General features: G+C 37.7%; 3 protein-coding genes across 3 annotated transcripts; 1 reads left to right on the top strand and 2 right to left on the bottom strand.

Annotated features, from left to right (window-relative positions):
- Positions 1-2,900: 2,900 nt before the first annotated feature.
- On the bottom strand, positions 2,901-12,519 carry LOC139716576 (organic solute transporter subunit alpha-like). The gene is made up of 7 exons (XM_071628107.1): positions 12,399-12,519; positions 10,078-10,235; positions 8,176-8,249; positions 7,123-7,284; positions 5,948-6,071; positions 4,272-4,524; positions 2,901-3,433 (listed from the first exon to the last, which is right to left on the bottom strand). Exons 1-7 carry the CDS (start codon positions 12,517-12,519, stop codon positions 2,901-2,903), a joined length of 1,425 nt encoding a protein of 474 aa, XP_071484208.1.
- A 24,906-nt stretch (positions 12,520-37,425) lies between these two features.
- Positions 37,426-42,223, bottom strand: LOC139716564 (organic solute transporter subunit alpha-like). Its single transcript, XM_071628100.1, has 7 exons — positions 41,981-42,223; positions 41,184-41,344; positions 40,664-40,737; positions 40,091-40,249; positions 39,237-39,348; positions 38,546-38,798; positions 37,426-37,829 (listed from the first exon to the last, which is right to left on the bottom strand). Exons 1-7 carry the CDS (start codon positions 42,027-42,029, stop codon positions 37,426-37,428), a joined length of 1,212 nt encoding a protein of 403 aa, XP_071484201.1. The 5' UTR covers positions 42,030-42,223.
- Positions 42,224-51,715: 9,492 nt separating this feature from the next.
- On the top strand, positions 51,716-71,609 carry LOC139717164 (uncharacterized). The gene is made up of 11 exons (XM_071628668.1): positions 51,716-51,841; positions 54,367-54,401; positions 54,863-54,999; positions 55,940-55,990; positions 56,967-57,130; positions 59,590-59,704; positions 60,618-60,671; positions 61,152-61,372; positions 64,476-64,550; positions 70,125-70,230; positions 70,931-71,609. Exons 1-11 carry the CDS (start codon positions 51,746-51,748, stop codon positions 70,978-70,980), a joined length of 1,104 nt encoding a protein of 367 aa, XP_071484769.1. The 5' UTR covers positions 51,716-51,745; the 3' UTR covers positions 70,981-71,609.
- The last annotated feature ends 480 nt before the right edge of the window (positions 71,610-72,089 follow it).

The raw sequence follows: 72,089 nt of genomic DNA, 5'->3' as shown, positions 1-72,089 counted from the left end.
ACAAAAGACGTTTCCCCATTTAAGTTTCCATGCCATCGCTAACAAACAACAAATCAAAACATATATCCTCGAACAGTAATTAATGTTAATTTGAATAAGCTCGAACTTCACTGCTTAGTTGAGGTAAGAGTGAGTGACTGTGTGAAGCTCATCTTGATTATATAATAATTGAAGAGCTTGCATCCAAAAGGCACTAAATCCATAATTTTTTAATGGATTTAGCGCCTTTTGGTTGCAAGCTCTTCTATGCTGGCAATATCATTGGGATGTATTAAAACTAGGCTCCATACCAAGTATTGCACCAATGGTATCGGTGTATTTATACGTCTATGCAGCTTTTAGCATCCAGTAACCCTCTCAGTAGCATGAGCCTAAAATCCTATTGACGTTGTACAAAAACAGAGAGACCCTTGGGACTGAAAGTGTTAATAAACCCATTTATTCTTTATGTGAGAGGCGGGAGAGGAGGGTCGAATTGGGTAGAGGTTGCTTATTATGTTATGTTATATCATTATCATTATTATCAATCCCGTTTATTCTTTCTTTAGATTGCCCCAATTGGTACTAGCATACTGAAATGAAACATTCAATGACAAATCGAGTGTTTTCGTCATAGTTTCTTTATTAGGGCACAAATGGGACATAGCAAGGCATAGTTATTCTGGTTCGCGTATACATAATACGGAAATGCAAAGATATAAGTCATGGAATGTATATACTATATGTCGCTGTTTGTGACTATGATATTATAAACATTGTATACGTAATGCCGCTGTGGAAATTATGACGGACACTTAAGAAGTTTTGAAGTTTTGCCGCAACTACATGTATCACTACTGGAATCGCTGATTAGTGAAAACATACACACTTTCCTATAGCTAAGATGAATGTCTGTGTGTTTGAGTTGGTCAAAATTACAGATGTAATCAACTCTTTTACTGTATTTAGTTCGTGGAAACTGAAATTTGGAGATTTGTTTCTGTTACTTTAGTCCCGTATGACCCTCTGATAGAGCAGTGGCAACAATGGAGAGGCTACCCTGGATAAAGAACACCATAATTATGCCATAAACCGAGAAACAGGCATAGTGCTGACTAATAATAACCGAGTGTCAATACTCATGTAGTTCATCATCAGCTTTCCACAAGTGTATCTGACTAACCATTGGTCTAATTTGTATCTAATTTCATTCGGATACGCGTATACACTGGTATAGGCTGCCAGCATGACCACTCTGGTGTTCTATAAGGCACTTGAGACTTGAATACAACTACGAACTGGACGATCCATAAACCTCTTCAAACATCTGAAATCTATTTCAGAATAAATAAATCGAAGCCTCTTTGTTTTTCAACAACTACAAGGAGAGGAAAACAGAACAGTTAGTCTGTATGGGACATGGCTACAATGAAAAATATGAAATTAACAATTTTTTATGCACGAGAATGATGAAAACAAATAAATTGTGAATTCAAAGTAAAAAGTGCGTTTAATTGCGTGTTCTATAGACGGTTCTAGAATGGAGCTAAAACTTTTGAAGGAAAAACACGTTCGGGCAACATGCTCTTAATAGCCATGGACATGAAAGTAGCTTACACATTTGGTACCTTATAATCTTAGTGACATGGTAGCAGAAAACAACTACCTATCCCTTACACCTAACTGTTGTGTGGAGATTATTCATTATCACCACCTTGTTCTTTATTTCTATGTCACATTTCACTTTACAAATACTGGTCACTATTCTGTTTTTTTGTTTTTTGTTGATAAGACAAAGATATGAAGATACAGAATTATGACAAGATATGTGTTTTTAAAAGCAACGTGAACTTCACGCTAGCTTTGCATGAATTAATCTAGGACCCTACAACTTGGGAATAAATCATCTCATACTGAAATGGAATGGACTTCTTTGGAACTATGAGACGACTGTACCAAACCAATATGTTGAATCATCACGGTAATGTTCTGAGATTTCTTTCTTAAAGGGGAAGTTTCAGTATCATACAAATGTGTAACCACTGTAAATTATGGCATTTGATGCTACATCGACTCAGGTCATACTGAATCATAATGCATAGCTAAAGGTGGGTGGGTTCATTTGATGAAACACGTCCCGACTTAATGCCATACTGCCTTTCCATGACTTTTCAAATCGTGATATTGTGCTATTCCACGACACGCTTCAGCTTTCCGCAGAGCTCAGTAAAGGATCAAAACACGTCTGTTGCTTTAAAAAATTGCACATCACATGTTGACTCGTAACTAATATCCTGTATTCAGCATGTTGTTAGATGAATCAAGCAGGTAGAGTGTCAATCACTATTTAATCGTCTGTGGAAAACAATAATCAATAGTGGTATAGACGAGACATCATAGCAGACGAGAAATTATGATATATGAACCAGTGACGGATGATTCCTTTCATTTTCGTGAAAGGGCGAATAATGGAAAAATACTAATGGCGATAAGAAAAAGACTATAGCATGATGATTCAAGTAACAACTAGCGAAGGAATTTATGTGCTCGAATTGAATCTTGCAATCGTAAAAGAAAGCGACGTACAAGCCGAGAAAAAAAATCAGCGTGTATATACTTGGTGAATTATAGAAATGTCTCAATTAAATTGATCAAAAGCATGTATAAATCATGATGGATTGATTTGAATCCGAAAAAAAAAGAGAGATATGAATATCGAAGGAGACCCATAGAGCTCGGAAACCCAAATTCAATAACAAGAGGATCAGACGATAGGTCAGAGAATGATATTTTCATCGTTGATGTCATTATCATGACACACACCTCCTAGTGAGTCAAATCGCCAGACAGACATAAAATAACGAACAAAAATTTTCTTTGGAATACGGAATGTCCGTGTTGCGTCAAAGACACGTTCAGTCCTAAACATCAGTTTCACGATCTGACCCGGAACCACTCCAAAGGTGTGACCCGGATTTGATAGAGGAGCATTCAACATGTTCTCCGGATGTGTCGCCCTGAGGCAGTTGATTGGAGTGATCTAAAGCCGGCTCAGCGGCTACGTTGTAGTTGAGATCTCCATTTGGCTGGGAAGCAACCACGTGGAGGAACGGTTGTATCTGCTCGTTTTCGTGCGGCTTCCAAATTGCATTCTGATCGTTATGGGTCGCGATTTGCGTTCCTTCACTACCATTTTGTTTCTGACAGGCGCTGTCCAGACTCAGTTTGTATAGAGACGTGTCGCCTCGTACGACGGGCTTGTTATCATTCTCGTCACCTAGCGGGATGTGGACGGCGTGGTCGCCGCTTCGGAAGGAACTATTCCCGAGTCGCGAGTACGAAAGGCGGTCCTGGAGCTGTTCTTGCCCGATGTTTCCTTTTAGACGCCGGTACCACGCCGTGGCGAAAACGTTGAAGAGGAACATTTCAATGATGTTCAGCATGTTGTCGATGTCTGCATTATTGTCAAAAACAAACGGTACGACAAGAGTGTTATACTATTTCATTTCCCCAGGATAACAACTCGGACGATTCATCACTGTGTTTAATGAGTTTCCCATGGCCCTGCCGGAGGTATATCGTGTACCATAGTTTGATAAACTCCTGGGTACAGTTGGATAAGTAATATGTTTCCACTTTCATATTTCAGACCTCCTTGTTCCTCTACTCCCAACAATGATAACAAGAGAAACGAATATGTCAGTGTCAGATGCATTCTTCAGATTATTGACAAAAGTTAAAAGGACCTAAAAAAAAATCCCCATATACTATATATTTGTGGTTTGCGTAAACTCCTTGACCTCTTAACATTCAATGAGATTCTTCTGATTCTGAGTGATACGAATGTCTTTGTAGGACTCAGAGAGATCTAGCAGTATCATTTACCAAGATATAGTTGATAGTTCGCAATTGCGAAAGTAAGAATGGTAGACGATGAATAATGATCAAGCACAGTTTCCCTTTGAGCATTTTGAAAGTTTGAAAAATTGAAAAAGATATAGCAGTTTAGATTTACTGTCCTCCAAAAGAATCCCCATTTTCAAACATTCATTTATCTTTTTTTTTGGGGGGGGGAGGGGGGAGAGGAGGGGCGACATCGCGGCCCACCTGAGAGAGCTTCGAGGCTCACCGGTGAAGAAGTGGGGTACTAAAAGAGTACCTCAGGTACGTCAGGCAATATTAGAGTCCCTTTATGTGTATAACGAAGAGAGTACATGTATAATACTATAGTTACATATTGATATGCAACTAGGGACAAAAAGGGACTCTGATAGGCAGTACAGTATACTCACACAACGCCCTCAGGCCTGGATGGAAAGGCGGCGTGCACGCCACTTTGCCGGTGATGGCGCACAGACCAATGGTGAACGACTGGACGTTGGTAAGGATGAGTGTGAACTGCACAGTGAGGAACTTGGGCGTGAGGTTAAACTCCTTCAGTGGCTCGCGCGACAGCTTGTAGAAAATGATGATGCCGTTGAGAGCGAACAGCGTGGAGACAATGTAGATGACGTTGAACCAGAGGTATGTACCGGTGCTGGAAAACTGCCAAGGAATGAAATACATTGCATATTCATGATGCCATGACACCCGGACATTGAACAGAGCTGTGAATAATGTTTTCGTTTATGCCTAATTTTTACTCAGCGTTGTGTAAGATATGGTCTACGTTTACATATATTCCAGGTGCTGTCATGATGATCTACTGGTAAATTGCACAGAGGTGTCTGTTGCTGCCATGAAGTAGTATCGTAGTTTTACTCATGTTTGAATCCACCAAGATTATATTCGCTGATGAATCCGATACACACTCTAAAGAAGGAATAAATTTTATTAAATTTATGAAAACATAGGATCCTGTGCATCTGTCGTTCAAAGACAAATTATAACATAAATGTAACAGATAGATATAACAGAAATACAGGAGACCATCATCATAAGCAAACGCTTGACGAGGATAATGACCCCAGGAATGATTGTCTAAACGATACGACATATAAGAATGATTATAGTATTCAAGTCACCACTAATTACTGAGTGGCGATAAAGAGAGAGAGAGAGGAAAGAATAACGAGAAAAAAAAAGAAAAAAAGTACAGCCGTGCATTGTGCAAAATATGAAGCGTTTGCGTGGAAATGACTTGTGAATATGTGTTAATGTTCATGTTTGTTGTGTACGTTCAGTTCGGAGTCCTTACTTTAACTATAGAAGTAATCCCCTCCCCCGATAAATAGCAACACGTTCTAATATTCAGACACATATTGAGTTAACATCTTATTTTCAAACTGTCTGTTGAATAAATGAATAGATCTACATTGTTTAAGGTTATCGGTAAAAAATTCCAAACATCAGGGCCATGATGTTTTTATAATACATAATTTGTGCATGATTTTTGAACGGCGAGCTGGGTAGGAATGAATGAGTTATTGAAATTAGAAATAAGGAAATCATTGAACATCGAGGGAAGTTGGTTGAACGTGTATTTGAGCATAAAAATCGCCGTTTGGAAAGTATGAATCTCATTAATCTTTGAAGGGAGCCATTAAGTGAAGGAACAAAAAACAAAAACAAAAATAAGACGAGAGTTGCAAAAAGTGTTTGGACAGAGAGAACTGTTTGGTTGTGTTGTTTGGATTCATTGCAAGTAGCCATTAAGGGACATGACGATGGATAGTCCACGGTCTTATCCACTGACCATAACAAGGAATCAGTAACAAAATCGAAACTTGTGATTTATCAAATTCTCTCCAATGTTCTCTGCGCAGAGCGCAATACACCATGCATGGGATGAATTATAAATCATTCCCACTCCTGTGATGTAACTAAAACTTGATTATGGTTTTCACGCATATGCTCTCACGCATAAAGGAACTCTCTTCTATTCCAATGAATATCTTTTCCATGTTTGCATCTTCTAGTGAAAGAGAAGGAAATGTTTTGTGTGTACGGTGTGTGTCAAATCACTCACGTCGCCTGGAATGTAGGTTCCGTTGAGCCACAAGATGGCGCCAAGGAAGTAGAACAAGGGTTTAATGATGGCAATCTGGAGAACCAGCCCTCGAATAGTTTTGACAAACTTTGGAAGTGTGTATCTGGTAAAAGGAAACAAAACAAAACGAATTGAAGTGACAGCAAGGATTACAGTATGAAAAGATAAAGAAGTTACACAAAAATTGGATACTATGGGTGATGTACGTATGAATGTGTGTATGTGTGTGATTAATTTTGTACATGAGTATGTGTGTTCTTTTCAGTCAGTTTATATTATTATATTGAATCACTACTCACTTCATGCATTTCTTTACACTATTAATTTTGGTCCATGCAAGCATATTTCTACATAAAGCTAGAAGGACGTGAAATATTAGAAATACACCAAATCATTAGAAGTCGAATGCATACCTTCGTATAGTCACGAGAATGGAGTCGCCTGACTTATGTCGGCATATGCGGCGAGACATTTAGTTTTGGTTGAGTTGGGGCTTCAGGTTTCCAACTTTTTTTTTTTTAGATCATGAGAAACCTCTCATGAAATATGAAAGAGCATACAATTCCAGGAGGAATTCAAAGTTTTTATTTGATGAAAATTGGTTTTGAAATGACTGAGGTATCCAGAAATAAAGAGGTCCTAATCAAAGGTGGGACTCACCTTTCATTAGGACCCTTTAGTTTTACTTTATTGTTGGATATCTCAATCATTTCAAAACCGATTTTTATCAAATAAGCTTTGAATACCTCTTAGAATTGTATGTTCTTCAACATTTCATGAATAATTTCTTATCAATCAATTATTTAAAATCTGAATCCCCCATCGCAACCAAAACTGTACCATCCCTTTAACGACAGCACACGTCTCGTACAAATCGTCAGATATTGTGAAGTACTTGAGTACAATTCAAGCAAGAAGGGTCATTGGACGTTCAAGTCATTTCTTTCAATGTTCATAGTTTTGGTTTTGCTATGAAAAAGTAATTACAGCTCTTGACCACAATTCTCTTTTGTTTGATGATATTTCACAAAATGTTCATCGAGTAGTTGAGCAGCACAGGGAAATTCATATTTTCGAAACTGTTACCGATCATCATCATGGACCATCTATTATTTCGTCTTCACCATCAATACCGGTATGATACATCTACTTACTTGTTTACAGGGATCTTTGGAAGACAGCATATGCAAAACATGCTCAAAGGTGGTGTCGCGAGGGAGATCTCGGTGCCTTCCAAAGTCTGCAACATCCTCGACCTATCACCATAGTAACCAGTCAGGAGCATGATGAAATGAACAAGCGCGACGGAAAAGTATCTACAAGACAGAAAAACAATCAAATGAAGTATGATTCATTCGACTAAAAGAGTGGACGTTTCTTGCAGTTATTAAAATGAATCAGTCAAGTAATCAAAAGAATATGTTACAGACTGTGACGAAATTGGGCTTCAGTCGAACTTGTTACACACCTTAAGTAAAGTCGGAATCTTTTCAGAATACTCCGGAATAATGCGTTCATGACATTGTACATGATGCTTGTATACGGATGGAGTTGTCCCATAGAGGGGTAATTTCGTATTCGGTCATTCTACAACACTCTTCCACTCTGCATCCTGTTGGAATTTACGATGATTGAATGATCAATTTGTTGGGACTTTGTTGGAATTCAAACTTAACAACTTCAATGCCCTTAAAAAAGTAAGTGACATTTTACTGCAAGAGATGCGTTGATACTTCCCTATATTCTGTCATCTATATCCAGGTTTTTGTTGCTATATATATCAGTAGCATGAACTTGTTCTAGTATAACGGAAAAGTGTATAATATATAATATCTTACATTAATTTTTCGGTTAACCTTTTTATCTCTAACATTCTGGGTTTTTTTTTTCTTCAGCTATCATCATATCAAATGAACTCTGGCCATTAGTGCATTATTTCAATGTGCGATATATATTGCTATGGAAAAAAAAGGAATGGTAAGATATTCATGATTTCCTCTAAGACATTTTTGACAATATGAGCTGTCTCCTTTTCTTGAATTCAAAGCCCCCTGTGTCTTCAATTATTTTTCTAATCTTCTTCCCTCACACACACTCATTAAAGAAAAAGCACACACAAATCCCATGTCATCTAACGTGATTAGCACCGACTGTATGTACATAATCGTACTATAATACTGTCAGTATACATAATTGTATTTACTTACAAATGTGCTGTAAAGCCTGTAATGACTGAGGCTCGGGGAATGATCATACCAAGGAGTGAGGTTACTGAGAATATCTGAAAAGCAGAGACGAAAAACACGAAAATTGATAAAACATCTAGTACACGCTGTACTAATAAACATCCACTGAATATTGATATACCGCATGACATATGAACGAATCATCACTCGAATCTGTTTCCCAGGGCAACTATGCACAACCATTTAGCGTGGAGGGAGCGTACTGGTGTCGCCCTCAATCACAGATCTACAGGGATTGGCATTTTGAAAAGATTATATATTCAACGCTGTCGATTTTCAAATTGTATTTACAGTGCAATGATTTTTTTCTCTATTGAAGCATAGTATAACACAGTTTGATATTGATGACCACGCTCAGAAACAAAGTGATCGTGTGTATTTACACAGTCGTGTCTGTTCTGTTGATTTTGCCATATGCTTTTTAGAATTGTGGGACTACAGTATGTCGATAAGCTTTATTTTTTCTTCCGTTGTCCCTGTCAAACATCTATTCTTTGATTTAATCGATGGAATACAAATGCATCCCAACCCTGCTGATGTTGTACTATAATGTCACTGCACACAACATTAACTCTTTCCCTAACTCATTGAACTTAAATACACTGATCAATGGGCGGCTCGGGAACCCAAATTGGTATGATTATGATTAAGTTAAAAGGCTTACGAAGCAGGCTGTATAATCACAAGCAGTCCTTTTTGGTATAGGCCTTATGTATGATTGTATGTATGTACACTCCTACAATAGACTAGTTCCTGTGCATGCGTGATGTTGTCTTATGGCTGGTTGGTATAATGAACGTCATCCCAAGATATCTCAAAGCTCATCGAACTTAGCGAGATCATAAAGCTTAATGTATTTCTTTTTAACAGATATTGAATATCACTGAAGTATTTCATTACCAAGAATCGAAGTTCAAAAGTTCGAATTAACCACGTTTCCAAAGACTACTTTAGGTCTCATGTTTGGCCATTTTAAGAAAATAGTCCGATTAAATTTTCGGAAGTGCTAATATATTTGATGATTCTCAAGCGCCCAAGAAGCAGCTGAGAAATATACTCAGCCGAGGAGGATTCGCTTTGGGTTATTTCCTTTTTATATCAGCTACAAGCACTATTCTTTGATCATAAGTGCGAAATTTTTAGTCATGATGGCAACTGAGGTGTTTACAAACGAATGTTTCAGCAAGTGTCATTTTCCTTTATAGCACTGTGTGCGGTAATGGGACGTATTGCGTCTAATTAACCATTACGAACTCCAGTGACTCAGCGTTATGGCATGAACCATGCAACCAGCGGGTGATTTCCTTTAGAATGGGTTTTCGAATACCGCTAGAGAACCAGCTGCATTTACGACCACTTCGATGGCTCACTTGATTAATTCAGAACAAATAAATGAACAAGTCTTTATCGTTTCCAAAGTGGCCCTAAAGTTCTCATGCTTGCACAAGAAAACAACGGGCTCTGATAGACTGAAATGGGTGGACTCTGCAAGATAATGTGTGTGCATGTGTATGCGTGTGTATGCACATGAGGGCTTTTAACAGTGGCTGACTGAGAAAATAAATCATGGTTTATCCCTTCGGTGACATTTTGAATGACAGCTGCATAAGTGAATACAAATCATTGTCACGATCAAGAATAAGATACAGATAGACAAGCAACAGACACCTATGTGCAGAGTAACAACAAGGCGAGTGTCTGGTAGACGGAGCCAAGTGCAAACGAAATACAATCAGAAATAATAATAGATTGCTAGGTGCTTATTATCACAAATACGAACTGTTCTGCGATCAAACGGTTAAGGGTATATAACTACGAAAGACCGGATGCCCGCCCGCTCGAGATGGAGAATGCTCCACTCACAGGATAAATGCCCATCACCATGGAGAGCTGTATTTTCCTCCTGCTAGGGATCTTCCGGCACACGAACCAGAGTGTCTCAAGGTAGATACCCACTGTGAAGACTGTGAGGGCGACGGCTGACCCGAGGACGGCAAGGAACTTGGGACTGCCTCCCAAGGCTGGACAGAGAGAATGAATAATATATGAATATATGATATATAGATATATAACATATGAATATATTATATATGAATATATGATAATATATGAATATATGATAGATGAATACTGGTATATGATATATAAACATATGAATATGTATTATATGAAACATATGAATAGAAAATAAATTATGACATTATTGATGATGTTGGGTTTATTCTATCTAGAGTTATAGCCTCTTCATTGATTCCACTGCTTTACCAAAGCAGGGGGTCGTGCCTCTTATCAATGTATCCATACATTTGTCGGGTACCAATTCATACACCTGGGTCATGCAATTGAAGAGGGACATCGCGGGCAAAACATCTTGGCTAAGGGGGAACGCACCAGGTGGGGATTCGAACTGAGGACCTGCTTCAAAATCCTTACCCGCCATTAAGATCACGAAATGGGAGTAACAGCGAGAACACGCAAAGGGAAACGAGTGGTTGATTTTAACATAAAATCTCCTTTATCTGCTATGATACTAAACGCATTATACGCATTCACTGCGATATTCACAATAGTGGAGACATAGTGAGGGGTAAGTACTGTGAGTACTCACAGTGAGGTGAGTACTGGTGACTACTGTAGTTTTTGTGCTTTGAGTTTCTATAGGTCTCGATCCTTATCACCTCTTTTTTTCGGTGGTAATGCAATGTATGTAAAGTGAATTGCTAACTATTATGTTCGATAGTAAATAATGATAAAATCTTTTCACAAACTAATTGGTTTGATGTACTAGTATTCCCAGCCCATGTCATGAAGTATACAGAATATCAAAATACTTACTTTCAGTCTTCAAGAAAGTTATTTTGATTCGTCTCTTCCTCCAACGTCCTCAAAACGACTTGACGTTGATTGAAAATGATTCAAAGATTTTTTTTTTTAAATCAGGAATGTGAATATGATTCGCTGACGTTACGTCACGTGAAGATCGCATTACGACGTGATTTTTGTTTTTAGTTACAAAAGCTTTTTGGAGAAGTATTTTAAATTTCAATAAATGGAAAAAATAGAAATTACTGGTGCTTTTTCTCGGGTTTGTTTCTTTTTTTTTCTGTGAAAATATCTTTGTAAGACCACCATAAAGTTCAATTGTTTTTTGTTGTTTTTTTGGTTGTTGCTAAGTTTACTTTGTATATAATTATCAATCTTTGTGTGCCTTTTTATTGTTTGAATACTGCTGAAATGAAGGTGAATAAAACTGATCTGAACTGAACTGAACTGAACTGAACTGAATTGAACTGAACTGAATTGAACTGAACTGAACTGAACTGAACTGAATTGAAGACCTTGTGTAGCAATATTGCTAGTATATACTAGTACCTAGGCAATGTCTCAGTGATGTTTTTTTTTTCTTGCAAACTTATCAAAGGTGCAATGCATGAGCCCTACTCGGTCCTCTCACTTTTTTCCTTGTGCTGTCCAATCGTAGTGGAATAGGGTAGCATGCGATTAATCAATAAAAACTGAAGCGTGACCTTTTCGTTATTTATGTCTTTAAACTACAATGGAAAATCAAGAGGTAATGGAATTTGACACATCTCATATCATACTGTCAGTGCACAGTAGCAATAAAAAAAATTGAAGTGTTCATTTTGCAGAATCAAAGTTCTTGGGTGATGAGAGCCATAAAATCGACATTTTCTTGAGTGGACACTGCGTTTGAAGGCGCCACAGGATATTAGATTTTCGCTCAGTAAACAAAGAATGCCGTGATTAATATACGTCCCAGAAATCCATAAAGGAGTGTGCGGTAATGGGGTTTCTCTATCTCACACATTTTTTTTTCTCTTCCTTTCCGTTGTGGTGGGATGATAAGAAGTTGAAGTTTGTGATTCTTTTTTTTTATACTTTATCACGTTTTCGTAAAAATTTGTCGGTCGAAGTCACTGGCGCAAATGAAATCAAACCAAGGTGTCGTGACTTCACATCTCAAGAACTCTTCAAACTCTCCAATTACCAATCAACTATATGTGCGGAAGAGACAGTTCTAGTAACCCACTCTCCATGAAACTGATGAGTCAGCGATATATACATAGAGGATTTCAGAGTTTCGGTCGGAACGGGTTAATGTAGTGTTCCTGGAAGAGATGACTTGGGTTTAGGAACGATAAATGTTTCTTGGCTGAGCTTACTTGCTAACAGTTCTGATGTCGTCGGGTCGATGAGAACTGGCCAGCAAGCGGGAAGGACCGGACCCATTGTCGCGTTTGAAACGTTCACGGGGTGAACCTCTTCGTACGAAGTCATGACCATGGTCGTTTCCGTCATCATCATCGCCTGAAATTTCCTGAAAGAAAGAAATAATGATAATAATATGAGAGGATGGTAGGGAACGGAGATACATGTATTTCAAACAAGTTGACGACAACTAAATCTTTGATATCTTTGATATCTCTGTATTTTTCCTTTTTCTCATGAATGGTCGATGCTGTTGTCATAGATTACATTGCCCATACCCCTATCTCACCTCAAATACTGGGAAATACCAAATGATGACAACGACAGTTCTTCACTGAGAGTGTAAGAAAGTACACATCTCGGGATGAAGGGAATAGGTACAACAGGGGACAGGATAATATGTCCTTGCAGAGAGAGGAAACTAAAGAGAAAAATTTTTTGCCAGCAATGGCAAAGTGAGATGGTCATTTGAAATTCACGTGCACACGGAGACACTCCACAGAAAAAACAACAACAGATGTGCCATTTACGAAGTGCTTTGTCGAAACCTTTCAAATAAAAATCTTTTAGATATTCGATGGCAAACATAGTAATCAAGGCAATTTATTTTCGATCGACACACAAGAGCAAATATCGCTGCGTATAGCTGCTTAGCATGAGACGTCAGTGATCGATTAGCGTATATCGAAGATAATCGATCTAGGCTTTTAAAGGAGGCATCGCTAAAATTGAAACTAGCAGTCCATCGCGTGTGCCGATCCCTCTACCTGCTTTGCCACATTCGTCTTGAAGGAGGACATTCGCAAAATGAGACTCAAACAATGATCATGCCTGATACCTGTGGGTCTCGAGTGAAGAACCAATGTACTTACTTTGCGCGCAAGTCCCAGTGTTCAATAGTTGTTAGCTCTCTTTGTACACTGCAGACGTACACGACATACGATACAGCTCGACTATTTGGCACCTTGCTGATAATAAAACTTGTTGCCAGGTATGACCAAATTGGTCAGATCATCTTGACTAGACGAGTTGTCCACTCTGGGCTTCCCGCAGATTTTCCCTGGTTGACACTGATCGTCCAGTTGTCTGCTTGTAAAACTAAAACTAAAACACACTGACGAACCCTCACTGGACGCGCAGCTTTCTCTGACTGAGATCTGGACGACTGTGTATTAATGGTTCCTGTCATCAGGTTACTTTCAAAGCGTTATTTATGACACTGTCATCAACTGCCATAGGTTTTGATGTCGCTTCTGTGCGCTGTAAAGCGTATCGCTCCTGTGGACTTCATATAGTATTATATGTCAAACTGGGTCTCCATAGTTACTGGAGTGCGACATGACCACGTGATTTCACCTCCATATCATGCACACTCATTATCGAAAGCGATAATATGTGCGAACTTCAACAAGCTCAGTGGCAAAAAGCATAATCACTGATATGATATTACTGGTTGATAAGGCGACTCTGTGCGTTTAACGTGGCGCCACTTAGCCCAGCTAGCAGAAGAGACAAATAAATTTCAGAAGGATAACAGAGTAGAAGAGATGAGAACTAAATTGATTACTTGAAGAGAAGTAGTCTTGCTCTGAGCAAATGCGCGGGAGGCCAAACTCCTGATCAGCGAGTAATGAAGTGAGTAAAGATGACTCCCGAGGGTATCCAGCGCACCGTCCATCGAGGGAAGAGGACCCACAGCATCACATTCTCGTCTTCATCAATCACTCGAGAGAAATGCAAACACGCCACGTACTCTCGCTGTCTCTCCGGCTCCAAACATTCCCAACCTCATTTCTTCCTTCACAATCATTTCCTTGTCCCTCTCTCCTTCTATCTCCTTCTATCTCTGTCCATCTCTTTTCCTTTTCTCTCCCTCATACACATGCACGCAAACACACACACACACATACACACACACACACTCACACATTTTATTGTCCTTAAAACAGATTAATTCACACATTATTATAAGTGATAACAAGGACAAACAAAGGATAGAACGAAGACAAACACGTGAATTAAGATTTATGGTGGGGAATATGATGAGAAAATAATGTGCATGATGACAGGATGAATACGATAGCAATGATACTGGTGATAGTAAAACGAAGATAAACCTTGATAAAGACTAAAAAGACGCTTGTGGAATATAGGGAGTATTCTTCTCTTACCGTTTTATCTCCTTGAAAGATACTAAACTAGTTTCTTTACGATGTGACTGACGATATTTTATGACAATTATGACAATGGAAAGCAAGGAGGAAAAGCAGAAGGAAAGAATCGAATACATGTATGAACTGGATGAAGAAAAAATAAATGCGGTGAGGCAGAGACTAAAGAACGAGAGAGACAAAAAAGAAATGAGAGAAAAAAAAGAAGGGAGGACACATTTAACTTTTTTTTAAAAATCCCTGATGCTGTATCATCGGTCCCATTAATCGATTTGAAGGTGACGTGTTCTGATGTACATTAGGCGGAATCGGAAACAATGACAAAACTCATTTTGATCACTCAGATGCAAATTGAAGTTGGCATACAGTAAGTCGGATGAAGAAGAGTTGAAACAGGGTTCAAAGAAAGGAGTAAGGTAGCATCACAATGATCTCGAGGTAACGAAGAATAATGATGCACTGAACTTACCCCCTTTCAATTTTTATCCCGCCGTCCTTAAAACATTAGCAGCCACGATCTGCCACGCACTTCCACCACAAATGCACAGCCAAAAGAATTCAATCTATCACTACTGTTTACAATAACAGAACATCAGTATTCCAATCCATGGAATGCGGTGAGTTGAGTGAAATGCGCAACGAGCTGCACACCGGGTAGTTTTCACGGGGAATATTATCCTATTTCTCAGTATAAGCTTTTTTTCAAGATTCAAATTTATTCTCACTTCCATCAAACAAACAAAGAAATTATATACAATGCATATGCACAGGATATTTGTAACAATTGCAGAATGTGATTTAACAAAGTATATATGAAAATGAGTAGCAGATAAAAAAAAAAACCCCACAATTATATCTTTGTTAGTATATACATAGAGCATATAATACAAGTTAACTATGGATGGGGATGGAAATGGAGGGTCCTACTAAGAAGCAAAGCGTGTACGATATGGGACCCCCTGTACGATATGGGACCCTAAGCTTTGACAGTTCTCACTTTCAAAGTTCACGCAAACAAACCTATCCATCGCAGCGATAAGGCTGTAATGGACACGGACAAAAGTAAGATTATTATTTCATTATGATATCACCGTGTTATCATCGAAATCACTAACAATCGGCAAACTCTTTCACAAGTTAAGTGCTCACAAGAGGCCTGCCTGTCCCTGCGTGTGTGTAACAGTTTGTGAAAATAAGCATGTATGCCTGTATGACGTCACGCCAGCCATCACACGTTCTTTTACCTCACAAATTAATCCTTCTCACCTAGCTGGTAAGGGAATGACACTTGGCTACAGGATGCAAGTGACGCTGGCAACCAAACCCTTCACTGCAGTACGCCTTTAGTTTGTCAGTATATAAGGTTAGGCCCTTAATTTCTTTAAGTGGGTCAAAGAAATGGTGACTGATTTAAAGTGTAAGTCAACTTCACCTTTCAGTGGACAATCAAGTATCGATTAAATCTTTAAACTCCGATACATTTTGAGGGGAAAACAAGCGGACACCAGATGCAATCACGCCAGGCAGCTGGACTGAAGCCCTAACAAGTTATAGTGTGTAACGAAAATACGCTGTGAGATAAGCGAGTATCGAACGAATATCGACGTATTGTCATAACCACATCATCTTAACCATAATGTGTATAATCAAGGAGGTATAATTATTATCTTGTCCCAGACTGTAGTGCTTCTATAACATTGACGTATACAGTCTATAGAAATACATTGTGATGTCATTGGTGTTGATTTCCGATCTCTCACGTAGATGAGGTATATTCTTTTTCTCAGATAATGGCGATAAAGACACTATGCTAGTAGGTAACCATAATCATGAAGTTCATTTTGAAAGAATGTTTTGTGACACCATGTCTCGATTTGTTTTATAAGCTAGAGAGAACATTGTGAGCATGGCAGACTTATAATAGTCGCATGTTTTCAAAGGTTACCATTAAACTTAAAGATAATTGATGCCATGTCATTTGCTCATAATCAGACATTGGCATGTGAGTTTATATAGGTGTATATAGATCTATTGCACTGATGTATATTCCCATACTTTTGGGACGAGTCACATGGTGTATAACTAGGAGTTCATGAATACATATATGAACACAAATTAAATATTTCTTTCGTCTCACATCTTCTCTGATATCCTCATATCTCTTTTATGTCTTTTCATTCCCTGTCCTTCATAAATACACTTGCCTTTTATTACCATTATTTGTAGCACGTTATACGATGTCTGATGACAAATGAATGTAAATGTGCCCCACCTTGTCTTTGCCAACACGACCCTATCCCCGACAGTGCAAACAGCATAAGAGCTTTGTACATTTTTTTTTCAATATGCACAATATTATTGTTATTAGAGGCCCATTATCCATTGATCACTTCAACAGCGCTTTTGTATACATGTACTTCCTTCCCAATTCAGTTCCTTTAGATTTCATTAAAAAATGACGACAGCATCACGTACAGTGAGCTTGATTTACCGACATGTTTTGCTTTGCCGGCGCAGAAATGGCGCGAGTTTTTGGTGGAGTCCTCATCACCTATAGCATTTTGTGGTGATATCATTTTGTATCATGTGGTAGATACTTTATTTTCGCGCAGCATGAACACAGGAAAATAAATACGTTCAACTTTTCCTCACATAAGACTTGTGAAACAGGTGTGACTGTAATTGGCATGTAATAAAATTTATATCAATTATCCAGTAGATTGATATTATTGAACGTCAAGACGAAAACTTGAGAAATCAAACCAATTCATTTTCTTTTTCAATTCAATTATCATCTGTATATTATAAAGATGTATCATTTATATACTAAGTATCATAAAGTATATAATTATGTATCATAAAGATGCACGTATATATGGCCACGGAGCAAATCCTGTGAAAGATCTAAGTTGCAACATTTATCATAACTGCATGGCACTGACTGGTGTTATCGAAAGCGAACGTGCGTAATGTTTGCTTCTGAAACAAAACAAAACCCGCTGCACTCTACGGAAACAGTGCCTTTCTCCAGACAGAATGAGGAAATAAATTATAATCGATTTTTCTCCCTGGACGAGTGGTGGGGGGTTTCATCGAGAAACGGAAATACGGGGCAAGCAGCCTATAGCAGGAGGACGAAATCGAAATGCCTGTTGACGTGTTGTGGAGAGTAGTACACAAATCATCCATCAAGTGTCGCGTTGTAGAGCTAGTTAAACTTGAGTAAAACAGGCTTGGAAGTTGGAAGCAAACATGTGTGTGTGTGTGTGTATAATATGTACGAGTGTGTGTGTGTGTGACTTTAGAGAACATCCCTAGCACATTCCTATAATTGACTTTGCTGACTTTTTGCACTGATACTCCATGACCAAAGACCGGCTTTGAAAGTCTCTCCTTTCCCATCCTGTGTTAAACTCCAGTCTCATCGTACTTACGTCAGAGGGAAATAGCTTTAAGTACAAAATAATTATGTTAAAGTTTTTCTTTGATAGTGAGAAGTACGTTCTTTGGAAAAACCAACAACTAAATTTATGCTGAACAAAATCGTTGCGTCCTATTTCAAGAAAACACCGCAAATATTTTTGTCTTGTCTAGTTGCTTGCTTAAACGCAGAGAATTAATCAAGCAAAATATATTTATTCGTGCTTATAATATTTTCACAAATGTGTGTATGTGAATGTGAAATTCTAGAGAAAAAAAATGGCAGGCTGCAGCCGAAAGCATGATTTTGATATTAACACTTGCCTCGACGGTGAGTGAAAAAATAAAGTGTTTTTCAAGTAAACCCAAAAATGTCATGGTATATGCTAAAAAGAGAAAAGGTATAACAACAACTAAAACACGCTCTTATTGGACATGAAATGCGCAAAAAAATGCAAGTGATGAGTGCTTCTGCAAACATTAATTATGTGCATCAGTGTGCCGTATCTGTGCGTTTATTGGTGTGCGAAGGTCATGAACTTGCTTGTGTGCTCTGACGGTGTTGTCGTTTCGTCAGAATGACAGCAACCTGTAGGTTAGTTTGTCAAAATTTAAGGGAAAATGAAAACACTCAAACACATACACACACAAACACACATATACAAAACGGGGTGGGGAGAAGTTCGAGACATAGGCACTATAATAGGCATCAGTGGTTCATGATGTTGACATAAACAGAAGATGTGTTTCTTCAAGGTAGAGCAAGATTCCTATTTGAACTGCCTTTACGCTCCTCTGATCCACTCTGAGCAATGCTGCCAATTTAACAACAAAGCTCAGTTTATCACTGTTATCAGGATTTGACGTCTATTGAAGTATTCAAAGAATGTTGACAGTGTTTAAACACCTTGACGTAGACCTTCAGGCACTTGTTGGTTTGTTTTAGGAGCTCTTGGTCATAAATATCTCCGTTTTCACGCAAACATGACAGATAGATAAATGTGCAAAGTGTTGAAGGATGACGGTGATCATGACGTTGATGATGATCGCTTCTTCTCATGGCTCTTAATCTAGAATGTCTCAACTCTAAGACCCGAATTCACGAAGGTGGTACAAATGAAACCATGGTTTAAACCACGGACAAAAACCATAGAGCGCCAAGTGTCGCACGGAATATTTCGTTACGAAATTGGTCATTTCGTCGACAAAATGACCGTTATTTCGTGGTCGAAATGTTCAGTTAGTTACAAAATGTTGTCATTTCGTTACAAAATAATAATTTCATCGACGAAATGACTGATTTCGTAACGAAATATTCCATGCGACACTTGGCGCTCCATGGTTTTTGTCCATGGTTCAAACCATGGTTTCATTTGTACCACCTTCGTGAATTTGGGCCATTCTGTTCAGTCAATATATCATTATGATGTGGGGATATTTGATTCCCATTATCCCGAGTCAAGGATTAGGTGCTATTGTTTGGAATGCGTAGCTGGGAAGAGGTCAGTCATGAAGCATGAAAAAACCTGGAAAGACGTTATTTATTTTGATTTCAAAGGACTGTAATTTTCAGAGTTTTATAGATTTGAGGATAGTGCAACATCACGTGGCTTTCATGGACACAATCTCCCGTCATTCCTTACAATTCATTCAAGCAATCCATACAACCTGACAAAATACTCCTCCTGCAACTGATTGAATTGAGAAGGTGAGGTCATTGCAAATTGCAATTCACAGACTTGAAGTGGAGGGATCTCACACTGTAAGACTGATCAGGCAATGATGACAACTTTGATTTCGCGATCAACCAATAACGGCGATTAATTCATTTTGCATCAGAAGTCCATTGAAATTCTTTCGGAGAGCTCACTGATGGACTGCAAGAATGCAATATTTCGAAAACTACATCCTGGACTGCTGGGAATTATATTGACTCGTTATGTGCAATGAGTGCCGATTGGAACAGAAAATCCCATAGCGTTGTTGTACATTCTGTCCAAAGTCCGCGGCACAGAAAGGGTTAAAACACTGTGGCAGAGTGGTTGAGATTCTGTACTCTACACAGGATGTTCACAGTATGACGAATCCTACATACGATCCCTGTGCTGTGTTTCATAATTTTTGGACAATGGGTGCACGTCACGAGTTCAACACCCACGATCATACAGCCCACGAGTATGCAACACATGAGTCATACAGCCAACGAGACGGTAGATTATTCGATTCCATCACTATATTTGCTTCTTCGTTATCCTCGCAAAGTATGCATCTTTCATACATTCGTGCAATATATTTTGTTTCATACTTTTTACAATTTGCATTAAAAAAAATCTAATCTGTCAAACGTACATTGTATATTATTTGTTACCTTATGTTGGATGGAAATAAAGTAACTAAAATCTAAAAACTGAAATTTAAACTAGAATTTCAAAATGATCGTCATTGGGCTGTTCTGCCAGGAAGGGGTGTAGTAGTCTTGCGTCAGGACAAGCATAAAAGCAGAGAAAGACAAGTTCATTGACAAGGGGGGGGGGGGGATTCCGATAGAGCGTTTCATCTAAATATCATAGTCTATTGTAGAGCAGGATATCTACTTATGATGTTAACTAATGTTTTCGCGAAATACTGAAAATATCTGCAATCATGTGGGTCGTGCAATGGTGATATTTCCTCACATTTTTCTTACGATGTGTACATAAAATTTGGTAAGGATTTTTCTTTCTTAAAAATATACTCGCCCAAAGTGGAAATATGTGAATAATTATTTGAGTGAAAATGGGTATGGATCTTGTGAGGCCGTGCCATCATCACTACATCCAATTTGCACGTAAGCTGTACTAGTAACTAATTTCCTTGTCTTAGAAGGACATGTGGGTATAATCCATTGAACTTCCATTGCTTTCTCATCTTATGCGCATTTCAATAAGACTCGCACTGTTCATTTGCTTTTACGTTATTCATCAACTTGTTTATTTTCATTTTAAAAGAGCGACATCAGGGAGACAGGTCTCGGCAATAGTCGGCATACATCCCTGGTAATGCACCTGGGCTTTGTATTTTAATATGCTTCACTAATGTCCCAGATTTCTGAGGGTTCACTCGGGGTACCGAAACGGCTCATTTTACATAGAAACATCAGAGGGTATTATGACTGGCTGTGACGTGTATTAACAATAAAAAAGAGGACTTTGCCAACACCCCTTAGCTCTCCTTGTCATCGCCTCAATCGGGGCAGTTGATTAGAATGGGTAAGGTGTATGTGTGGGGAGAAAAGGGGGGGGGGGGGGGGTGATGAAATCATTGTAAGCAGTGAAAGGGAGTTTTCTTTGCGCGGTGTTCACTTTCACCCAGATCAATCTCACGACGACAATTCAACCCCATCTACACTGTAGTAGTCTTCTCATCCAGCAGTGACTACGCAGATGGTTTAAAAATTCATAACTTTTGAACGGATTGTCCGGTTTTCCCCAAACTTTCACTGATGTTGTTGTTGTTGTTTTAAAGAACGAAAGAAGAGAGAGAGAGAGAAATGGGGCCCTATACAAATAATTTGCCCCTGACAGCACTTATAACATAAAACAAACATCATAGATCTTAAAGAGATATAAACAAGAACATTAAATGTATACCAAATCTCCACGAGGGAGCTCATACCGTCTCCACGAGGGAGCTCATATTGTCTCCACAAAGGAGCTCATAAAGCCTCCACAAAGGAGCTCCACGAGGGAGCTCATATTGTCTCCACGAAGGAGCTCATAAAGTCTCCACAAAGGAGCTCCATAAAGTCTTCACTGATGTGTTCTTCTAATATTGTTGCATTCACTCAATCCACATGTATAATCATAAAGGTGGACTTCTCCTTTAATTCTTTCGTAAGTTTTACAAAAGTAAAATTAATCGAAAACTTGTAAAGTTTATTTGTCTTGGAATGACTATAATTTAAAAGTAAAGGAGATTTTTGTTGTGTTTACATCTGAATTGACATGAAACATTGCCTGTAAAGATCCCTTCGCACACATACAAAACTCAGACACACATGCATGCCGAGAAAGGGCGGGGGGGGGGGGGGGGGGGCAACCAGGCCCCTTCACTTTGGCTTCACGAATCAACATTCACTGCTACATCTGAAAATACCTCCCATCTTACCTCCTACTGTTCTCGTCTACCCTTTCAACATGCTAAAGGGCAAAACAATCCCAACGTGAGCATATATCACTTCACCATCCCTTTTATTCTACTCTTCATAGTCTTGTCAAACTATCTCATCCACTTTGCACTTTATTCTCCCAACCAATCTGCTAAACGCAGTCACATCCAGACAATGAGCAGTACTTGTTCGGCTTTCAACATATATAGTTCAACGACTGTTTGACCGACAATTTTACTTGCCCTTGAAGGCCCTTACAAATTCCGTTTACTCTGACCTACCAGCTGACTGCAGACATATCGCATAAGGTTTAAAATGCTTATTCATGTTTCGGTGTGAGATACATCACATCTTCTTATTTGTTGGATGTCGTCAGCATAAAAGTGTATAATGGGCGATATCCGTTGAGGTATTCTCGCACTTTTTAATCTACCAAGCTCTCGGCCTTTATTTACTGGCCTTGATCGACACAGTGATACAATAAAAGAAATCACAACAGATCACAATGTTGATTATGAAGAGGTCATAACAACATAGCCCATTATAATGAATGAATGTGGATAAATTAATGTAAATGAATCATACATGAATAGAGCTGAATGATTCATATATCGTGGCAATTTTAGGGGCGTCTGGTTGCTGCGGGTATTAGCTGTATATCATTGAATATACTGTATCTGTACATATCTACATGCGCACATTCATGTACCCACGATACATCCGATAATAGTCAGATGCAGATATAAAGGTTTACATTAAGATATAGAGAAACTAAAGAAAAATTCCTTTATAGTGTGGTAATGTTAAAAGCGCGAGGAATGGCGAGTAAGATTACTTTAGCGCTAATACACTGTCGTATCGAGCGAAATATGATATCTTGAATAGCTTTAGGTTTAGTGTTATGTTTACTCACGGTCTTGTTAGGTTTTTATAGGGTTTAGGGTTAGGTTAATGAATAGTTCGTTAGCGTTAAACGAACCAGCAACTTACAAAACGAGCGTTATCTTACATGACGACGACGTCGAAGATCGAAGCCAATATCGACGCTTCCAGTTCATCGATTTGGTTAGAGATTTAGCTGGTGATTTGTTACATATTCGTCAACAGTATGGCGAAATTTGATGAAAATCTGAGACGTGGAAAGGTGGAACATGACTAGGATACGAAAATGCATCCCAGTACCTGTGCATAGCTTTACGGTGCTTGGGGTTCCGTGACTGTTGGTCGTATGTGTTATGTTGTAACGCACTACTGTAATGTGTACGTAAAGCTGTTAAGCTTACGATAGTACGAACATAATAAACACATACACACAAAAAACCCTAAAACACATATAGAGTCAGACACATACGCAAACCAACACAAGTCACGCTCCGAGTATTGTCGCCCGACCAAGATCCACGGAGCCCTAAAAAGCACCGCAAATCCACGCACAGGTAATCCTACTCACCACTCCTCTCCGTCACTCCTTGCTCTTTTTACCATTAGAATGAAACTTTCTCGTTGCTTTACGTTTCTCCGTGTACGAATGTTATTCCTCACCACAACTAGACGCCCCTTTTAAAAACCGCCACGATTTATGAGTCATTTACACGTAGCTGTAAGATTAATTTGCACTGATTTATCCACATTGATTTATTTCTCAGACTGTTTAGTTATTATGAGTTTATGTTCAGGCCGAAAGCTTGACAAATTGACTCACTTTTGCACTGATGCATTTTGTAGCTACCCTACTCGGTTATACAATTTCATATGTATTAAAGGATTTGTAAAGATATACAAGATTAAGATATTAAGATGACGGTCTCCTACACTTTGTATGTATTGATTCGATTGAATAAGCAATGATTTTCCAATTGTTTTTGTATGATTATAATTCACCTATACAATTCATTATTGAATATAATTATTTACAATTTAAGTATCAGTGCAATATGTGTGTGTGTGAACAGTATGCTGTGTGATTATCAATACTTCTCTTGAAAGCATTGAATGTTATTCATTAAATTGCATTGCTGAAACCTGTGTTAATCTTGTGAGTTACATCATTGGACTAAGAATTACTTATTTTCAGTCCGTTTCTATTTTCGTCTCTCATAAAGCATTCTATCCTTTGCTTTGATATTCTCTTCTCTGTCAAATCGAAACGGAGGAACACTCGTTATTTACAGACCATATGGCGAAACTTTCACAGCGATATTTAATTCCTTACCTAAAAGTTGACTAGAAAATGTGTATTTCAAGTGCATGCGATCACGTCACACAAACATTTAGCACTATTCTAACAGGGCGTGATGGAATGTTTAGGTTATTCGGTGTTTGAACAGCCAAATACAGAGTGAGAGTGTTCTGGGAAAAAAAATACAAAGAAAAGGTTAATAGGGTTTGCATATCACTCGAGAAATGTCTGTTTTGACCCCATTATCAATTCATGCCCCAAATTTTGGTAAATATGAAAGGAGTGTACCTCATATTTTTGTTAATATCATACAAAAAGTTTTCGAACCGAGAGATAGAGAACTTACAGCCTGAAGTCTATTTTCTCCGCGGTTTAACCAAATGATGATGCTTAATGCGAAACCCTTGCAACAGATAATCATTCTTATTTTTCACATTTTAGTTCCAGCTGATAAACTCTATTCATTCTTGCTTTATTTTGCCCCTCCAAAGGAATTTTGCATCGATCATAATTTTCTAGTACATCTTACATTTCATAATAAATCCAATATCAAATTTCATGGTCAATTATTTTGAGCTATATGAACACACCGCAAGTAGAAAACATAATTATGTCAGCACCAACAAATGCTGGCATGAGAACCCACTATTACACGTGGAGGCAGCATAACTAAAATTTAAAGATACATATTACCAATATAGACCAGAAATACTTGTAGATAGTTGTGCCATCTTAAGCAATATATTCACCTCTTGACATTTGCTTGATGAAGTTAATTTTGTGAGGCCTTTTTCCTAAAACTAAATAAAAATTTTGAATCGCATCATTTTATATATTCATATACAAATGCGTTTTCCCTTGTTTTTGCTGTCATCATGCAACCTAAAAGCCCATCCCCTCTCTATAAGCACACAACACGCACACACATTATTAAAACACAGATTTTCCTTATCCCTCCCTCGCAGCCCCCCCCCCCCCCCCATCTCCCTCTCTTCCTCCCTCTAACGCACACCCTCATATTCGGGGTTTCCAAATACAGACATTCAAGCTCGTTCAGCTCACGTACAATCCCACACTCCCTTCTGTTTCCTATTCCAATGGGCTTCTATTGGCTAATACAGTTCTATTCTGTCTAGAGGTGTAATTTTAGGCTGGATTAAGTTAATAAAGGGGAGTGTTTCAAGAGTTACCTCAATGAGCATGAAAGTCAACACAGTTTAGTGATACACTGTATCAGTATTAGCAACAAGTAAAAGTTTGATGAACTATAACGTCACAGGCTGACAGGGTCATAAAACTCTCTATAAGCTGACTCGATCACAAATTTTTACTGATAATTTTCTGTGTTATTTGGACACGAATTTGTGTTTGCACTTTACGTTGTACGCCCGTTTGGCTGTTTTTGGTGCCCCAATGTGATGTTTGCATTATGACTCAAGACTGCGATTACTGTGTTTTATACGGAAATGGACGAAAGGAAACTAAATAAAGTAGATAAGAGAAATGTGTATCCCTCACGTCTAAGCTTTCTTGAGGAACAATGTTATATAAAGGGATGATCATCTTGAATTTTATGTATCTTTGTAAGGGGATTAGCAGGCCTAAGCCTCTGGCTTTTCAGTGGTTCCTCGTCATTTAACCTTGTATGTGAAATACTGGCTTTATTTGAAAAAAAAAATCAAAATCAGTAAACTGAATAGCGTTGAACTGAATGCCATTATCAGCTCAATGCACTTCACTGAGCCTGAACCGAGGTGCATAATAGTACCTTTGTATTATGCAATGCTGATCATACATGCCTAAATTAATGTCAATGAGCCCGTGTATGCATCTGTGTGTGTGCATCATGAGTGTCATTTCTTAGCTCTTGTCAGGAAATGTTTCCGCACACACACACACACACACACACACACACACACGCCCTTTCAAATACTTGCTGTCAGTTCCTTTTGTGGAAACCGTAAGCATTTGCTTGTGCACGACAAGCAAAAGGTATACATAAGCATAGGCAAAAGATTATGCATATAGATTTGAGTAATACATTGCTTGAACTAGATCTTTTACTCGACGAGCTTGTGCTTGTATTTGAAGCAATCGCTTACAAGCAATTGCTAGTTTTATGCATCCGGCCCAATTTCTTAACAGGAATCGTTCTTCCTTGTTCGGGTTTTTTTCTTTTCTCGTCCATTTTCTTCTTTTTGTTTCATTAGGGAAATGTAATGGGGTATGGTGGGAGGGTGGTGGAAGGCTTGATGGACAGGGTCGGTAGAGGTATTATGAATATCAATCTTTTCAATTCTTCGTTTGACAGGAATGCCAGATTTGGTTGGGCCTGTCCCTCTCCGCTAATGATCCCCCAAAATCTGGTTCCCTCGTCAATTTTTATCAAGACGTTGACGAGAGAAATACAGTTCACTGGGACACGAACGGAACGCGAGTATCTGATGACGGGTGCCCAATTTCCAAAACAGCCACCGGCAAACATCAGATTGTGCTGGTATGCGTGTCTGAGAGAAATGAACATGACACGGGTCTGTTTAACTCCTTTCTGCCCAAGAGAAGTCAAAAGGTCACTTGGGGTCACGCCTTGTCGTATCGTTCCATGCCAAATAAATTCACTTTGATTATTGTGATAATCTGCAGTATCATAAATATCGGCAGTTTCAATATGTTACACTATAATGGGATGCTGTGATGGTTTGATGGTAGGAAAAGGATGTCATTTAACCATGAGATAGCTTCAGCCACCGCCCCGGTGATTGCCCCCCCCCCCCTCCCTCCGATCCCCCCCCCCCCCCCCGCCCCCACTCCGGAGTCGGAGGAGAGCACCTGCAGGCGTGTTCCGATAAAGGTGTATTATTCGCGCGACGAAATCCGGCCTGAGAAAAAAAGAGGGTGTATGTCACCTTTTCACTCGGAGATTTCTTTTCAAAAGCATTTCCTGTTTTTTTTCACTCTTTCTCTTCACGCAGACTCATGGGAAATGTTGAAATGGAGTTATAAGATATCTTGAAAATCAATGAAAAAAAATCAAACAATTATGTCACATTATATTCTAATATTTTGGGGGTTTTTAATGAGTTCTGAGATCCCGTTTTGTACAGGTACACACACACACACACACACCACAATGATACACACAAATCTCTCCTAAGGTACTGTATAATGACAGCTTACCTGAGATGAAGGGGGGGGGGGGAGGTCTGTCTTCCGACAGGGGGTTGGAATGAGAGCTAGCTCACCTGATATGGGATATGCTGTGAGCAATGTGAAAAATTGGTAGCTTGTATTCAAGGTCTATAATTTTGCATATGTTTTTCATTTCGTTGCTTTATCATTATCTAAACAAAAAAAGCGATTCTCGTGGAAGATATTAACCGATTTAGACTTCAATCAAAATATTTGGTGTAGAAGTTTCCAATTATAATTACTCATTCAGAATTCTAAGTCTAATTTTCAGTGGTGGATGGATGGCAGGTTCCCCAATTCAATTAATTTCTCACTAACAATTATGCAAAAATAAACTCTCTAATAAATGCTATTACTAGTAAACCAACAAAAGGAGAGAAAAAGTAATATGTGTCCATGACGGAATCAACAGATCTTCGATGAGCTCGTAAACAGCTTAGACGCCTTTAAATCGAACTTCTTATGCCGTTTTCCCCCCTCGTTACGATTTATCACAGCTGCGATGGAGAAAAAAAATGTGAAAAGTGACTTTCACGACTAAAATGTATAGTTGCCTTCAACGGTATCTGGAATGTCTCACACGAAAATTAGTTGGCATAGAGACAAGCAAATCACACATCATCCATCACATCGTGGTGTAAACAAACTGCACGGATGCATTTATGGTTTGGAATATGATGGGTCGAGCAGGAACCGCGTTGATACCACTTTCACAGAAATTCATCTAAATCGCACGCAGTAGTTGGTCCACATTTAGGCTAAAAAGTAGCATGTCGATGTGACAGATTATATAAGATAATCATTTTGTTCTCTGGTTGTCTTTTTTTAATTGTCTTTCTTAAAAGACATATCAACTCTCAGTGTAGTCGCAACATATTATAATTATTATGATATGTGTTTGGTTGTCGAAGGTTTGATTATATTTAGTTTTATATTCAATTCGAAATACTGCCAATATTGGGAGATCGATGCTTCCTTTTGAAGACCCATATGAATTTGGCATTTGGGTTCCGTATGTCGTCTTCAGTGACTGAAACTTTGAAACAAAATGTAATGCACAAAGGCAACGCCAAAAACCTCTTTAAATGCGGGGCAAAAATTCGATGTTACCGTACTTTCATTTTTTTTTTAATTATGAAAAAACACACGAAAAATCCATGACAGTTGCATAAAGTATACAGTATTTCAAAAGTAGAACTCACTGCTTTCTTCACATTCGAATTTAGCAGTTTTTGATGGTTTCAATTTCAGCTCTCTGTAACCGAACCTCTTCTCGCCCTCGGTACGTCATTTATCCCTCTCTTACCAGGGTGATTTCTATGTGTGTTATTTTTTTCTTTCTTTCTCAAGAAATCACTAACACGAGACGCCGACAAGCTGTGTTTGAGCGTAACACAAAAGCGCGACATTCTTCGCTCATTATACGAGACGTGACTAAGACTGGGTGTCAACAGCGGAGAAAAGAAACGGCTATAAAAGAAACGCAGGATTGTTTGAGGGCAAACACAACTCCATCATCATCCAATCGCCGATCTTGCCTGTCCTCCGCGCATCAAACCTGGGGAGACGTCGTCTTGAGATACGATGCGGTATCATGCAAACACAGCGAGAGATGCGGCAACGTCGTCACTCTCGTTAATCTGTGTCTCAGTCATGTGTCACCATGGCGTACATTATTGCGCGCAGTCATGACTTCTTCTTCTTCTTCTTCTTCTTCTTCTTTCTCCTCCTCCTCCTCCTCTTCCTCCTCCTCCTCCTCTTCCTCTTCGTCTTCTTCTTCTTCTTCTTCTTCTTCTTCTTCTTCTTCTTCTTCAAATTCAAATTCAAATTCAAATTCAAATTCACGAGGGCGAATGTTCTCGGAAGATTTTATCACTTTGACCAACGCATCTACCATTTTTGTCTCCTTTAATGTTAGAGTATGAGAGAGAAATGGAATTGGAGAAGTTGAGAGTAAACTCAGCTAAAGAGAGTTATCTAGAGATTGATAGACAGATGGAATGGAAACGGGAAAGAAAGAGAGAAAGTGAAACATTGGTAGAAAGATTGAGAGAGCAATGACCATCATAAAAATGGTAGCATCATTACTCTAACGAATATTTTGAAGTAATGTTTTCTTAATTTCTTGTGAAATCGCTTGCTCAAGCATCCATGCTTATCGATGTTTGAAAACCAAACAACAAACGAAACTTATGAAAGAAATGGATTGCCGAGCAAGACATGGTATAATAACAAAGAAAGAAAATAAAAGTATAGACCGGCGATCATAAAGATGAATTTGCTCCGACATCTGACCATGTAATACTTGAACATTTCAAAAAGACAGCAAATTATGCAGGTATGAGTCATTTCATCCTTTTCCTTAACCGAATTTTCTAAAATGGTTCACATATATAATGCTCGTAATACATTATGGTCGCCTTTAAATGATTATGATCTATTTCAGTTTCGAAAGAACATAAAACCGCACAGCAACAACAACAACAACACAAAACACAAGCAAATATATTCACAGCAAGCAAACGTTGATCTTTCGTGGTTGCGTGTCAACTGGATCATGGCGTTACTTACCAACCACCTGTAGAGTGAATCAGAGAGAAGTAAACGACTGCTCTCCCGCCTTCTGGACGGCAGCGTTTCCTCTGCTGCAACCGATACAAGTCGGGCAATTTCCTCGAGGGTTTGTGAGTTCTGACCAGAACAACACGGTGAACGATCGGCTGTATACAAGTCTGCGTGTTCCTGTTGTATTTGATAATGACACAACTTGAATCTATTTTTTTCCAGATGCTCACGGCGACCGCAAGCACATTTTGCCTAGGTCGAATCGGGGGAGTTCACCGGTACAATGTCTCTGTGGTGTCGGTGTAGAGCCTGCACACCGCGTTCTCCGCAGCCGGTGTACGCTGCTTGCAAGCAGGGAAAGCAGTCGCGGTCTATCCGGTCCAGTTTCCCCACCACTTTAAATAAGTGTGCGATTCGGATTAACAAACATCAACTCAATATCGCGCTGGAAGAACGCATCTCTATTAGCGATCTCCACCCGTGCGTCTTATGAGGCGACACATTGCAGGTAGTAAAACACCAAATCACAGAAAGAGTAGATGAAGTCATTAAAAAAAAGAACAAAAGATGAATCAACTTTAGCTAGGTTTCTTCAAGAGGAGGGGATGGTGATATCGGAGACTCGTGACTGGCCAGCTGCTCGTGGACTCGCCACCAACCACACTCGCGTAACAGTAATTAAGCAGACCGTGGGTCATCGCTGCTGGTCCAAATACGGCGTTGTTATCTCATGCATATGCATATGTTCCTGGGTCGAAGGGCACTGGGCGAAAGTTCAGTACTTCGGGACTGTCTAATTGCACCCAGCATCCAATTACCATACCTCTGTGGATCGTTATCCACCAATCACGGCTTCTTTATTCATCCTCCCAGATTGTCTACCTCGCTCGAGTACTACAGTTTCAAAAGAACAATACAAATGCTGTTTCATCGAGGTTGTTCCACTTCAATCAGCGCAGCTTTTATTTAGTTATTTTTATTTTTTTAAAGCGTGAAATCAATCAGCTGATGATACTGCTCAAAGTAGCTCCAACTTTGTTTGAATCTCCTTGGTTTACCTCGCGTTGTTCGCAGAGAATACTGCCACTCGCACGAGCATACTAATGCAGTTTGTCATACATACCGGCTATCTGATATAAAACTTGTTGCTCATGCTTTGCTTAAGGAATCTGTCACGATGTGTCTGTGAAATCCATTTCCTTTCAAAGTCCTTCGTGTTTTATTGTCCATTGCACACAAAAGCAAAGTTCATTCTATAGTTGGCGGCGCTGTACAGCATAACCCTACTGAGGTCATAAAACTGCTTTTAACCACAACTTTTTTCTTTTTTTTTTACTCTGCTATTCTCTCCCCCTCTCTCCTTCTCTCTCTCTCTCTTTCTTTCTCTTTAACCTTCCACCGTGTGAAGGTTCGCATAAATTATGACTGGGAATAGTTGAAATGTTTACCTTTTCAGTGTAAACACAGTCCCCCTCTAGAAACCAGCATTCCCCGTGCAAACATGGTCCGGCTTCAGTACCACCTATATTCCTTCAACACTGTGACCCCTTCAGATAAAATAACCGAAATGGGTTCAGGACCCTCACTCTCACCCCGTCTCCCCCTCCCTCCCCCACTCCTCGGGCCTCCACTTCGCCTGCTTGGGCGTCTTGGGAGAGAAAGAAAAGTTCTGTATCCCCGACACAAACTGAAAAAAAGAAACGTTATAACCTCCCTCAACATGAACATGGTTAGCATGGTTACATGTGTAGTTCATATTTGATACTTTTTCTGCTTCTTGAGTATGCGTGTGTGTATTATCGTGTGCGGATGAGGTGTGCATGTGATTGCATGTTTCTTGTATCTTTGTCAAAGGTCAAAGGGTTGAGAGATAGATAGATAGGAAAGGAGAAAATGGAAAGTTATCTGTCCATCAATTATTGATACCTTTAGGTTTTGAATTAATTTTGTATTGATTGTCATCATGTTTTCAAAACAGATTAGTTGCTGTGTATATCACTGTAAAGTTAAAAAAGTAACACTTACAATAGCGACAATAGTATTGTAATTTTGTATAGCTCATGATATCAGTATGAAGACAAAAAAAGCGTAATATTATGCAGAAATCCGTAACTCTAGCCCTATTTACCCACAAAGAATAAAGTATTTGGTGTATACCTCTGTATATTTTCAGCCGTTTTGGAGGAGTTGAACATCTAAAACAAAACAAAACAAAACTCAAACCGTAACGTATGTATATCAGGTTTTGAATAAAACACAGTAATAGTGATATAGGCCTAGGCCCTACCCTCGAGTAATGTACTGTGTATAGGCATTATGTAGCATAATAATATGCCATTTAGACAATATTATTGAAATGTGCGTTCTAACATGTCGGTAAATCCTGATGAAGTCCTAATGACAAGCCGAAAGCTCGGTTAAAAGGTAGAACAAGATCGAGTGTAACGTCCGCCTCAAATCTAATATGTATATATATATATATACATATATATATATATATATATATATATATATGTATATATATATATAATATATATATATATATATATATATATATGCAAACAAAATGGCTGTGTTGCGTGAATTTTATCATTCCTGTTTTTACCCATTCTCAAAAGTTATTTTGATTGAAATACAGCACTGAAATATCATGATTCTTTGAAGGTAATGTGATGTGATTTACACTTTGACCTTACGCATTTCATCGGCTGACATAGACTTACACCGAGGGAATTCATCAATCTCATTTCACCATACACTGAACAGAAAAGGATAAGCAACAACACAAAAGCCAACAGAATAAAAAAAAAAAGCACTTGAGAAATGACAATAGATTGAAGTTGCCTCAATGAACTGAAATCGATAGTCTTTGTACATTTAATCGTCACTAGAGCACCCGTATAAGGAACCAAACTTAGTCACGATGGCGCTATATTTTATGCTAGCCTTATATCGCGTGACGATGTTTGCCAACATCATATAACCGTCGTTAAGTACTGATAGCACACGCCTAATGACAAAGACTCCCAGGATTAGAACAAGCCAATCTAATACATACTGTCTTATTCGGTAACAATTGCTTTGTTGACAGACTAGCACGTATATATCGGCTGCAGAACATATATTGACACTGTAAGCCACTAATTGAGCTCCAATATGACTGCGTATCAAGACATAAGTTCTTGTCCTCTCAGAGATAAGACAAGGATGAGTTATGTTGATTAAACCAACCTTTCTTCCCTCTCCGATATACTCCCCCCCCCCCAATCCCAATCTATAGTCTTCGGGTTTTTCTTTCCCCACCTATTATCATTAGAGAACTATACCATACCATTCAAATAATAATAATGATGATGATAATAATAATAATAATAATAATAATAATAATAATAATAATAATAATAATAATAATAATAATAATTATTATTATTATTATTATTATTATTATTATTATTATTATTATGATAATAATAATAATAATAATAATAATAATAATAACAATAATAATTGACAGTGCTTATATAGCGCATAACACAAAGCGATAATGTCCCTATGCGCTCAAAAAAATGAAAAGATTATACAAAAACATACAATTCCAATTACAGAAAAATGTTAGTCTGAAAAGAGAGAGTAAGATTTTGCAAGCGCAACAGTAAACATTTGATCAAAATCAGATAAAAATTAGCGATTATGAAATTGTAAAGTTAACAATTTTTACCAAACAGATCTTGAACAGACGATATGAATATGCAAAGAGTTGATTACATCGCCTTACAACTTGCCATATAGTTTGTACATAAAATCTTAACATTCTCAGTTTTTTTTTCATTAAAACGCAATTATTCAAGCTCTAAATAGTCTCAAATAGTACTCGACCAATCATTGCTTTGATATTATTCAACCAGGAGTGACATAATAAGTTACATCGTCTTTTACACTTCTACAGCAGAAGAATCTATATTTTTCGTCATTTTCGTACAAATTGACAAATGTGAGGTGATGACATCATTAGATTGCTTATTTGCATATTCATTTCAACTGTTCAAGGAATGTTACGTAAAAAATTAGCAAAAGTTCACAATATCATAACTTCCTTACTTTTGACATTTTCACTACAGTACTTGAAAATTTTATTCCTTCTTTTTAACCAACTTTTAGCGGTAGAGAACCCCCCTTTACAAACGAAAGAAAAAAGACGTTCCTTGACTTTTACAAGACAATGTAAGTGATATTTACTGTTATGATATCTGTAACCAACTAAGAATGTATGCATTTACATGTACGTTATCATTTAAATCTCATGAAGTACTCAACGAGACAGTGGACACAGCAGAGCTATTCATGGAATCTTTCAGACAGACAGGCACACACACACTCACACACACATACACATAGGCCTATATGTTATATACATATTCAGTATATCTCTTATAATGTCATGCACCCATAAGTTACATTTCAATATAAACGTTTTGATGTAAATTTTGACTATAAATTTCATTTCAAGCAACATCAAAGTCAACTGTGCTCGACTTGATTCGATAGTCATTTTCTTTAAAAAGTTACCATTCTTTTCAGGTTCATTAAGAATGAAATAATGAGTGGTCTTCCGGTGGCAATTGCTTGTTCGAACGTTTGATCATTGCCTGCTTTAGAATATGTAAATAAATTATATGCACATAAGTTTTATACATAAATGTTTGTATGTGCGTATATGTATTATGTATATGCATATACTTACATATGTATATATATATATATATATATATATATATATATATATATATATTATATATATATATATATATATATATATGATGTATATAATTACATTATTATTTCTGATTTCAGCATTCCACTCCCTGTCGAACAATAATGTAAATAACTTGTAGAAATTGGTTATACCAAGCAGGATTTGTTATTGTTATGTGAATGCTTTGTCTTCATTTAAAACCTTACTCTTCTTGACATAATGTTTGGACGCAAAAAAAAAAAAAAAGAATGAATGAAATTTTGTGTGATAGCTGAGATATATGCGGAGAAACCAAGTTTCAACTTCTCCTTCGATAACACTTGGTCATCCTTTTCACTCATGGCGCATGATGGCGCTGTTGGATATATCGTCACTATCTTTATCAAGAGATCAAATGCGTCGTAATTGCAGTCATGGACTCTTTTACAATAATCTGAAAACTGCAGCGTAGCAGCGTGTTTGCGCTTGAAAAATATCCCGAGTAATATCAAGCAATGTTGATGACGTTAAGAGCGCGCATGGATATTCATGAAATAGCTGTTTAACTTTGAAGCGGTAACAGTCTCACGAATGTTTGGTGAATGTGAATGTAGAAAACAAATCAGCGTAGCCACAACAACATTTTCTTGTAAAACATTTATTATGGTTTACCGAAAATAGTGAAAGATTTACAACAAAACTTTGGATAGTATACAATTATAATCACAGTGTTGCGTGGGATTTTTCCAAATAGTTAATGTACAGTTGATCACAAGTATCTATTATCAAGACTGAATTAAATTGAATTGAATTGACCCCCACCCCCCCCCCCCCAAAAAAAAAAAAAAAAAAAAAAAAGATGCGAATCCTACGTGAACAGTAAGAAATAGTAAAAATGTTTTAAAAATGATACAAAATGCGTGATATACATTTTCTTTGTCTCACAGTGGAAGAAAAATGATGAGAAAGACTTTGGTCTCATCATGAGACATTTAAGTCATAATTCAGTTCAGTTATGAGATATTCTATACATGTATATATAATACAAACCTACATGTTGTACCTACATACAGAATAGATGCAATGCAGCAAGCACATTTATTGGTAATTATACCAATGTATGTCAGTGACATACAGAAGCAAACTTTGTCTATTCATTGAAAGCGAAACTCACCGACAGTGCCTGCCTGTACGTGTTTCTTCATCTTTTTGCATTTTGACATTATTTTGAAATAAATTCACCTGTCTCTTTACCATGTGTTTGTCATGGGATATAACGCTATGGTTGTTAAATACAGCTGTTTGCAATGCTTAGCTGAACAGTAACAAACATTCTTCTTTCTCTCTCGTTTTCAGTAATGTAGTGTGCAACACATTTACAAAAATAGACAATAATGATACAACAAATATACAGAAATCGGTAATAATGATACGGTAGATTGCTGGAATATAAAGTCCATACAGAAGAGTAAAAATATACGATAGTATACATTTAACGGATGTAGACAGCCTCCTTAGTCTACGAGTAGCATTTTTCTTAGAATGCGTGAAAAAAAAAAATCAATGAACAATAATGGTTAAGTATCAATTTCCTAATACTGTACAATAGAAGCGGGTAGAATCGACAACTTCGTTATCATGGAATAAGTGAATACATTTCTTAATCTTTTTGCAAAATGTAATAAATAAAATCAGTTTGGTGCGTACTTAATGTCTATTTATTCTATCAAAAAAGCCACCGGATTTCGTTTATGTTGAATTGGAAATATCCCAAATCTCAATTTAAGTCCTGCAATAATGAATACGGTATACTCGGAATTCATTTGGTTTTTAATTGGATTTTCTATGAAACTGAGGACAGTTCTTTTGAAAAACATATTGCTATTCACAAAGTGACATTTACTCCCTGTTTGGAGAAATTTTTGTGCCTCGGATTATCTTGCAAATATAAATTAGGGGAGCATGTTGGGTTCTGATCACCCCATGCATGTACTGTGATAATTTTGCCGTCATTTGCATCAGAGGGAACTTAACGACGCCCTTTTCCGTATAGGTCAGGCACGATTCAAGCGAAACCTTAAATCAAGCATTCTGGGAGAATTTCGTCAGAATTGTTAAAGAATTATTATTATTTTTTTAATATCTACATTAGTATGGGAACTTTCAAGTCCGCTAGAAGAATGCGAACCAGCACCTGCGATGATTCCATGCCGAAAACTTCACTAAAGTTGATGTCTGATTTGAATTACATCATGTTTCGAGTTAACTGTTTTCGAGTCAAGGGAGGAGCAGAGCGTCATCGCAAGGTTCATCGTGATAACATCCAGGGCATCACCAAGCTAGTGAATCTCGGGCCTCATCAACAAAGAAACTCGAGGAGTCGTGAAAGTTTTCCTTGAGAAATGTTTCGAGTCAACTTTCAAGAAGAAAGTTTTCGTATGTGTTCATCAAGTTCATCAACCCACCGTCCAAGAGAGATGTGCGGTTTTCAGGGAACAGCTTCTGATGAATCTATTCCGCAGTTTGCAAGTATTACGTAGTTAAGAAAAAACTCATATCAAAGGCAATCTCGCATGAATCACAGCTTTTCGTCCAGACTAGTCTCACCCACAGACGTTTCATCTACTGAGTTTGCTTTCATAGAATCTTCGACGTCGTCAGCCCCTTCGTTGATGTACGACACTTTATTGTTATTGTTGTTGTTAGTTACTACGACCACGTCAACGTCCTTGACGTCGTGCTCGAAGTACGCCTTATTCTTGACGCCGTACTCGGGGTCCTTGATACCGTTGCTGAGGTTCGAGTAGGACTCCTTTTCACCGGTGCCCATCACGAAGGCGTCAGAGTTTCGCTTGCTCGGGTGAAGATGGTGATCGGGGTGATCCATACCCGCAGGCGTGCGGCCTACCCGCTTCCGGAAGAAGAACCGGGCGAAGAGCATGAACACCACCATCTCGACCACGGTCAGGAGATCGCTGATGTCTGTCACGGCAAAGATGAAGGAAGGACACATGTCATTTATATTAATATGTTCACCTTTCGTCTGGATTTGTTTGTTTATTTCCATCTAAGAAGATGGCTGCGTAGCCCATATTCAGCTACCTTAAGCTGGTCTTTCATGGGGTCCAGTTGGATGTGAGGTGGGACCACTTCACGGGGTTAAACACCCTGCTCTTTGCGATGAATGAATGAAGCGAGATTTTTTACGTGCATGATTGTTACTCTCTCATACACGGGACCTCCATTTTATGTCCTATCAGATGGACAGAGTGTTTTGCCTCTTGCTAGAGGGGATGGTGTGCTTACACACAACATTGCTCAGTCCAGACTCGGGTTCAAACCCGGGCCCTTAGGATCGCGAGGCAGACGCGCTACTGACTGAGCCAACTCACCGCCCTGGATACAGAAAGGATTGTCATCCTCTCGATCAATTCAGTTCAATTCAGTTTGATTGTTTGTGAAATAGAGATGTTGTATTAGTGCGCCATTGCTGGGAACAAGCATCGATGTGATTAAAACATTTAAACATTTGTAAAATAACAAAACAATAACATGTCGTGCGAAGAATTTGAGTGAAATTGTACGCATCTTCAAAATTTCCAGCAATCCAGGAAACGTTCGTTTCGTTTGTATAATAAGAAAAACGGGTCATTTTGGTCCAGTAGAGGAAACTCAAAACATTTTGTTATCAGACTTACAATAGCCCCTCGTAAGCGCCGGCATCGGATACTCGCAGCTGACGGCGCCGGTGAGCACGGGGATAGCAATGATCAGAAGCTGGCCTGTGATGAGCACCAGGACCAGCTGTACCATGAAAAACTTGGACTGAACGTTGTAGCCCTCTAGCGGCTTCTTGGAGATACGCATGAGGATGATTACACCGTAGAGGGCGACGAACGTGGAGCACAGAGCGATGACCGTCAACCACACGTACGCACTGTCCGCAGCGAACTATGATGAAAAGGATATTAAGCCAAAATAATACGAATATCATGACAGACTGTCTGCTTTCATTCCTTCAAATCCACCTACATCTAATCGTACATTTGTTTCCTAGCTCAACCGAAAGGTTATTAATGTTATCACATGATGATAATTGTCCCAAAATGAGTTGATAATGGAAGTTAAAAAACGATGCTTTGTTTCTCTGAGTCAACGGAACAACTTAGAAAGAGTTAGGGAGATTTGACCTTTTAAGAAGTGGTTGATGCTGTTGACGTGTTTCTTGATGTTTCTTGATGAGTCCATGTTTTATGATAATACAAACTACAAAATGAGCTTTTGAGAATATTGTAAGTTCAGGTTATGACAATCAATGAAATTATTAAGTTACAGCTGGCGGAAGGGTAAGAATGGGAGGGGGAGTGGTGCCAGTGTGAAGGTACTTACCAAGCCAGGGACGTAGGTTCCGTTGGCCCAAAGAATAAGAGAGGTGAAGTTACAAATCGGTCGCACGAAGGCCACTTGCAACACAATACGTCTCAGCCTAAGAAGGTTGCGACTGTCAGAGACAAAGAAAAATTTGATAACTTGATCACTTGATATCGGTCTACCGTCACACCTGCCTAATTCGTTGCTAGACTCTCAGCAAGGACGATCCTGGCTTAGAATAATTCTGCCCTGTCGCAATGTTCCTTGGCAAGTTGTTTTATCCACTACTTAGAATGTCTCAGTTGACCAGGGTGATTAAATAGGCACATTATCAAGCTGGATTTAAAGCAACACCACCACCGTCACCACCACCACCACAACAGCAGCAGCAACAGTCGCAACAACAACAATAACAACAATAACAACAACAACAACAACAACAACAACAGCAGCAGCAGCAGCAACAACAACAACAACAACAACAAGAGCTTTGTGCTTTTCTCCTAACACGCTGAATAAGATATGTCACACTGAGGGAGCATACATGTAAGACCCAATTGGCATATTACCGCAAAAGCAGTGCCTCACTCATTATGTACCCCGCCGTTTCGGATGTTGTTTTTTCGCTAGAAACTTAACACTAGCAAACCTACCTCTCTCTAGTCTGAAAACTCCCCTGGAATATGAACCTTCGTGTCCCTATTTATTTTTACCCTTTCAGTCACAGCAACACTGATTCTCAGAGTGTCATTTAACTCAGAATGTACAGGAAACAAGAAAAAAATGATAAAACAAAACCCCCCATCGCCCTTCTCAAAATTGGCAAACGACTTCAATTGCAATGTGAACAATCAATGACAACATTGTCTTACGCATTCATGTCCGGCTGAGGCAAGCACGGGACGCAGCAGAGCAGTGGCGGGCTGGCGACCGGTATCTTGGTGTCCTTTAGCTTGATCAGCAGTTGCTCTCTCCCGCCAAAGTAGCCAACGATCAGCATTAGAAACTGGTACAGCGCCACGGAGAAATACCTGCAATGATTTTTATTAAACTCTTTTATAATCTACGACTAAGTCCAACTGATTGCCTTTGTCGTTTTCACAATGTAATGAGACTATACTTTTATTGTTCGGTAATTATGATGTAATTTATTACCATTGTGGGTTTTTTTTCTACGCCTAAAGGTTCGAAAATTAGTCGCAGGATGTTAGAAACTGAACAAAGTATCATGATTAAATATTGTAGCGAGAAGGACTTGTAATTCACAAAAACTGAGGTCAAGTGAATAGGATCGTGAAAATGTGTAATTCATCACTTTTTATCAAAATATTGTTATGTTATCATAATGTGCATAAAAATCATGCTACTATTCATATTTACAAAATACTACTGTTTCGGTTCACATGGTTATAACATCCCCAAGCTGTTGAGAGTTAATGACTTACAGTGTGGCTGTGAGATACGTGATCAAGTGGGCCCGGGGAATGTACAACGCCAGCAACGAAGTCGTTGAGTACACCTTGAAGACAACAAACATGAGTTTGCAAATTCAATTTTTGTTGATTTTTACAAGATATATACACGATAAGGTATACACACATTGAATATTGGACTCTTTCACTGACTTTTTTTATGAGAAATATGAAAGTGACGGAAAAACAAAAATAATTAAGTGACATAGGCTGATAATCGCAGATTTACCCATATCACTCGTAAGAAAACTAGGGTGAAGTGACGTAGTATCCACATACCAAAATTAACGGACATCAGCGTTTGAGTTTTGAGCCTCTAGCATACTAATAAACAACTTTCATGTGGACCTTCGCATTTTAAATCAATGTTCTCTGTTGTCAATAAGGATGCTTCCTTCGATTAAAAAACGCAATTATTCTCATAGCTCATCACCAATTGACCCTGGATATGAGCCTACTGATAAAAATACGATGACCATTTGACCATACTTACTGGATAGATACCGAGAATGACCAGAAGTCTGACCCTCGTTCGACTGTCGTTCACTTTCTTGTTGACGTAGTAGCCAGCCTCGAGGTACATCAGCACCGTGGACAACGTGAAAATTGACATAAACACGATCAGGACGATTGCTGGCGTATTACTCGAATAATCTAGGAACGCAAGGAATAAAATAAAATGAATAAAAGTCAGAAAGTGAAGATGAGAAAACTGGCTTCAAACAATGGCGTCACGATGTCCTAGCAGCACAGTTGCTGTTATCATTAATTTTCATGATCTGTTGATGATTATCATTATTTCTGCTTTTGAAAGCTCGAGCGGCATGATATTTTTGTATGCCGTTATAAGGTATTCATGTTAGAGAATTCATGAGAATTGTAATCATTTCTCCCTTAAAACAGTGAAGAGAAGGGCTGCAAAGACTTTTGTTTGACAGCTTAAATGAATGTTAAGTGAATGCCAAGTACTTGACTACTGGAGTACATTGGTTATGTGACGTTATAGATAGAATAACTGTTGTAAAGCAGTGCTGTTATCAAGAGGTCGATAAAAGAAACTGTATCAATACGATTTACATCTTCTAAAAATAATTGCCCTATTAAATGGGACTTATTCTTGTCAATGAATTGTATAATATCCGTGCAAATTTCTGAATTATTTCTTGAGGACCTTGCAACGATGTATTTTAATGATTTTCCCTATGTACTTATAGCTATTTGAATCCAGTTTACGATGTTAAGTCAGTCGAGGAGTGGGACCCTCTTTTCAACAAGTCAAACACTACTTACATGCAAAGAGCTCCTCAGAGGAGGGTTCTACAACGGTGCAGTTTGCCATGGCGACGCCTGGAAACCAATCTGATGTAGGGAGAGAAATAGTTTGTGGTCTTATAAGTACAGGTTGTCGTGACAATATTGAAATATCTCATAAGCAGTCGAACTCACTTTATTGTTGTTATCAAAATACCAAACACAGAGTGACGATGCAATTTGGTATTATTAAGTGTGGGTGTGATCATTATTCCAAAGAACCGTTAATCTGAAGATGAAATAAGGTGCGTTATTCCGAAGATTCGTTATTCCAAAACACGCAAATTCCCTTCACCTACAGTTCACGTTCGTTAATACGAATATCAATCGTGGTATTTTCCAAAGTTTCGTTATCATGAATGTTCGTTAGTCCAAAATTGAACTAATGATCGTTATTCAAAAGGCTCGTTCATCAGAAAATGAAAATAAGATTCGTTATTCCAACGGTTCGTTAATCCGAAAACTAAAAGAAGGTGCGTACTATCGAAGCTTATTTCATCTGTAGATTAATGAAACTTCTTTGTATCACGAACCTTCGGAATAACATGTCTTCGGAATAACGAACTCCGAGAACAAACTGTTATGTCAGTGTTCTCTCTCCCCCCCCCCCCCCCCCCTCTCTCTCTCTCTCTCTCTCAGTCTCTAATGATTAAAATCGCTGCGTTTTTATAGTGAATCGTCACACATTGATCTTAATTTGAGAGCAACCCGGCAGTTCAAATACAAGATTAGAATTGTAATGCCATTGGCGTGTGGTCATCGTGATTTCCGGTGGTCAGTCACTCAGGTGCTATTTACGATGTCCGACATCTGAATTCCTCGCGGTTGATATAAACACTTTACAAGGTGTTAATTAAGTTCTCAATCATCATTAATTACCGCATGGACTATATATTTTATAACAGGATATTTGGGCTAGGGTTACTCTGTTGTATGAATCACATTTGGAGAATACAGTAAATACTCGTAAATGTCAAGTCGATTTATATTTTCATTGCCCCCCCCCCCCGTTCGTGAGTGATGAGATATAGATACTATGTGATAGTTTAAACACAATAAACAATAATATGCGGTCTTTGCGAGTCGAGTATTAGAAGGTAAATAATATTTGCAATAGCAATGGTTGCAGGTGTATAACCTATGGATGATTAGAAATATATAGCTTAATAAATAACTAACAAAATAATTCACAATATTGATAAGTGGGATATTTGTTGTCAAGCCAGAGGTATACAGTAGGCATGCATATCATTGACATTCATGCTAGTCATCGGAAACTAAAATCAGAGTCTCGGTCAACTCTCTTACAAGCAGCATAATGATTTCATAAATTCGTCTAGATACATGTTATATTATGCTGTTTTGCTAACATTCAGATAGTAGCTACTGAGGATTGTTTTACGGAAGTATAGTACATGCACTTGAGTCGAAGAAACTAATGGTTCTACTTATAAAGTAATTTTCATTGATGCCTTAACTTGATTATGTAGGAGGTTTGATGCTCATAATTCAGTCCAGGGTCGACGTAAAGATTAAGGAGGTCTGGTATTGATGTTAAAAAGTGAGGAGTATACATAGGTCTATTATAGTGTTTATATCTTTATGTAAACGTCTTTATTGCTTCTGAAAATCTCGATAGCGATTATGCTTGTCGATGAAAATATAGGTATTGACAAACACAGATAGACATGAACAAAAATCCTGAATATCGCTCCTATACCAGTATTTTGGGTTTTGCAACTGTATCTATTAGTCATTTTCGATGACATTATTCGACGACAATATTTGTAAGTGAGGAAAGCAGGTGTCAAATAGTAACACCTTAACAATACATTAATACAATCCAGCTGTAATTCATTGTAATTTTATTCGTTATCCGTTTCCACACAGTCACGCTTTGTGCTTAATCCTGGCAATCGTTCTGTATTCAAATTAAGATGTAACTCATGTAATTATAATTAGAATGATGATAATTGTTGAAAACAGTCATACTATTGACTAAGATACTATACCGGGTGTCCCAAAAAAAGCGGAACGGTGGATTTTCAGTACCTTGCGTTATAAAAGTGATATATTTTTTGACATCATTAGAAAGAGCATCTTCCGCAGAAGACATTGATACCAAAATTATTAAATTTGGTTTACTACTTTTTATTCTACGCCAATTTCTGAAAATGCAGTCATTGTCAAATTTCGCCGGATTTTTGCGACTTATGAGATAATAATTTGAGTGCGACACGCGATCCATACGGTGAATATTGTGTAAGCTCGGTGACCCATGTCAACAAAAGATACAGTTTTCATATTGGGCACGGGCCAGGAAAAAACAGTGTGTGTGTGTGTGTGTGTGTGTGTGTGTTTGTGTGTGTGTGCGCTCCCAATATGAAAGTTGTATCTTTCGTTGACATGGATCAACGAGCTTACACAATTCACCGTATGGAACGCGTGTCGCACCCAAATTATTATCTCATAAGTCGCAAAAAATTGAAAATGACTGCATTTACAGAAATTGGCGTAGAATAAAAAGTACTGAATCAAATTTAATGATTTTGGTATCATGGTCTTTTGCGGAAGATGCTTTTTCTAATGATGTCAAAAAATATATCACTTTAAGAACGCAAGGTACTGAAAATCCACCGTTCCGCTTTTTTTGGGACACCCGGTATATATAACTCAAAGATGTTAATGAAATTGCAGAAAATTGATATATTTGAAAAAATGGCATACAGAGAACAAATTGAACCAAATCAAATCAAAACTGACAATTGCGACCGTGTCATGAGGGGTAAGATGCAGCGAGCAGAGGGACTAGTCATATCGAAACGAAAACACAAATCGCAGAACGGAATTCACAACGGAAGCTTTTAAGCATTGCGTAATCTTGCATAAGTCCCTATAATAATGCTTTAAACTGCTACAACTTTGATTTCATTTGCTACTGAGTGGCCCGATCCTTCCGATCGATAAATTTCGAATTTCATGTAACTTCTTCTTCTTGTCTTCCGTTATCACATTCTATTATCATGAGCTCATATTGTACAAGTGCTGTCTGTATTTGATTTTCTGGATTATGGAATTGGTTATCAAAACACCACTTCTCCGCCATGGAAATGATAGAGATGCAAATATTTTCCCAGTCTTTTAACATCGGTATAAAGGTATAATAATGGAGAACCTTGAACGGAATACCGATAGGTGAAATCAATCACTGTCGAGTTTAAAGACCCTTATAACAATGCGGCTCTTCTAAGGAGGTCTTGACTTGTTAGCTTTGGATATTTGTGCATCGTGTGTGCATAAGACGACGTACCCGCACTCTAATTCCAGAAAGGCGATACAGTTTTCATGGCCGAATCATTACTTCATGTATCTTATATACTGAAGACATAAGAATTCCTCCGTGTAGGAGTATCTTTCTGTCTATCCTACTTTGACAAGAGGTTTATACTGAGGAAATTCACCAGACAACTATATTTCAATCTGAATGAATAAATTTCTCGCCTAAATTTCTCGTCTAAGAGAACTATCGTTAAGATATCCAAAGACACAATCTAATGGCGATCACGGCGTTCAAGAAAAATAATTTATTCATGACAAGAGACAGTAGCAGCAAGCTTGATATATATAAAAAAAAATCGCTAAAGAATCTAGAAGATTAAAAGTTGATATAAACATTCCGAAGATTCAAGCACAAATTTCAATCGTTTTAATACACTTCCTAGTTGATCACTGAAGGAAAAAAATCACTGAAGAGTCTGAAATATTATATATCGGAAGATAAATGAGCAAAACCCAGACACACACACATACACACACACGATAAAAAGAGTGTTTTGACCCTATAATGGTATATCACTGCAACTTAATGGTATTCGTACAACATCAGATGTTAGCATTTATAAATAAATGGTCGAGTATTGCACTGCTGTGCATGAAAAAAAAGTAACACCAGAAATTCGGGAGCACGCTTGTTGTACTTTCTTTCATTAGACACCTCACACAACTCAACGAATTCATAAAAAAACATTCCTCAATCACAGCTTGAATGAAGAAGGCAGTTCCTACTTAGCGCCTTGAGTTTTGTAAGGTCACTTCTCCGACCTGTGATTTTGCAAAGATCGCATCAAAATACTGGACGAAAGTAAAACTACAAACGAAGAGGAAGACGAAGAAGAAGAAGAAAGATTCAAGGCTTGGCTTCTCAATTAAAATCAGCTTGAACTAAATCGCTCGGTAGCTTTGAAGCGTTTCTTTTTTATCTGGTTCTCTGTGGTTATACTGTTGGTTAAGAGCGCAAATTAACATCTAATAATGTCATTCTCTTACCTCAAGAAGAAATCAGATCAAACGTGACTTGGTCACCGACCAATATGATATAGTATGCCCAAAGCAACACACAGGGGCCTGTTTGAAAAAGGCCTTGGTTGAAAGAGTGCTGGACTTCTTTTCTTTCCGCCAGCGCCAACAGCACAGAAATATTTTATCTAAATACGGATGCCGAAAAAAAAGTTCTGTCCCGTGGGCCAATGTTCGAGAACAAGATGTTGTAGAGGTGGAGGACAAAAGCGCTTAAAGAGTCACTGTCTTGTGTAGCATTGGTCTCTGCCAGCGTCTATTTTTGAAACTTCTGCCTCGTCTAAACTTATATAGCTGCAAAAAAAGGACGTGCTAAGAGTTGTAAATCAGGATGACACCTTGGTATGGTAACTCAGTCTGCTCCGCTACTGCTTCGGTAGGTCTCCCGTCTGCGTCTATTATTGGTGCGCGTGCGTGGGCAGCGGAAGACCAAACAGAAAGAGTTCTTCAACTACTTGGCTAATCGTGCAGGGTAAATGTCATGATTTATGGCAGGTGTTCTTCAAAGAATGACTTCTGTGCTTTATAGACCAACATCTCGAAGGCAGTGGTGGTGGTCCAGATAATACAATGACGAATCCACATTGTGATTGTAAACCTGTGTACACATTGTGGTCCTGTTACGCATGCCCAAATAAATTCATTTGGTATTGACTGTCTGACTCAAGCTCGCAATTTTCCTTAAAAGTGTTTATATATTTCCTTTTTGTTTCTCAGTTAAAACAACTATAAAGGTAACGGTGGGGAGTCAGATTAAGTCTTACAAAGAACTACGACAAGATTATTTTTCGACGCATCACAATTATGTATGTTAAGGTTCTCAGTTCCATTCTCTTTCGAACAAAGAAAGGTTTGAAAAAACACATTCTCACTCCAAATTCATCCTTGCAGTTTATGAACATGTCTATTTGAAATTGCATCGGAAATAAAATGAAACAAATTAAATCAAATTAAATTAATGTAAAGTAAAGTAAATTGCATTGAATTAAATAGAGTTAAATTAGATTAGATTGAATTGAATTAAATTGAACTAAATTTAATCAAGTAAGCATTTACCTTAGAAGTAGGCCAAGCATTACCTAAGAATAGTGTAACTTTAATACAATAACGTTGTAACTAGAATCTCGGTTAATTAAACATGATCACTGTGCTCTAATGAAAACAAAACAAAACAAAGCAATACAAAATAAACAAATAAACATGAAGACAAATGGTGGTCCCATTGCACAAATGCAAACACAACGAAGTTATGCATGATCGTGTTCGTTTACAACTTAATTAAGCTACCTTGACAGTTAATTAATCGGAAAGTATAGGCCTAGGTAGTTATTGCTGTAAATTGTGTTAAATGTAAGGGGGTCAAACACGTCGAATTTGGTTTCCGTGGAAACCACGAAGGCACGCGGGTGCAAAATAATAGAGAGAGGGTAGGCCTATGACTAGAAGACTCATTCACTGCTTACATTATAGAGCATGGAGCTAGAGCACAGCTCCTCTAGATGGATGTTTTCATGAAGTATTTTGTCCAGACAAATTTGCATTCAGCCAGTCACAGACGAGGATTTCAGAAGCTTATAACAGTTTGTCAGAAAAAAATCTTACGAAATACTTCATGAAATGTCCCTCTGGTGCCAGCCTATGAAGTCCTGGGGAACTGTACTGAGGAAAATTATATAATTATTGTCTCATCATCATTAATTAGCACCTTTTGAATTTCATCGCGTTTAATATTGTATAATCATAATTCATTTCATTTCATTTCATTTCATTTCATTATTTTAGCTCGGCACACGATTCAGCCAACATGGCTGTTCTTCCTGATGTTCGCTAATCATGCTAATCATAATATACAGTCATGTTTAGCTTGGTCTGATTTGGTTTATTTCTTTATTTTCTTTCTCCAAATACAACAGCAAAAATGAAAACAAATTGATACGGAATATACAAAAAAAAAGGAGAGTAAAACATACAAATCAATACAAGAATTGTCAATTTAAAAACATGTAAGAATTAAAGCAACATGTCAACATGTTAAGGCATAGTTATTCGCATGTGAACAAGGGAGAGATACATGTACATGAAAGTATATACAGCATATAATTAAGTGAAACAAAGCAGAACAAAAGGCATCTCCCCCCCCCCCCCAAAAAAATGGTGCATTTATGGGAAAACACATTCTTTACTCAGATTTTATCCGAATTGGGGAGGACAGGTGGCATAACATCATTGTGGAGTCAAATACAAATTTGACCTACGTTTAAAACCGCGAAAGTTTTCTTTTTTTCTATGTTGTTTTATGCATGTTGGCAGTGTATTCCACAATTTCGGACCTGGTTAATCAAATTTCTTTACCTAAAGCGGGTTTTAATGTACGGTAACTTAAATACTCCCTAATGTTATATATCTAACTTATATATTTTTTTTTCAACTGAAACATATAATTTATATAGTTAGGGGTTGAATTATAGAAGCCACTTTACACATTGTGCTTAATATAGTATATGTTTATTTCTTCTCATCTCAATTGTGTAAATATTAATTTGTGATACATACATATATAATGATAATGATAATAACAATGTAATATTGAATTATGATTATAATTACTTTTCTCATATATATATATATATATATATATATATATTATATGAGAAAAGTTAAAAAGCAAATTTAAGAAAAAAAAACACTTTTTGACACAGTATCAAGAAGTATAGATCATGAATAACTTTTAATCTACGCTAAGTACATGTAAGAACTTATCAGATGAAAATGATGACAAGATTTGACTTTTTTCATGCGAATGGTATATTTTATCAACACATGTCAATCATATAGCTATGTTTAAGTTCTAAACTCCTTACGAAAGTATGCAACAATGCATTACATAAAGTCAATGTAAAGTTTTTACCAAAAAAAGAAATAAGAATTAGAGATGAAAATCAAATTATTACTATGTTATTGCACTTTTGAAGTATAAAAAATGAATGATTAAGACATTTTTTTCCTGATATCATAGCCGTAAGCGGTCTTCCGATATGTACATACTTGCTAACATAACATATCTTGTTTAACATAACATATCTTGTTTATGCTGTCAGCCTCTCAGGTCTTCACCACGTTCTGTTTCGTCACCCAGATTGTATATTGATAGTTTGACACGGTAATTCAGCTTTTCTTTCAACTTTGAATAAACAATTTTGTATTGAGTGCTGTCTAAATCCATCAGACTTCGAAGAAAAGTATTGTTTTTGTTTTTTGTAAGAGTATTATGCTCTTATTTTCTAAATTGAAATAAAGTACGATGACTGAAATGATTACATTTAAAATATTCATGAGAGTCAAATCAGGATTTTACAAGGTATACCTATCTTTTTCCAAGCTATATGCAGTCAGTTAAACAAAGACGAAACATCACGAAGATTGGTATGACCAAGAAGGTTCAAGAGAATGGAGTCATAACCGTCTTATTTCCTTTTTCTAGATGTTCGATGCCGCCGCTCAAAAATATTTGAAGCATGTGCCAAACAGGATCTTCCACGCAGATAGAAAGACAATTGACTCGTGTCTCATTGCATAATCACCAACCACTGTCTAAGGAAGATGTGATGGTAATTACTTTTCGCTATCCCTCCTTATAAAAGGTAGGTGGTACAGACACGAGGATGCGCGAATAGAAATTGCGCAAAAAAATGCTGAAATAAAGATGAAAATTGCTCGACTGGGCATACCCGGGCACTAATCTGATATCTATCAACATAGAATTATACTTGAAGATTATTCCATATTAAATATTTTCTCATGATACAGCTCTGATTCGTACTCTTGCACAAATTTCTGGACGGGATTGACTTTTGTTTTACATGCTTTATCATTAAGTGAAATTTCTTTTCATTCAATAAATAAGATAAGCAAAATATGGCTAATATTATGTTAACGTTCAAAATAAATCTTCAGATTGCTCAGCAAGACGGCGGCGTTGAACGTCGATCATCAAAGGCACAAAATGTACGTGTGAAATTCTTTTGTACATCAATAGAAATCTGACAACTGTTTGAATAATTACAGCCTCCTTGGTACTGATGACTTGCATCAGGACAACCGAGTTTCAAACATTTTAATCGTTAGTGTCTCAGAATCGCCAGACGCGGCACTCTTCAGATCAAGCGAAGCATCACTTTGAAGTTTGTTTGAATGCAAGCGGATTCCGCCTAGGTTGTCTCCAGTACAAATGTATCAAGGGATGCGTGGGTGTTTCCATGCTTTTCCAGCTATTAAACTAAAATTTATCTTTTACTGGGAAGTCGATGTTTTTTTTCTTTCTTTTCCTGTTTCTTTTCAGCATCTCTTTTCGTTCTTTTTGTTTCTCTGTCACGTTCTCCTTTTCAGTCATTCGACTCCTCCATAGGCCTTTTTTTCTTTAAAAAAAGTATATATATATATATATATATATATATGCTTTGCTACGTAAACCAAGTGACGAGCTGCACACATGACTAATTGTGGCCAACCAACATGACAAATGACAGCTAGTTCAGGGTCCAAGATTGAAGTCATGCCTTGACAAAGGGAAACATTTGTCCGAAAATGCCATTTTTCGCAGAAAAACAAATGTTATTATGTGAATTTATGAAATACAGGTTGTAACAGTCGCTTTGCATTCATCGATAGTCGATGGGTCTTTATCTTATCTGTTTCTTTGTGCGAGTGCCCAACTCTTGATCATTGCGGATTGCAAATCTCTGATGACACATGCGACATCAGCCTGCTGTTTATTACACAGACGTCACAATGTAAAATTTATTAAAGTTGAAATTACATTAAAAAGAATTAACACAAAAAATATCAGCAATTAGAAGGGAGAATTCTGCGCCCAAATGCGAATAATAATGTGCATACTTTTGGACCCTCGATCCCCACCCACCCTATTTTAGCGAGTTACAGTATTCCATTCACCTGTTTTTATTCGTCTGTTTCAATTATCCAGTTTACTATGTTACGCAATCTTCGGGTTAAACTTTGGAGTCTTCAGGAGCACAATCCTGACACGTAGTAGATTTCAATGTACGCTGTGCTACATAAACGTAATCAGTTACTAAGTATGTTCAGGCAGGTGGTAACACGCATATATCCCCTGCCCCCCCCCCCCCATCATTATTTGTATGGAGAATATGGGTGTCTTGATGAAAGAATATAATACCAGTACATGCGTAAATATTCATAAATTCATATTCAGGCGTAAATATTCATAAATGAATGATACACGCCAAAAAATCAAAATAACAACAACAACGTACTATAGTCTAGCAAGTAGTAACAGCGTGATATACCGGTAGTCTGTGTTTATTCTAAGCCCCGCCCCCTCTTTTCAGCTGCCCTTGGACAAATTACATGGCCAATATGTCTGCGGCAATGCAGAGAATTAGCAGGGAGCTTTTAGGAGCTTGTCAGCAGCATCATGGAAGACTTCTGCGATGTCTTTCAAATGTAAGTCAAGCGGGCATACCTTTCAATTGAAAGCCTTTGCAATTTAATTCTGGACATGGCTTTGCCCAGGGCCACTAGATTGCGCAGGGCAGGGAATAGATTACAGTCCCACCCGTTTCTTTCTGTGCTGTTTTGTTGTGTTATGAACCATGCCATGGCCATGCGCATGCTGCTTTTGGCCGTTGCTTGTTTACACAGCAGAAATGCGCTGTCATCATCATTGACCAAGGTACAACGTTCGTAGAGAAAACAACTGAAGACACGCTACTCTTAAAATGGAAATGGAGCTTTAAAAGAGCGTAGAGATTATTTTCTATAGGTAAACCTACCTGCAGATATACTCTAGCAGTCTAGCATAGCAGTCATTTTAGCTAGTCTAGCTCTAGACTCTAGTCTTTTAGAACTAGATCTATGTCATAAATTAGAATAAATGTGCAAAACATGTAAAATAGGTTAGCTTTCAAAAGTTTTATTTCACAAGAATACAATACACATTTTGTATTTTACACTAATTTACTTTCTTGTTTACTTTATAGATCATTGGTCCAGAGACTCCAACTCTCCCGTTTTCGACGGGAGATCTCCCGCCGAAAACCCATTTTTGCAAAATCTCCCGTTCTCCCGTTTGAGATTTAATTTCTCCCGCCCTGGCTCTTTGTCTCCCGTTAGAAGGGATTTCTTACTTATTTCTATCGTATGTTGAAAAAATAAGCCTTAGATAGCACAAGAGAGCGTCTAGAACCCTAGGAACTTCGCGCTTCGCACACATCAAGTTGGGGTCTCCCGTTTGCTAGGGGTTTCAGGCGGGAGAATCTCCAGATCAGAAGGCGCTTTGGGTTGGAGTCTCTGTTGGTCATCGTTTGCAAGATTTATGGCCCTGCCCCTGGGTCTGATATGTCTTGATGGCATAGTAAATTATCCTGACCTTAGAGTGGGAGCAAGGGAGAGGGAGAGAGAAGATGAAAAGACTAGTGTCAGTGAAAGACAAGACCAGAGTGGTTTGTCTATGGAGTTTTCAGCATTCTTTTGAAATAGGCGCCACCACTGCCTGTCTCTAATATACTATGGCGGCTTTGCTGTTATACTCGTGAATTCAACCCCACTGTGTGGTGTACATAAGCACAGCGGTGGGGTTTTCTTTCACAGTATATTACTCATGAATGTGGCTTCCACCCAACGCCGTTTCTGCGTGATTGATACAGCAGTGGGGCCAATTTCCGCTGCATAGCATCTTTTCATCCCTCCTTTCCTGTTTTCCTTCGTTCTTTCTTTTCTTTCTCCCTTTTATTCTTGGGAAGACTTCCTAATGTCCCTCAACTAATTTTAACGATATAGATACAATCCTATCTACCTAACCCAAAACCCTAAACCTAACCTAACCTTGCTTGCTAACACACAGATGCTCGCGCACTGCGGCTGGGCCTATTTCCTAATTTCTCTATTGATGCATGACATGAATGATAAAGATGATAACTGACAAGATCTGAGAGTTACATCTGCATGTATGCATTAATAGTATAGAAGGTATGGAGATAAGCCTAGGGGGGGGGGGTGATTATTTCACATACCCTCTATCTTGGCAAGACTTCCATAGTCTACTATATTCCCCAAAGATAATACGTAATGCTCCACCACTTGTCAAGTGTGTGTGTATGCATGTGTCTGTGCATAAGCTCCAGAATTTTTTTTGGGGGGGGGGACAAGGAAGTCTGTCCATTGTCTGTGAGTGTCGTCAGTTGAAACTGCGTATATCTATAGGCTTGTAAAGAAAGCCCGTAGGAGTGCTGACAGTGATATATCAATGCATATTATCATACAGAGCTTGCTCTTTTTTCTTCTTCTTTTTTTTAGGTGGCCAGAAGGGTAATGTGGGCAAGAGTTTCAGGTGGCGTAATGGTTTTCAGGTGGCCCCAAATGAGACTGAAGATATTAAATCAGCGAATTGTAGATTAGTGCTTATGTCTGTGGATATATTATATTGTAAAATATGATATATGATATATATAATATAATATAATATATGTAATATAATATATATACAATGTATATATATAATCATAAAGATTTTAGGTACTGTAATTCAAATGGAAATTTTGAGAATTTTGCGCAACATGAAATCAGCACAAAAATTAAAGCACACAATTTTTTTTTGCCAGTAATAAAATATATACTAGTATTTTATTTCTCATTTTTTACAGATTTTTTTGAAGTGTACAAAAATGTTGTGACAACGAAGATGTACCTTTAGGTTTTTAGTATTCTTCCTATGTTTGAGGTCACACCTATATTGATTGATAGATGCTGTTTATTGTGTGAGAGAAACTAGGCCAAATATTCATTGTTGTAAACAAACTTAATATGTAAGTTAGACCATGCATGCTGCATGAAATGAAATTTCTGTATGATTCATTTCCACTAAATTCTATAATCAAAACCATGAATGATCAGCATTATTAAGAAACAAGGCTTTCTAAGGTGTTTTTGTTTTGTTTTTTCACATCACTGTCTCTGCTTTATTTTTGCAGGATGTACGCATGGGCTTTGTTGGGATGGTGGGCAGGTAAGATATTTTACATTTTGAAGTGGTTGTTTTGATCATTATCTTTATATATATTTCAAAAATGTCATACTAACAGGTAATTTTAATAATTTTTTTTTACAGAAGGAAATGATAATACAGCTATTTGTATCGAGGCATCTTGACTTTGCCTTCTTTATAGGTGTGTATTCTCCTTTAAGACCTGGGAAATAGAAGACAATCACATATCATAGATGATTTATGAAAAACAAAAAACACAAGTGCCTCTCTCTAAACACTTGGCGTACATAGCTGAGTGTAAAGAAAATTATGTGCACAAAGTTAAGTGTAGGAAACATAACGAACTGAGGCGATATTATTCCAGCTCCATCTTTACCTCTTTGTTTTTTTCTCATCAAGTGCTCAAGCAAATGAAATTATAGTTATACCATATCTGTATACTTTTATGGATGCCTCATATATTATCTCTTGGTGGCCATCAGAACCCCCCTCATTCGACTCAACAAAGTGAGTGAAGAGACAGGATGTGACATAATGGTCAAGGCGGAGTTTGCGAATGGCGGTGGGTCAGTGAAGGACCGAGCTGCCCTGTTCCTTATCAAGCAGGGAATTGATGAAGGTATGCTTCATGAAAGATTGATGAGGCTTCCCAAATTTAGGGAGAAAAATAAACAAATTGCTGTTTTGAATTGTGTGAGCTGAAAATATTAGCACTGCAATGAGTCATATGTGCATTAGATGCTCACTTTGGTGCAGCCATGTATCTATAGTCAGTGTAATAAATGATAGCAGCCCTTGTTTTCAAAAGACCTTTAGGTTCTCAAGATAGATCATGCTGATATTGTGTATACAAAGCAGCTCATGAATAAAACAAAAATACAAAAATTTTCAATTTGTGATCACTAATCATTCGAGGAAACTGTAAGTGAAGAGAAATATTTTTTAAACTGTGAGACTAACATAATCTGAAACCACACTTGAATCATGGAGAGAAAAAAGGAGAAAATTCAAGTTGTGTCCAGAAATACCGACACATATACATGCATGAAAAATAGAACACATTTTTGGGAAAACAGGCAGTAAAAAAATTAATGTGCATTGGTAGTTACAAGTCAATGACTCCTGCATGCAGTGGTTTGCATAATACATACAACACTGATAGTCCATGATACAAAGGGACTGGCATGATAAAGTTGCATCATAAATGTTATGTTGAGAGACATAAAACTTGCCTGAGAATATAGGAAAGCATATTCAGCGCTTTGTGTATAAAGGTTAAAGTACAAGATTTTATAACATTGATGTGCAGGAAATGGTGCTTCTTCAATTTGACTAGGATTTCTCAAATTACCCTCCGTATAAAAGTAATTTTTATCTGTTTGTTTGAAAGTAGTCTCTCTTGCCAGTATGCCACTTTAATATCTCTGTTCACTACTGTCAGGTGATGAAATTACATGCCTTGCTATCCTTTTATATCTTGCACAAAGCAATGTTGATGAGATGAAGTAAAATGGACAGGAATGATGTGAATTTGATGATGGTGTTTGATTTCATTGCAGGTCGTCTAAAACCTGGTGGTACTGTAGTTGAGGGGACTGCAGGAAACACAGGTAAATGGAGTCCAAGATCGCTTTTATGGGATGTACTGAGGCATGGTATTAAAGTATTTGTTTTTCCAAGCTCAGCTATTCTACAGTTACAAAAAGCAGTGCATTGTATGCTGTGTATCCTTGCAAACAAGATTGGTTAAACCACTTGGGAGGAAGAAAATAAAATAATACATGATTTGCAGATTCCAAATGCAATTAGCAGGTTCATGCCTACATGGTAATACACTCTTCTGAGATGTCATTTTGTCAGATTTTACCCTATATCTTATAGGCTGTGCCTAGTTTTGAAACATTATCCTGGCATAAACACGTGACCACAAACATTTTCAGAACAGATGAAATTCCCTGATAGCAATGCCAAACTTTTTAAGACTTTACCCTTATTTCAAGGGCATAAATAGTGCTTGACTCAAAGTTTCAGCTTATACTTACAATATAATTGGAATATGACCTCATCAAGAGTTGTTTGAAGTTTTGTTGTTGTTGTTTTTTTCGAAAATAATGATTTTGAAATGAAAAACAAAAAGTAAACCAGATGTATGATTCATTTATGATATATATATATATATATGTATATATATATATACATATTTATATTTCTAAAAGCTTTGTTGCCTTATCCAGACCATTGTTCTGATGTCAGTTGCCCTTTAATAGCAAGAGTAAAGCAACTGATCAGGGGTAGGGTGTGGAATAGGAATACCACCCTCCCAGAGTAGAGACTCTTTTTTTCCCCCTAGGATGTGTGTATTAATGTTGCAGTGTAAAGCATTTTAGATATTTTCAAGGTTATTAAGTAAAGCCTGATTCATTACTGCATTAAGAGAAATGGCAGCGGAATAATCATTATGTATGATATCAGAGACAGTCTTACCATTACAGTGAAAGTTTTGGTGTTTGTAAAATCAATATGACATTGTTCTGTTGTCATGCGTTCGAGGATTTCATGATGCGTTTTGTTTCCCTGTCCATGCAGGAATTGGTCTAGCCCATATATGCAATGCCATGGGCTTCAAGTGTGTCATCTTCATGCCCAACACACAAAGCCAAGAGAAGATTGACATGCTCAGACTCCTCGGAGCAGAAGTCTTCCCCGTTCCTGCCGTGCCTTTTGACAATCCAGACAACTACAATCACCAGGTAATACCTTTCCTCCTATCACCCTGTCACACCCTCCCCCCCCCCCCCCCCCACCTCTCCAACCATGGTGCTGTACATGATGAATGTAGGCCAAAATAGATTTGATTAACATATCATTTACCCAGGAAAATGACGTGAATGCACGCGATTTAAGGAAAGTGTTCCCGGGAGAACAATACGAGTACATGCAAGGCACGTGTTATGCTTACATGCCTGGCCAGCATTTGCATCGTTCTCCCGGGCACGGCTTTCTTGAATCGCATACAAATGTACTCCTGTCATTCTCTCATGCACATTACGATATTATGTGTGACTTGTTAGTATGGTGGCATCAATGTCACTGTCGATACAGTAGTTGTCCCCCTGTATGTCCTTATGTAACTTGACAAAGCTGTGTGAACACCGAGGAAAGTGAAATGTACCCACAGAAGTATAATTATAAACTTATGAGTAAACTCTGTGCCTCAGACAAGGAAAAAAAAGTTAAAAAGGTATTGGATTTATTACAATAGAAAACAAGACCTTGGACAATTGCTAAATATCTCACAAATAATCATAATTGTGTTTTTAATGATGTCTAATATAATATGTGTGTTTGTCTGTGTGTGTATGTGTTTGTGTGTTTTCTTTAAGAACACTTCATTCAAGTAGAATGATTCAAGTATACCTCTTGACAGGAGATATTATACTGTATGTATTTATTTTGTATATCTGTGCATATCTGTACATTTGCTTACCAGAACATTCAAGTAGAATGGTTCAAGTGTACTCCTGGACAGGAGATATTACATTTCATACATTTATTTTGTAAACATTCAAGTGGAATGTATATCAATGAATGAAATTGAAATAAAACAAAGTGTGTGTGTGTGTGTGTGTGTGTGTGTGTATGTATGTATGCATGTGACCGTGCATGTGTGTGTGATTTGCAATTGATAGCCCTCAGTTGAAATGAAGGTAGTCTGAATTTTGTTTTAAGGATGGTCTGCAATGCAGTACAATAATATGATGATCATGGCATTGTGTTGTTTGATCTTCCTTTGCAACATGACTTCGCATGATAGCTGGATGGTGCATGGGTGGTGGTAAAAATAAATGGTTAGTTTTTTGCCTCTCCCATGCCCTTCCTTGATTCAGTGCTGCTGGCATTGGCATATTATAATTATAGACTATCATAATATCCTCTTCTTTACACATTAGACAATGGAACGAAATATGTGTATGAAACCTAGATTTTCTCCTTCAGGTCATACTGAAGTTTTAAACTGGAAATAATAATTGATTTTAGAGACCTTTATGGACTTTGATTCTTATTTGGTAGCACCACAAACTGCATCCCAAATCTATGTCATTGTTGTTTTTCATATTTTTATTAAGTAATTAGTATCTCAAGAAGAGATAATTAGGCAACGCTTTATTTACTCGTAGATAACTTAAGTGCCATTATACACCCATTATGCCCATAGAGCGAGCAAACACAGTCACGCCAAAATTGACATTGAGGTGCATCTGTCTGAAAGGGGGTAGTAGAGATTTAATACCTCTATGTTGACTTCTATCTCAGAATCTAAAAGTAAAAAAGGCCACAAATATAAATTGATGCCCAGGCCTATTCCAGAACTGTGTTATCAAGAAGTGACCTGTGCATTTAAACGTCATACCTTTTCAGATGATAGACTGTTGTTGCTATACAGAATCTCACCCTAATTTCTGTGCACTTTTCAAGTTGTTTGGTTTTTTTTTTATACTTGAAGCACATTTAAACTCAACCTTTGGCCATGTACCACTCTTTCAGCAGCAAGTGTACATGAATGAGGCACTGAAGGGTGTAGATAATCTCAACGTTCTCAACAGGTGTTAGTAAACATTTTTGTCACACGCGATGTGTATGATTATTATCTAACAAGTGGTTATCCATTGATAATTTGCACTTAGGTAGCTTACATACCACTTTTGGCAAATTGTTTGCGGCTTTTGCCTTCTGTAGATCTGAGTGCACATTAAAAGAAAACAAACAAAACTCTTTTTATTACCTTTCAGCATGATCTGAAAGCAAATTAAGGCAGGAAACGGCCATGCTGCTGAATTTTGTTAGAGCTGTAGGTAACATTAAATACTTTCATTCATGTTGAATCCCTCTTCTTCTTTCTCACAATTCTTACTTTCTGATGTGATTTCCCATCTATACAAAACTTGCACATGATAAGACTCGTAATGTTAGCCATAAGAAGTGTGAGCATTTATATAGTTTTCCTATTCTCGCAGTTATTTACGAAAAGGCAATCTTCACTGGTCTTAAGGGAAAGATCATTGGTTATTTTTCTTCATCCCATTGTGACTATATGGTGTTTATCATAATTCTTTATTTTTTACTTTTTTATTTCATTATCCTTGATATTTGCTTTTAATTGGAGCACTGCTTCATTAGCTCTTGTTGCCTTCTGCTTTTTGTCACAAAGGCCAAACGCTATGCTGATTCCCTGGAGAATGCCATCTGGACCAACCAGTTTGACAACACTGCCAACCGCCAGGCCCATATAGAAACCACAGGACCAGAGATCTGGCAGCAGACAGGTTGGCCATGACCTTTGAGAATGTGACGTGCAATCATTCATTTCTCTGTTCATCACTTGTACTCCACAATTGCTAGTTTAACCACTTGTGAAATTATCGGAAAGTCCCGATTCACTGAAAATTAGACTTGCGAAATAAATGCCATATACAGTTATTCTAATATTTGTGCTTTCATATTTTTTATTCTATTGTTATTATCATTATTATTATTATAAGGGGGGAGGTTATGTTTTCGTTACTGTTGTTTGTTCGTTCGTTCATTCGTTCGTTCATTCGTTCGTTTGTCCGTGCGCAAAATAACTCAAAAAGAAGTTAACAGATTGGGATGAAACTTGCAGGAAAGGTTGAGAATGACACAAGTACCAAACGATTAACTTTTGGTAGTGATCCGAGAATTTTGGGGGAATTTATGAAGGATTTTTGATATTTTGGCAGGTAGGGTCAATGAACTTGCGAGTTCAGGCTGCGCGCATTTGAGGTTTGCATGCGCGCACTAAAGTGCGTGCTCTAGTTTCTGTTGGGGCGAGGCGCACCGTGCAGCTGAGGGTTTATGACGTAACAAAGGCATCTATATTGGGATTCGGGCGACTCTGCCCACAATGCAGTACGTATGGGTGGAAATAATAGAAGAACAAGATCAGTGGTGGAAATGAGCTGCATGCTTGGCGGAGGTCTGCGCTCTCAGAGTGCTTTTCTAGTTATTATTATTATTATTATCATTATTATTACTATCATTATTATTATTATTACTACTATTACTATTATTATTATCATCATCATCATCATCATCATCTTTAGTATTATTATTATCATTATTATTTTTGTTGTAATTATCATCATCATCATCATCCTTATCATTATCATTATCATTTTTATCATTATTGTGATTATTATTGTTGTTGTTTGTTTCCAGAGGGCAAGGTGAGTGCTGTGACATTTGGAACTGGAACTGGTGGAACCCTGGCAGGTATGTTTAGCACTCTTTGAAAGCTCGTTGTGTGGTTTATTGGCAAAGCCAAACTGCTTTCCAATTCTTATATGTAGGCATGATTCTACGATAAAATGCCAAACGTCATTTAGCTCGTCTGCACCTTGAAGGACAGTTAGGGTGTTAAGAGGCTTTTAAAAATTCTGCAAATGAGACAAACATTCACATCAAAACAACAACAACAACAACATAGGCTATCATATGAAAGAACCTATGTACTCTACCTCATGAATGAAACAATAACCATAGATTTTGCAAAAATTATGGTAAAAAGGTTTTACACCAAACCACTAAAATATAGTTTCTTGGCCTGATTAGGTTAACCCATTTAAGACTAGTCACAAATATTATACTCGGGCAGGTGTTTATGGGAACTGTGTGCAATATTTAGCGAAATCACCTCATCCTCAATGGGTTAATAAATGTACACTCTTCTTTCTGTGATGCGCCACTTGACAGGTGTGGGGATGTACATGAAGGAGAAGAGCAAAGATGTGAAGGTGGTGCTAGCCGACCCCCAGGGCAGCGTCCTCTACAACTTCTTCACCCATGGCAAGATAGAGCGCTCTCCCGGCTCCTCCATCACCGAGGGCATAGGTCAGGGGCGTGTCACCAACAATATGAAGGGCGCCCCCGTTGACGAAGCCATCTGCATTCAGGATGTCGATGCCGTTAATATGGTCAGTCAAGTAACAGTGAATTCTTTACTCCACCTTTCCCTTTCCTAACTAAAACACTCCACATGTCATTAAGGAGATCTTTGTAATTTGGTCATAGATCTTGTACCCAATGAAATGCTTTATAAATATGTCATGACTGTGCAGTTTAATGAATTCATCAATGTTTCACCTACATATTCCTTGCATATGTGATACTGTATAAGCTGTTATTTTTGCAAACAGATATTTTTTCAAATGAGGAAGTCACTTACATATTTGCCAGATGCTGTTTTTGCGATTTAACGCTTATGCTATTTTAAGTGCATTATTGCCCAAAGGCATAACAACTTTTTCGCGTGTTATTTGATTTGCAGTCCAACAGTGATTACAATACTCATTATTGTGTATGTTTACCTGGTTACATGATTGTAATGCATACACACTAAACTTGAATTTTAAATGATTTATTTGCTAGCAGTTTATTCTTTTCTTGCCTTAATGTTTTTTCATGAAATATTTTGATTTGTCTTCCTATGTGCCGAGAGGCTGCAGGTTTACCATCTATAGCTTGATTTTTGCAATGAGTTAGTTTAAGAGTCTGTCAGAAAAAAACACAGCAACAACAACAACAGCATAGTGGAAGGAAAAGAACAGAAAATATAACTTTTTGCATTGTTCCAAGTCAAAGTCATGAATCATGTGACATCATTAAAACAAATTAAAAATTTGTGCACAATATGCATGCTCTTTTTCACCGTAAGACTGCACTGTTCGAAAATTAGAACCACTATACAGAAGTAGGAATGAACATCCCAAATCAATTGTTGTCTTCACCCAACATCATTCACCCAGTGACCCCGTCTGCAAATAGTGTGAATGGTCCACAATTGGTGCTGTGCATCTGATTGCACTCTGATTTGTAAGAAAGCATTCACACCAATCAATTCCAATTAAAGTGCCAGCGATAAGGGACCGGTCAATAGAAAACTGCAATACTGTAATGAATTGCAAACTGGAGGAAAGGTCATGCTCTTGCTACATCTTCTGTAAATCCTCTTTGAATACTTCACTGTTTGGTGACAGTAAATCAAAAGATCAAAAACATGGATAACTTACTCTATCTTGGTGGTGCTTGCTTCTTGTAAAACAAGAATTTACAAGTGTAAAGTGGGTGAGAGGTCTTTCAGTGTATATCAGTGTGATTGCTTTATTTTCTCTTGTAAAACTTGAAATCCTGTTGTTTCCCTTAATGAGAAGAGATTTTTTACATTCCATCATGCTTGAAAACTAGGCAAAAGGTCATTGGGATTTCAGCCTCATCCAGAGAAATTACCTCAAATTAAGCAGATATTAAGGAATGAAAATATATAATTTGTGTATAATTTGCCTCAGTATTAGTTTAGTGATGCATGTCGTGATTAAGTTTTTTTTTTTCTTTTTTAATCTTTAAAGCTTGGCTTTGTCTTAGTAAGTGAGTTGTTGCTACACAAGTCAAGCCCAGGGCAAACTTTATACAAGCTTACAGCTGCCATGAATTTTAAGGACGCATGTTGAGCAAACAACATTCATTGTGTATAAGTCAAAGCAAATCTGTTGAGATGCATGCCCCCTTACAAAATATATTCTCAGTCACCTTTGGAAAAGAAATGCCTGTTTTCTATGAAGTGTTATATTTTGTGAGGGAAACGTATGATATTGTGCCAGTTTGGTCAAATGACATTCGTGTAGCAAAAAACATGTAGCAACAACCACAACAGCCAATATTAAGCCTGCTATATTAGTGCAAGGACATATAAAAATGATTGCTAAAGAAAAACTGTAACAACTACAGCAACAACCGATATTAAGCTTGCTATATTTGTGCAAGGACATAAAAACTTACGCTACATGTAACAAAAACTGGAACAACAATCACAACAACCAATATGAAGCTTGCTATATTTGTGCAAGGACATAAAAACTACTGCTGTAAACAAAAACTGGAGCAACAACCACAACTGATATTAAGCCATGCTATATTTATGCAAGGACATATAAAAATTACTGCTATGAATAGCAAAAACTGGAGCAGCAACTGAAATAACCAATAGGCTTGCTATATTTGTGCGAGGTGCTGTCTTTAAATAGTGTTCAATTTAAGTTTTGTGGCTAGATAAGGTTTTCCAGGCACTTTGATTATGCAGTTCAACCAAAAGTTTGTCTGTGTGTGTTGTGCTTGCTTGAGTAGTATCTCATTTTACAGGGTTAATTGCATTATGATTACACTAGTATAAACAGATTAAGAGTCAATAAAAGCCATGATCGGAGCCGACATAATGGTCACAAGGACGTTGTGATGAGCCAATGTCAACAGCGCTGTCTTTATGATCATAGCACAGCAAATATGCTCTTCACAGAGTTTGTTGTTTTTATGGAGGTATTGATATTGCATCATTAGTTTTTCTCAAAGCTCTCACAGTGACAATGAACTAGCGGAGCAGAAATTGTGTGTTTGTAGTTTTATTTTTGAAGCCGGGTACTTATGTCTTCTATACATACCTTCTCGACAACTCTTCATTTTTTTGTGATGAAACCTTTGCTTCATAACATTCAGCAAGATCAAGAAAAAGTGCAAGGTCAAAAGAGGTGACCTAAAAAAGTTATTCCATTGTCTTGAAAAGGAATGGGTGGAATTTAGATAGTATATGTATTGCATATATAGATGTGCAATAAAATTGAGGGGGGAGGATGGGGGTAGGGCATGGCTTGGAAAAGAGCGATTTCAGGATTCTTTGAATTTGTGAGCCAGATCTTTTTCCACATCATCATGCTTAATAATATTTTTTCTGATAATCTCGATTCTGTTTCACTGTACTGCCACAAATCAGCGCAGAATTTATACGAATACCAATTTGGGCCTGTCCACTATACATGGTACCTGCCATTCAAATACAGGTCCATTTGTTTATCTCTTTCTCTTTCCCTTTCTATCTTTCTGTCGTAATCCTGTCTGCCTTTCTTCTGTCACATTCCATTTAAAAACATTGAGCAAATATTGCGCTGAATTTGTATCCCTGATTTGTGTATTGCATCCCCCTTTTGGCTCTTTGACATTGTGCGACATATATTATCTACTCCTCTGTAGACATTCCGTCTGCTAAGTGAAGAGGGTTTCTTTGTCGGAGCGTCATCAGGATTGAATGTTGTGGCAGCTGTGGAGGTAAGAAAAAACAACATCCCAAGATCTTATCTAAATTTCTTGTTTTGTTTCACGAAATTATTTTGTTCAGAGATAGCTGGCTTCTCAAATCTACACTGTATGTTGATTTTCAGAGTGTGTGGAGATTGAAGCACAAATGAATGAAGACGAAAACTCCCCCAAGTAAACAAACCTCTCGAAAACCATGCAGGCAAATTGCTATGATGAAGCAATGCCATTGCTGCCATTGCTCATAGTAATCTTTATGAATATGTCAATTTGGGACTTTTTTTTGAGGGGGAGTTTGTTTTTATCCTTGGTCACAAGAAATGTTATAGTTGTCAGGGATTTGAATGTAGAGAGGAAGGTCTCAGAGCAAAACTGTTTGTTTCACCAGATTCTCATTGACTTCTTTAACCCATTGAGGATCAACTGATTTTGCTACAACATGCATTTTCCATAAACCTCTGCCCGAGTATACTCGGGACTCATCCTCAACAGGTTAAAATGATTTGAGGAGGATTGTTAGCATTTCATATTTCATGTGATGGCAGCTGAGAGATACACAGAATTTTAATGCCTGTACGAATGATTTACCTTATATTACCTCCATCCTCTTAACCCAGTAGACTCAAAATATTGTGATGTATTCATAATGCCTGCATATTTCCATGGCAATTAAAAGACTCTGGTCAGTAGGACAGTACATCGACATGGTCATTTCCACAAAAAGAAAAAGAGAGTAATTGTGTGCTCATGCGAAGTCGACATTGCATGGTCATTGATAAGTCGGTCATGATGCTGATTATGACTTTTCTCTGTTGGTCAAAATGGCTTGTCTTTCTTTCTCTCTCTCTCTCTCTCTCTCTCTCTCTCTCTCTCTCTCTCTGTATTGAATTCATGGGAATTATAAAGTCTTGATAATGTTGCTTCCTGAACTTTTATAATCCATATCGCCCATTGTCACCCATAAATTTTGTAAGTGTCTTTGTGATTGACAATTGATGTTGATTTTATAAAGACTGCAAAAAGGTCAATTCTTTAAAAAAAAAAGAAGAAGAAAGAAATTGATTAGAGAAAATTAGTTCATGCCTTTTGTTTAGTGTTGACCTCCAACGAGTCTGTCAGGATTTTACAGCTATCCCAGTTGGTTTGTATTCTAAGAACTGCAGTAACGCAACAGTAGCAAGGCCACATACTTCTATAAAGTGTTTTGTCAACATCATTCACCAAACTCCTTCGCAATGTTTGGTCCCAGGGACATGGAGGTTTCCAGCGAATCTCTCCCCAAACGTCATCTCAGCAATCATTACATGCTACAAATCTAACCATCATGCTTACCATGATGCTCCCATTCATTGTAATGTACAGAGAGGCAGAAATGCATGTTTTACCGGTACCTGGAAAACGAAACCTACTATATAGAACCAGTTTAACCCGTTGATTTTGCCACAACATGCATTTCCCAGAGACACCTACCCCAGTATACTCGGTACTCATCCTCAACTGGTTAAGTGTGAATTCAAAGACAGATAGGACAACCGGACAGAATTCTCCCCTTCCCCCTTCCCCCTATTGTTATACATGTACATGTAGAGGGTGTGATGACTCCATTCTACATATATATGATGTTCTTAGTCTGCTTCCATGCAGAAGAAAAGAAAATTTCCATAACGAAAAGAAGTACTGGTAACATCTCCAAGCTCTATGGACTCTGTGGTTCAGTCAGCAGGGTGTTGCTGTCTGGATATTTGTGTTGTGTGTGTGTGTGGGGGGGGGGGGGCAGCGGGAGAGAAATCAATAGGGAAGGGAGGGATTCCATTATGAATATTTACCACAACTCTCTCTTGTTCATGACAAGTAAGATGCATCATATGCTATTTCATTTCATACTTTAACACTATTTCATACTGTATTTTGCTGATTCATGTTCAGTTAATACTTGCATACCTTCTTCACCAGTCCGTACGCATTTATAAACACATTGGGAAAGAATATAGAAAACGTAATCCTATTAATCTTAAACATTTAGAAGAATGCCAAAAAGTCATGTCCACAGGTTTTCTCATTCTTTTTGCTTCTGCATCTGTGCTTTAGAACACAGATTAGTTAAATTCTGATTCTGAGAAACTCTTTTTTATCATTGAATAGTCATTTATAGGTATTATCTTATATGACAAATCCTTATTTGACTGAATTGAACAAAAGAAGAAGAAGAAACCCTTAATGTGCAGGAATTTCAAAAATCCACATATCAAATGCAGAGGAATGTGAGGTATTTACAGCCCCCGGAAGGGGACTTGGGTCGTTTAGGCCTGATCTTTCCCCCACCTCCAATCTTTGACCGCTACCCGTCAATATTTAGCCCGTAAACTGTCGAGAGCAAATAAGTAATTACTTGAGATTTGCTGCCGAGTGCCACTTAATCATTCTATAATGATTCCATTGTATTTTGATTGGCCCATAAACTAGCACTTTGTATTCCAACAATTTGCTTTTCCGAGTTGGCAGATTATTTGCACATAGCAGTGGCAAACAAGAGATAAGGCAATCATCCTGTGATGTTTTGTGAAATGCTCTCTATATCATCCAAGCAATTTATGGTCTATGCTCTACATCCTTGGATACATATTATAAAAACTATTTATAGAAGTATGCCTGCAAACTGGTTATTATGCTTTGTTTTAGATCCAGGAAAAGTTCTCTCAAACAACCACATTCTGAAAAAACCCCAACAACAACAGCTGTAGATATTTTTGCAACTTTGTGTGTGTGTGTGTGTGTGTGTGTGTGTGTGTGTGTGTTTGTGTCTTGCTTTTTTGTTTTGTATTGTGTGTGTGTTTTTTTTTTAAGTGAGGTATTAAAGTTGATCTCAGTTATCATACCAAAGCTGTGCTAAGCCTGTATACTCACTAATTATAACAACTAAAAGATGCTTCAATGTGGATGAAACACCAACTGTAGATTGCACTTGATGCTCTTCAATTCTTTTTCTAGTGCTACATTAGAATGAATGTTTTTAATTTTTTATTTAAAAAAAAGATATTGCTTGCAAAAATTTTCTCCTTCCAGCCAAAAGAAAGATAAGAAAATAAGGAACAAGTTACTCCAGTTGATATTTATAATGTTATTCGACATTTGTATGTAGAAAACACATTACTTGAAAGTCCCAACAATCAAGGTATGCTTGGTCTGTGTACCTGATTGTCCATAGCAACGAAGATAGTCCATATAACCATCCATGTACATTTGCATACCACTTCAGATACAACAAAGTACAGAATTTATAGGACTTAAAAGAATATAAATGAAAATGAAAACATTTTGATGTAATTCACATCCTGTTTCTGTTGGAATGTGATAGGTGAATCTTGTGAGTTTTGTGAGTTAAAATTGACTTTCAAATCACTTTTTAAAAATTTGTCTTCACTGTGTGAACACATCAGGATGATTGAGAAGTGCAGATAAGAGTTTGCCAGATAATTGAGATTGGACTGTATTCAGTGTCAAATGTGCCATCTGTCTCTCTGTTGATTTAAGACATATCCATTCATGTTTTGTCATGTAAACTTCTCTGATTGAATAATCATTAGCGCTATCTGTGGCTTGTCCTTTTGCACCATCTTGCTGTTGATGGTTGATGGAATAGTGTTATGACACCAGGGAAAAAGACAAGCGGATCCATAAGTGTAATCTACTGAAGGGGCATTATCATTGCTGTCATAGATAAATGCCTTGTGTAGTGCTTGAGTTTTCCAACTAAAGTAGAAACAGTTGTTGATGATGCAAACACTTAAAGTGATCCCACTCAAATCAGTGTGGAAGACAATTTATGTACCACCATCCTGAGAGACAAAGTGTCTAAAGGAGCTTGTTTATTGCTGTTGGGTTTTTTTCGGTTTTTGTGTTTATTTATACTTTTGTAGAGGAAATCAGAATGCAGCTTTCTTGGAGTTAGATGACAATGAAAGTAATACTGTACAGAATCTGCAAATCCTAAAAATACACTGAGATCTTATGAAGGGTGCACCTTTGATTCTCAAAATCGTATAAGATTTCATCAATGAGCCATCCATTGATCATGGGGAAGTGGGAGGGGGGATGCAAATAACAAATCCAGCTAATCTCTGTAGAGTTTGTAAGCATCCACTAATGAGATATTTATTACGTGGCTTTATGGCAGTGGGCTGCACCACATGCATCTGTGCATGCTTCAAACCACCTGTGATTCATTAGTGTAATCAGCATTTAACTCCTGATTTTCTTGTTGCTATAAACAGAAATGGGAGGGGGGGGGGGAGGATAAAGCACTGTAGTCATTTGCCAGTCATGTGTGTGTGAGTTTAATTTAAATGTAAATGGCAAAATATTCCCCCAAAATCTCATAAATGAAAGCCCCTCTTTAACATTAGGAGTGCTCAGTGCAAAGTACATATAATTTAGTTGTATCACAAACACCCCACCATACCAAAATCTTGCAATGAAACCACTAATACTGTATAAAGAGACGTCACAAATTTTCTTAGTAAACCGTCAAGGTGACAGTTTATTCTAGAAAGGGATTTTGATTAAACTACTGTGTATTGTTCATATTTTGTATATTTAACAATACTTAATATTGATTACACTGATTAACATTTTTATATTGGTTATTTTTATCCCTACCTCACATTTTAGAACAGTATTATTCTCAAGCAATAAAGCTTCTTCTTTTTCTTTTTAAATCTGCAAATGTTAGAAGGGGCTTTAACCCTAACTAGGCCTGGGGGGGGGGGGGGGGGGGCTCGCTGTTTCGCACGATGTATCGCTATTGCTGAAAGCTATCTCTGTGACGTTTCATGACTTTTTTCTTTCGAGTCTCCCGCATCTTTTGACACCAAATTTGCAATGCCTATTATGCATAAATATGTGCGTGCATGTCAGACCAAAAATTGTTCAAAAACATGAATTTGTATACAATTTCAATGCTAACTGTGCTTACAGGCAAATTTCATAAAAGCATGATTATTTGGGGGTTTTATTGATTAAAATCAATTTATAACACATTTCTTGTTCGGAACGATGTCACAGACAAATTTCATCGGAAAAACAATGAAAAACATGAAGTCGAAAAACAGAAATACATAATCTGATATCACAATTTTTTTCTCTTACATTAATTTGCTAAGGACACTAAAAAGAATATTTACGCAAAAAATTTGCCTGTTTTGAGCTGTATTTTGTGATTTATACCAAATAGTCTGATTTCATGCATCATTATGCATAAATTAGCACAATTAAGCATAAATGATAATTTTTTGACAAATCAACATTTCATGGTATGTTAGATTACATTATAGGCAATGTGTGTGCCAATTTTCATTGCGATCTCGCGGTTGACGGCCGAGATCTGGAGGGGTGGGGGGGGGGGGGGGCTTGGAAGTTGCGTTGTTTTATGACTGCTGATTTTGTTCTGTTTTTGGACATGTCTGATGCATGATACCATTCTACATCCTTATTACAAATTAAAAATCATATGAGATTAACTAGTATAGGAGCATTGATGAAGGCAATCATGCATACGTAAACTTGATAAACTGTTCTGACTGGTTGCAGGTTGCCAAGAAACTGGGACCCGGTCACACTGTGGTGTCATGCTTGTGTGACACTGGACAACGATACTACGCCCGTCTTTTCAACAGGGCCTGGCTGCAGGAGAAAGGTCAGGGGAATCAAAAGGATTCCACCAGATTTATTCATTCATTTTTATTCATTTCATTCTTTTATGATGGGGAGGAAAAAAAAGAGTACAAAAACACAGCTATATGATATACCCTGTGGTGCTGCGAATGTGCACATGATTATTTGACTTTTTTTTTTCTTGTGTTGTTTCAAGTCCATGTTACAGGGGATGGCTAGTAACTGATCAGTGGGAATCAGTGGGAATGCTGGGGGATGATTGTTCCAATCCTTGTGGGATTCATTTAAGAGTACATTATATATCTATTGTTGTGTGAAAATTATTTGCTTCAGAATGGTCTCATATTCAAGTAATGTGCAGTTCAATGTTAACGATCGCCCCGTCACTGTACAGGCATGCTAACCTGGAAACATTAAATTGCACATTACTTGAATATGAGACCATTCTGAAGCAAACAATTTTCACATAACAATAGATATACGTGTATAATGTACTCTTAAATGAATCCCACACGGATTGGAACAATCATCCCCCAGCATTCCCACTGATCAGTTACTAGCCATCCCCTTTAAGTTAGTTGTTGCATGCAGGCCTGAATTTTAAAAAAAAAATGTCAATGTAGGGCAATTTGTCAGTCAGCTATAGTTATGTCCAAGTAGTCGTTCAATTGCTACAGACACTGGTTTCAGTTGGTTTCTTCTCTTTCTTTTCCACTGCCCAGGTCTCCTGGATACACTCCCTGAAAAGTACCACGGTTACCTACACTCATGATGACCTGGTTCCAGCCAGGCACAGTTGGAGCAGCTGTCAATTAACTAGTCAAGCATTTTTTTTCTTTTTCTTTGTTAGATGAAGAGCATCCTTGGGAGATAATCAGTGATGTAATTTTATAGTCATTCAATTTTCATTGGCATTAATTCTATCTCTGCAATCCGTACATATTGCGTGGTATTTACAATGTTTCAGAGAAGAATTACCCAAGGTGGAACACACAATGCAGAAGAAAAACAAAACAAAAAAAACAGACAAACCAGGAACTGACAGAAAAAAAAAAAGATCAGCAAAATTTGCATCAATTGATCATGTCATTGTCATGGAAATTTCCTCTTTATTGAAAAGGTGGGAGCTACATGACAAGAAAGTGTGATTTGGAGTCCCAGCTATCAAAAGCTGGGGTCGGTATTGTAGTCATGTTGAAGACCAGTTGCCTTGAACCAAGACTTTGGAAAATGGCAAATCTGTAAATCAGTATCACACGAAAAAAACCAAGAGAATAAAAAAATGCCTTTCATTATACATAAATGTGTTTGTGTGTGATGGTGCTACTGCATTCTGGAAAGTGCATTTTTGTATAATGTGTAAGCTCTGTCCTGCCATGTGAGTGCTGAGGGAATCTTCTACAGGAGAAGTGATCATTAGTTTGAGTTTTGAAAGCCATCTGTGACAGCTTGTTATCATTATTCTCATGGAAAACAAGCTTGAATATGCACTGACAGCTTCCACTTTATGAGTGTGTTGGCACTGACAAAAATTAAAATGTATTTTAACAATACTCACCAAATTAACTCCAGGTGGCTAGATGGTGGTTATCGTTCGTTTTGGATCATGGGCGCACAAAAATCATCCATGATGACATTTTAGACAGAATCAATGATTTTCAATTTACTGCTCTTTTGTAAACTGAGGAGATAATTTGACACAATTATGGACAATTTGATATCATTAGTCATTGTTGGTGTGAATATGGTAGGCGAACTTACCAACTGTGTGTGGCAAATTTGTATCTGATTGTCTCTCCTATAGAGACCCACTTCAAATCCTATCAATGCATTCTACTCAGAAACAGGATGAAAAATTGGTGGTGGTTGTGCTCTTTCTTT

Source organism: Diadema antillarum, unplaced genomic scaffold (genome assembly GCF_040938485.1).
Source record: "Diadema antillarum isolate AM-2024a unplaced genomic scaffold, OU_Dant_1.0 scf00000007, whole genome shotgun sequence".
NCBI classification, from domain to species: Eukaryota; Metazoa; Echinodermata; class Echinoidea; order Diadematoida; family Diadematidae; genus Diadema; species Diadema antillarum.
The sequence above is the reverse complement of the archived record's forward strand: the minus strand, read 5'-3'. Positions and strand labels throughout refer to the sequence as shown.

Coding starts and splice junctions, on each gene's coding strand:
- LOC139716564 (XM_071628100.1), bottom strand. CDS start 42,029: ATGGCAAACTGCACCGTTGTAGAACCCTCCTCTGAGGAGCTCTTTGCA. Junction 40,738..41,183: donor TCATTCTCGGTATCTATCCA/GTAAGTATGGTC, acceptor GTTGTCTTCAAG/GTGTACTCAACGACTTCGTT. Junction 37,830..38,545: donor GGCGCTTACGAGGGGCTATT/GTAAGTCTGATA, acceptor TTGCCGTGACAG/ACATCAGCGATCTCCTGACC.
- LOC139716576 (XM_071628107.1), bottom strand. CDS start 12,519: ATGGTCATGACTTCGTACGAAGAGGTTCACCCCGTGAACGTTTCAAAC. Junction 8,250..10,077: donor TGGTGATGGGCATTTATCCT/GTGAGTGGAGCA, acceptor TCTGCTTTTCAG/ATATTCTCAGTAACCTCACT. Junction 6,072..7,122: donor CCAAAGATCCCTGTAAACAA/GTAAGTAGATGT, acceptor TCCTTTTACCAG/ATACACACTTCCAAAGTTTG.
- LOC139717164 (XM_071628668.1), top strand. CDS start 51,746: ATGGCCAATATGTCTGCGGCAATGCAGAGAATTAGCAGGGAGCTTTTA. Junction 57,131..59,589: donor CAGACAACTACAATCACCAG/GTAATACCTTTC, acceptor TTTGTCACAAAG/GCCAAACGCTATGCTGATTC. Junction 70,231..70,930: donor GGCCTGGCTGCAGGAGAAAG/GTCAGGGGAATC, acceptor TCCACTGCCCAG/GTCTCCTGGATACACTCCCT.